Here is a 70,326-nt window from a genome sequence, read left to right as displayed (position 1 = left end):
AAGATTCTACCGTATAACATTACTGAGCCACTGTGAGTTTTAAAAAGTAGGGGCAAAGCAGTTCCTCAGGGTATGTGTACACTACAGCACTAATTCGAACTAACTTAATTCGAATTAGTTAATTTGAACTAAGCTAATTCGAATTAGTGCATCTAGACCTAAAAACTAATTTGAATTAGTGTTTTGCTAATTCGAAATAGCATGTCCACACTGAGTGGACCCTGAACTGAAGTTAAGGCTGGCCAGAACCAGTGCTGACAGGGCATCAGGTTAGGACTTAGAGTGTGGAGCTGCTGCTTCAGGCTAGCCGAGGGCTGTGCTTAAAGGGACCCGACCCCCACCTTGGACAGACAGTTCTCAGGGTTCCCCGCTTGCTTGTCTAACTCGATGAGGGACAGCAAAGCAGTCCTATCTTGGAGTACCCTGAGGGCCAAGTGCTGTGATGTGCCGAGTGTGGGCAATCAGCCCGGCTGCACTTGCCACAAGCTGCCATCCGGGGGGTTCAGTCAGGGGGCTGTCAGGATCCAGGAGGCCCTGCAAGAGAGCTTCCACCCTGAGGAGCCCGCAGAGCCAGCCCAGTCCTCCCCATCAGGGGCTCGTGCCCCATTCCTCCCTCTCCTCCTTCCACTTACCCCTCCCTAGCCCCCCTTTCTGATGTAAAAAATAAAGGACACGTGTTCAAAAATAGAAACTTTAACAAAACTGGGGGGGAGATTAACCTCCGGGGAGACTGGGAAAAGGAGGTGGGAGAGGGGAACAGAGAGGGTGCGAGAGGGGAGGGGGAAACCTGGGAGGAGGGAGCGGGAAGGGGAAAGCCAGGGGAAAAAGGAGGAGGGGAAGTATAAAACTATGGAACGCCATATCTTCAGTACTGTGTACAGATGTGGTCTCCTCACCTCAAAAAACATATTTTGGCCTTGGAAAGGGTTCAGAAAAGGGAAACTAAAATGATTAGGGGTTTGGAACAGGTCCCATATGAAGAGAGGCTAAAGAGACTGGGACTTTTCAGCTTAGAAAAGAGGAGACCGAGGGGGGATATGATAGAGGTATATAAAATCATGAGTGGTGTGGAGAGGGTGAATAAAGAAAAGTTCTTCATTAGTTCCCATAATATAAGGACAAGAATACACCAAATGAAATTAATGGGCAGCAGGTTTAAAACTAATAAGCAAAAGTTCTTCTTTACACAGCACATAGTCAACCTGTGGAACTCCTTGTCACAGGAGACTGTGAAGGCTAGAACTATAAGGGTATGTCTACACTACCCTCCTTGTTCGAACTAGGAGGGTAATGTAGGCATACCGCACTTGCAAATGAAGCCCGGGATTTGAGTTTAAAGAGAAGTTAGATAAATTCATAGAGGTTAGGTCCATGGAGTGCTATTAGCCAGGGGGTAGGAATGCTGGCCCTGGCCTCTGTTTGTGGAAGGCTGAAGGTGGATGGCACGAGACAAATCGCTTGGTCATTGTCTTCGGTCCATCCCCTCCGGGGTACCTGGTGCTGGCCACTGTTGGCTAGATGGACCTTCGGTCTGACCCAGTATGGCCATTCTTATGTTCTTATGTTCTAAGCTCAGGGTCGGGGGTCTCACTGGACCAACTTGATTTTCATGCAAACCTGCTCCTAGGTTTGCATGTGGCCTTTGGTGGCCAGGCTGGCAGCTATCCTGCCCTAGACAGCCACATTCCTGTGCCTAGTGCGGAGAATGAGGTTTACCTCATTCGAATTAAGCATGCCGCTAGTTTGATTTAAATTCAAACTTGCGGTTTGCCTGTGTAGCCCCTATTAAAGTTAATTTGAACTAATGGCTGTTAGTTCGAATTAATTTGTAGTGTAGACATACCCTCAGAGACAAAAAAATTGATGCCTCAGCCAGGGTTCAATCAAATCAATGATAGCTCACCTGGTTAAGGGATCATTCTTAGGCAGAAAGAAGGGTATTAGTGGGAAATTTACATTTCGACATAGAGCTGGAAACAGAGTGTCTGACATCTAAGGTGTTTACAAGAGTTGCCCAAAAATTCCCATTTGGGGAGTAGTAGTTTTGAAAGCAGACCCCAACTCTTAAATTCAGGGCTCTCACACTCTTTACAATGGGTAGGTTTTGGGTCGGTGGGATTCTGAGCTAAGATACAGCAGTGGGAATCCAGATTAACTCTACTGACATCATTAGTATTCCTTGGAGTTATACCAGTGTAACTGAGAGAAGAATTTAGTCAAAGCTTTCTAGACCGATGCTGGGAAATTACTTAGGGAGACATTTGGAGAGGTACCCCACACACAAAGTGAAATAGCTGTACTCAATACCAGCTCAAACTAAACACAGAAAGATGAAATGTATCCCTAAACTCTGTATCTCTGATAGAACTTGCATCATTTAATAGCAGGGGAGAAAAGAGTGCGCCAAATTAATCCCAAGGGTAGGATGTACACCAAAGGTGTCTTTGGTTCTCTGAGCTCATTAATGAAATGTCCCTTTGCGCTGAGGTATTCCCTATTGTTTCCGGGAACCCGTCCCATAGATCACAAATCTCAGTATAAAACTTCCCGAATTCTCCAAACCGGCAGTTTCTGTCAATGGGGAAACCCCACCACATCTCCCTCTTCTCAGCAGGTACGTGCTGTTGTCCTGCATCACGGCCATACTCACGTACAGACACCATGGAGACCGGCAGGTATACAACTCTAGACCTCCCGCACTAAAACCTCCCCCAAGCTCATACCCAGGGAGCCAACAGAATGAGTGATTTGGTTGGAAAACACAGGAAATTACATAGTCGCTGAAGCCAGAGCCCTTTATTAGGTTTTTATACAGACTAATGTAGCAGATGCTGGAAAGCTTAATGAGCACAGTAAGAAAGAGTTATTCCAAACCTGCATGCTGAGCCACAGAGCGCACCTTGCCTCAAAAGGGAAGAGAGTTTCCCGCTTGTTTACACTCCCCCCTTCTGTACTCTTGTCAGACAGATGGTTTTCACCCCGATTCTTTCACAGCAGAGTCACGAGTCACCATCTGCTGCTTGGATTCATGAAAAGGACAGTTTGAGTGTAGGGTGTAATTAACCTGTATGTCCTTGGTTTTGTACAGTGTCTGCATTGTATGGAACACCTGGAATGGCCACCTGTGGACACCTGGTTCTCTGGACCAAGCCCTTGCTTGAGCTGGTACTGGTGCCCATTAAGAAACTCATCTTCATTTCTCTTCACTTACTTTGGTACAGAGAAGGGATAAGTTTCTTTCTTCAGCCACCTGCTCACCTCACTGTAGCTGCCTGATCTCGGCTCAGAGGAGATGGAAGAGGGAAATCACTCGGAGGCGACTGAGTTCATTCTCTCAGGACTGACAGATCGCCCGGAGCTGCAGGTCCCCCTGTTTGTGTTGTTCCTACTGATTTATGTTGTCACCCTGGTAGGTAATGGGGGGATGATCTTATTAATCATGATTGATCCCCGACTCCACACCCCCATGTACTTTTTCCTCGGTAATTTGTCTTTCTGTGATTTCTGCTATTCCACAGTAATTTCCCCCAAGATGCTGCTGGATTTCTTAGCCGAGAGGAAAAGCATTTCTCATGCTGCCTGTGCTGTGCAAATGTATTTTGTCATTTTTTTTCAAGATATTGAGTGTCTCTTGTTGGCTGTGATGGCGTACGACCGTTATGTGGCCATTTCTAAACCCCTGCTCTATATGATCACCATGTCCCGGCAGCGCTGTAACCAGCTGGTGGCTGGAGTCTGTGCTGTGGGGCTACTGGATGCAATGATACTCATGTATTTTACATTCCGGCTGTCATTCTGCCATTCCATCATCATCAATCATTTCTGCTGTGACATGCCCCCATTGCTGGCGCTCTCCTGCTCTGACACCCGCCTCAGTGAGATTGTGTTGTTTGCCTCCATGTGCTACATTGTAGTGAGCAGCGTTGTGACCGTCCTCCTCTCCTACGTCTGTATCTTCTTCACCCTCCTGCGGATCCGCTCTGCCGAGGGCCGGCGCAAAGCCTTCTCCACCTGCACTTGCCACTTGACGGCGGTGGTCATGTTTCATGGCACCCTCCTCTTTATGTATTTCCGACCCACCTCCAGCTATTCTATGGACACCGACAAAATAGCCTCATTGTTCTACACGCTGGTGATCCCCTTGTTGAATCCCCTGATCTACAGCCTCAGGAACACGGAGGTGAAGCGCGCCTTGAACAACGTGAGGAATAAACTCCTAACCCGTTCCTGAATCTTGTTAACTCAGTACCTAGCGATGGGGAGTGGATTCAATTCCCAGGCCATTTGAATGTCACTTTGTAGAGCCCATGGTAGCATTGTTCATTACTATATTGATATTATTATTTGTTTGTTCGTATTCCAAAAGTGCCTGCAAGCCCCCGCTGAGATAAGACATCATGAGGCTGTTGCCCCAGCAAAATTCAAGGTAGCTCCTGTTTCACATGCGTGTAAACATACATGTGACGTGCTTTGAAAGCATGGACGTGTTTCTATTGGGAAAGAAGAGCATGAAATCTGTCTCCCTCTTCTTCGTGAGGGGTTGGCTTCATTATGTAGTCACAAGTGTGAAGTGGGTGATTTCTATTCTGAACCGAGGGCAGTTTGGCACCTGCTCTTTCTTCTCTGCAGCCCTTTCTGTGAGCTGTGGGGCTGTGGTAGAGATTGTCACCTCGTTTGTGTCCATGCATTATGTAGGGAAAGGAGATTTCAATCACAACGATTTTTAATATAAGTGAAGGGGACAACAAAACAAATCACAGCAAGGGTGATATTTTTCAAGCGAGATCGCAGTGTGTGTGTGTTTGCAGCCGCTGTCCTGAACTCAATCCAAGATAGTACCGATAGTGTGAGTTTCCTCTACAATGTACATTAAGCAGAAAGATAATGTCTTATCATCGAGTCGGTGTTGATCAACTGAATCATTAGAGGTTCAGGAGCTTAGATCTTTTGGAAAGATTGATACAGCAGGGATTCTAGGAGTATGAAATGGACAGAGTTGGGCCAACAGCTGATTTCTGAGATCACAGGTGCGTAGAAAAACTTCAGCCCGTCCTGATCCAAGTCTGAATACAGTGTTTCCTCATTTAACACTCTAGATCTGCTTCAGAAAATGATCGTGTTAAGTGAAAACATGTTATGCGGGGTCAATTTTCCCATTGAAAATAATGGAAAAGGTGGGGGTTGCATTTCAAGCGGTGGTCTCTGTTGGGATCGGGACATTAGGTTGGGGGAGAAAGGGGACTGGGTTACAGCAAGGAGGGGAGATGGCTCTGGGGAAGGGAAGGGATGGTGAGGGGAGGCGGATTGGGTTGGGAGTATGCCCCTGTGATGGGTCTGCCGGGACCTGCACTGAGTCCAGTGTGGGGGCCTGCAAGTGGAGGTGGTGGAGACGGGGCAAGGCTTCCGGTGAGGGGGAGTCAGTGGGGAATGGCGCGGTGAGCGGCGAACCCTCCGCCGCTTTGCAGGGAGGACGGGGAAGCCCCACGCAGCCGCCAGCAACGGGCCAGCTGGGGAAATCGTGTTATTCCAGGGATGGTCGTGTAATTCAACAAATGTTCCCTAAAAAAAAATCGTGCTATTGCGAAAACGAGTTAAGTGGGCACGTGTTAAATGAGGAATTACCGTATTACCAAAATGTTTGGCAAATTTAAATCATGGACCAAAATTTTGATTCCTTTCTGAGTATAGTTCAGCATGGAAGTGAAGACAAAGAAGGACTAGACAGACAAAATGGATGGAGTGGACGAGGCAGTAATGCTGCTGCTTCCCTTATAGACAGTAATCCAGTGATCAGAGAAGTTATGTAGGAGACACAGGACTGGAATAACTCATTGCTTCGTGGCTGGGATTCTTACTGGAAAGGCAGGAATCCCAAGTGCACATCTGTGCCTAGCATTGGACAGACAGGGGATTAAACCTGGATGTGCCACCTCACAGTTGAAAACCCTAATTATTTGCCAAACAATTACAAAGGGAAGGTGCACCATTAGTTCCTCGCGACTGGCATTTATATCCTTCCCCGGAGACACACACACGATTTTGAGACAAAACTATCAGGAGAATGTGTAAGCTTTTGGGAATAATTTAACGTGAACGAATGTTTCATTGTTTTTACACTAAATTATTACCTCCAAATGAAATTCTCCCATTTCTAGACACATTTGTGTAATGGTCACTGCACTGTAAGGGTACGTCTAGACTACAGGCTTCTGTCGACAGATACTGTCGACAAAACTTCTGTCGACAAAGCGCGTCCAGACTACATTGAGTTCTGTCGACAAAGCAAGCTGCTTTTGTCGACATGGTAGTCTGGACGCAAAGGACAGTTTCCATTCAATAACACCTTCTGTCGACAGAAACTCTGTCGACAGAAGGTGTTATTCCTCGTAAAATGAGGTTTACATACGTCGACAAAACTGCTGAGTTCTGTCGACGTTATGTCGACAGAACTCAGCGGTAGTGTGGACGCAGGTATAGTTTTGTCGACAAAAGTGGACTTTTGTCGACAAAACTCTGTAGTCTAGACACACCCTAAGAGAGTGGCAACACTGCCTCTCATTCTATATGCAAAGCTCATAATCCGCTGATCATCATTGTCCTACTAAAATGTATTGCATGTATCATATAATTCTACTTCATAACATTACTGAGCAATTCTGAATTTAGAAAAGCAAGGAGAAAGCAGTACCTAAGAGACAAAACAAAACTTGATGCCTCTGCCAGATGTCAACCAGATGAGATATCTCACTTGGTTAAGAGTCCATTCTTGGTCAGGAAGAAGGGTGTGAGTGAGATATCTACATGTTGACAAACAAAAGGCCCAAATTCTGTGTCCCGTCAGACATTGTCTCCTGAATCCAAAGATGGAGATGATTTTTGCGAAAGAAAAGTGGCTGTAAGAGACAAGGTCAAATGTCTGAAATGTACTAGCCCACCCTTTCAGTCTGCTAAACACATATACACCATCTGAAGGCATTACACCATCTGAAGGCACTGGAAAGTATCATTGGACTGGGGGAGGATTCTGGATGACAGGCATCCAGATGGTCAGACCACAGAACTTTAGGTTCATTTGGGTTCTAAAGTTAGGTATTAGTTGCATTGTCCCTTTTATTTCTTGTAACCAATTCTCAGTTATCTGCCACATTATTTGCAATCACCTCAAATATTTCTGTAGTGGGTTTTATTGTTTTATCAAGGCTCATGTGTTTTTGTATTGAAATATTTGGGAACTTCTCCATGAGAACAAGATTTGCACATTAACAGAATGACAGATTTTTATGAGCTTCAATTGTCCAGGAGGGTGCTGGACAACACAAGGCACACTTTTCATTCAGCATCGCTAGGTCTCATGACCTAGAGGTTCATGCTGTCACATTGAAAAGAAGCATGGGATTCTCTTGTTCCTGAAGGCTGCTAAACAGAAGGGCAAGAGTCTTAGGGTACATCTAAACTACATGGCTCCGTCGACGGGGCCATGTAGATTTGTTTGTTCGGCAAAGGGAAATGAAGCCGTGATTTAAATAATCGTGGCTTTATTTAAATTTAAATGGCTGCCCCGCTCTGCCAATCAGCTGTTTGTCGGCAGATCGGGGCAGTCTGGACGCTCCCCTGCCGACATGAAAGCCCTTTATCAACCTCCCCGGGAAACCTCATCATACGAGGCATAATGGGGAGGTCGATAAAGGGCTTTCAGGTAGGCGCGGGAGCATCCAGACTAGCGCGCTGAGCCGACAAACAGCTGATCAGCTGTTTGTTGGCTCAGCGGGGCAGCCATTTAAATTTAAATGAAGCCGTGATTATTTAAATCCATCGATGGAGCCATCGATGGAGCCATGTAGTTTAGACACGCCCTTAGATTTGGCCCATAGAAAACAGTATAGGGATACGGTATCTGAGGCACCTTGGCAGTATTTCAGAGGGGATTGTGGAAATCATTTCATATTTAGCTAGAAGCCATTCTGTATAACAGTATCCATTTCAGTTTCTTGCTTTTGCACATACGCCAGTGAGTGAACTGACCTTCACCAATGTGAGAAAAAAGCCAGAAAGATGAGCTGTTGGAATGTGTTAATGAATCATTTTGAGTCGAAACTCTCACTCCCTAAAACCTGTTTCTTTTTTTGCTGATAACCATTTCTCTTTGAAGCTTGCTTTGATGGTATGCCCTGGCATCAAACTTGTTTGGTTAAGGGTATAAAAGACTAGGATTGATTGTGTTGAGCAGCCTTATTGGGCCCGGCTCTGCTGGGACCACATTTGGCTCACTTTGTGCCTTATTGATCAATAAAGCTGTTTGTTAGCTGCCTAACCACATAGGAGCTTATTTTGCTTCAACAGGATCTATTCAGCCAAAAGCTTTCAGTCTCCACACAAACACTTTAATGATCAGCTCGACACAGTACCAGGGTTGAAATTTGAAAACAAGAAGATGAAATCTGCATCCTGTTGCACTGTGTAACTCTGATAGAAATTGCATCATTTAGTAACACAGGAGGAAGGAGTGCACCAAATTAATCCCCAGGAAATAAGCTACCCCTGGGGTTACTTTGCCTCATTTAGTACATTAATTAGGTGTTGTGCCTCTCTGAGCACAGTTATTCCCAGTTACTTCAGGGATCATGTCCCATGGATCACAGATCTGGGTATAAAACTTCCTGAATATGCAAAATTGGCACTTTCTGTGGATGAGGAAAGACCACATCTCTCTCCTGAACAGGCATGTGCTATTGTCCTGCATCACAGTCACACGTGCACACAGACAACAGGGCAATCAGCAGGTAATGAATTCATACCTACAGCATTAAAAACCTCAGCACTGCAGTTATGCAAACCTGCTGTATAAGGAGTGAAGGGGAGAGTCTGTTTGCAGGGCAAGAGCTGGGACTCATAAAGAGGCACTAGAAGATGAAGGGAGGAGAATGAGCGGACAATAGCGGATCCATGATTCTGCGGTTGGCAATGGTGGCTGGGCGTCAGAGAGATTATTCTCAGAAGCTTATTCTCCAAAGCAAGGTGTGGCTAGTACAAAGCCAGCTCTGTACGGGAGCATTCCTGCGGAGGCATTATGGACAAGGGGAAGGGAAATGCTGTTCACTACATGAAAATCATAAGACAAGGGAAGAAAAGGCCATGTGGTTCCTGGACGCTATGGCTATGTCTACACTGCAGCGCTATTTCAGGATACTGGCGGTATCCCAAAATAGCTATTCTGCTTCTTTTGCGTGCACCCATTATGTCAAAATATAGCGGGCTTGCTATTCCGACGTCCTTGTACACCTCATTTCATGAGGAGTAATGGATGTTTCTGAATAGCGATTTATTTTGAAAGAAGTGCTGTGTAGATGGTGCCAAATTCGAAATAAGCTATTCAGAAATAATATCAAAATAAGATACGCAATTTGCGCAGCTCAAGTTGCGTATTTTATTTTGACCTCTGGTGCAGTGTAGATTAACCTTATCTCTGTGCCATAAATACAGTCATACTTGTTCCAAGCCATGGAAGACCCTTTGGGTCATTCTAAGGTGGCAATTGTAATTAGAGAGGTTGTGGAATTTCCATCACTGGAGATATATAAGAGCCGGTTAGACAGACATCTATCAGCGATGAGATAGACTGTGCTTAGTCCTGCCATGAGGTCAGGGGACTGGACTTGCTGATCTCTCAAGGTCCCTTCCAGTTCTAGTAGTCTGTGAAACCATGTGATTGGAAAAAATAGGCAATTACATTGTCCATGAAGCCCCTGGTTTCCACTATTTCTCAGGATTTTCTTAAAGAACAATGCAAATGCCATTTCAGATGCAAAACAGCTTAATTTGCTCAGCTTTACCACAAAGAGACATGCTGAGCCATAGAGCTCACTTTGTCCAAAGAGGGTGGAAAGATTGACACTCATTTACTCTCACCCTTTCTTGAGCTAGACAATATTCTCACCAAACCAAGATGGTTTTCACCTCAATTCTCTCATAGCAGTGACAGGAGTTCCTGTTTGATGCTTGGATTACAGAACTGGAGTATTCATACGTAGGGAATGATTACCCTCCGTATCCTTCTCTTTGTATAGTGAATTAATTATATGGAACATCTGGCTCTGTGGACTAAGCGTTTCACGGAGCTGGTACAGGTGCCATTAAGAAATTGATCTCCATTTTTTTAACGTGTTACAGAGAAGGGATAAGTTGCCAGAGCTGTCAGCCTGCCCACATCATCACTGTAACTGCCTGATCTCTGCTCTGAGGAGATGGAAGAGGGAAATCACTCAGCAGTGACTGAATTCATCCTCTCAGGACTGACAGACCATCCAGAGCTGCAGGTCCCCTTGTTCGTGTTGTTCCTACTGATTTATGTTACCACCCAGGTCTGTAATGGGGGGATGATCTTGTTAATCACAGTTGACTCCCGACTTCACACCCCCATGTACTTTTTCCTTAGGAGTTTATCTGTCTGTGATCTCTGTTGTTCCACAGTAATTGCCCCTAAGATGCTGCAGAATTTTTTAGCCAAGAGGAAAAGCATTTCTCATGCTGCCTGTGCTGTGCAAATGTATTTCTTTCTTGTTTGTGTAGATATTGAGTGTCTCTTGCTGGCTGTGATGGCGTACGACCGTTATGTGGCCATCTGTAACCCTCTGCTCTATATGGTCACCATGTCCAGGCACCGTTGTCACCTGCTGGTGGCTGGGGTTTTTGCTGTGGCGTTGGTGGATGCATTGATACTCACATGTTCTACATTTCGGTTGTCATTCTGCCGCTCAAATATCATCAATCATTTCTGCTGCGACATGCCCCCCCTACTGGCACTCTCCTGCTCTGACACCCACATCAATGAGATTTTGTTGTTTGCATCGATGTGTTACATTGTAGTGATCAGCATTGGGACCATCTTCTTCTCCTATGTCTTTGTCATCTCCACCATTGTTCAGATCCGCTCTGCCGAGGGCCGGCGCAAAACCTTCTCCACCTGCACTTGTCACTTGACCGCAGTGGTCATATTTTATGGCACCCTCCTTTTTATGTATTTCCGACCCACCTCCACCTATTCCATGGACACCGACAAAATGATCTCAGTGTTTTACTCACTGGTGATCCCCATGTTGAACCCCCTCATCTACAGCCTGAGGAACAGGGAGGTGAAAGACGCCCTGAGGAAAGCAATGAATAAACTCCTAATCAATTCTTGCATCTGTTCATCTCAGTGCCGGTTGAGTGATTGGGGGCGGAAACAGCTGAATTGAATTCCCAGCCTAGTGCAACTTTTTTTTTCGCACAGCCCCTGGTATTATTGTTCATTATTGTATTGCTCTAATTATGAATTTGTTTGTCTTCCAATAAGCCCTGCAGGTCTCAACTGAGATCAGGGCTGGAGGGCTACATTAAGCTATTATCCCAGCAAAATTAAAGGATGCACCTGTTGCAAATGCGTGCGTACATTAATACATGCATTTGCTTTGAACCCATGGATCGGTTTGTTTTTGGAAAGAAGAAGGGAGTATCTAAAGTCCCTCTTATTTGTAGTTGGATTGGTTTCTTTATAGCTGGCTTGGTTTCATTATGAAGTGTGTGATTTCTATAGGCTGAAGCAATGAGAGGTTTAGCAGAGAGTGATTGTCACCTGGTTTGTGTCAATGCACTGAGGAAAAACATGATTTTCCTCACAACGTCCTTCACTTCACCTTAAGGGAACAGCAAAACAAATAGGAACCTACTGTCTATGGTTACATCTATACTGCACCTCTCTTGCACGAAAGCTTATGCAAATGAAGTGCAGATTAGCATATTGCTGCACTTCATTTGCATAGTTAATTAGGGGCCACTTTTGTGCAAAACGGAACTGTGTAGATGGCTCCTCTTTGCATAAGCCCCCCTTTTGCGTAAGAGGCGTTCTTCCTGAAAAATGAGGAAGAATGGCTTTTGCTCGAGAGGGGATCTTTGCGCAAAAGCGGCCCCTAATTAATTATGCAAATGAAGCACGTTGCCGTGCTTCATTTGCATAAGCTTTTGTGTAAGAGAGATGCAGTATGGGCATATTCTATGAGAGGGAACACGGTGTATGTGCATCATTTTTGAATGCAGTATTAAATAGCACCAAAAACGTGAGTTTTCTCTATTACATGAATTCAACAGACAGATAAATTCATATCAGACACTAGATATTTACACCTCATCAGCATCTTTGCTATGCATTCTTCCTCTTGGTGCTCTTGGGGTGTAGCACAGACACTGAAGTATAGTGGTTCTAGGAATTGCATGGCTCCAGGGACTATGAGTGAGACATGGATGAAGCTCTGCCCATAAAGGATTTTTTGGTTCATGGCTACTTAGAAAATGGTCATCTTGACCCAATCAAAGTCTGAAAATTCCCTAAACATTTGACAAATTGAAAACATCGACCAAAAGGTCCTTTGGGAGAACACAGTTACACAGTAGAACACAAATGACAGATCCATTGGAACAGGGACAGGAAGTTGAGCAGCTCCCCGTCTCGATGGGTGCCCCTAGCAACCAGTCAATAGAATCATTCTCTCTGTCTGGCCCTGTGATTCTGCCCAAGGCTCTCAGGAACGCCATGGCTCCAGCAGGAGAGACTGAGGCCAGAGCTGCACCACTGGCGACATCGACACTGCTGCTAGAAATGAAGCCGAGTTTGTTTGGCGCATCTGGTGGAAACACATCAGATCAATGGGGGTGCGGCTGCCCATCAATGCCTGTTCCAATGGGCCTGTAATTTGTGTTACATAGTCGCACAATTTTGAAGGGAGAGATTGAAAGTGACCCAGTCAGGAATCGCTCATTGCTCCGTGGCTGGTGTTCTTTCTAGGAAGGCAGGAAATCCAAATGCACATCTGAACCCAGAATTGGGCAGACAGGGGAATTGAACCTGGATTGCCACCTCACAAGTAAACAGCCTGACTATGGGTCGTGAAATTACAAAGCTTCCTTATTTGGGCTGCCTCGTAATCGATGCCTAAATCCTTCCCGAAACACATGCACATAGTTTGGGACAAAACTCTCAGGAGAATTTTTAACACATTGGCGAATAGTTTCAAGGGAACCACAGATTCATTGTTTTTGACAATAAATGTTGAGCCCAGAAGAAATCCACCCACTTCTAGATACGTTTGTGTAATGGTCACTGCACTGAATGCTGACAATGAGAAGACTGGGTTACGGCACCATTGATTTCAAGGCCCTTTCTGTTGGTTGGTTCCAAAGGGCAAAGAGAGTGGAGCCTCATAATTTCTAGGTTGCATGATCTTAGCTTCTATAGGCAATATTAATGAATTGATGAGATGCTTCAGTATTTGCTGGTGTTCACAGTAAAGGAAGATAAATGCTTCAAACCCAGGCTCTCTGATTGTTTCATTGTGTATTTATAGTGAAAGGAACAAAGTAACCATATGTGTTAGCAACTTTATTTTTACTTTTCCTATTCAATGATGAAAAATTAAAAATATCCTTTCAGAATGTAGGTATTTTTTGAAATATAAAACACCTGCTGGCAGATCATTAAAGATCGTAGATTCTTAGGAGGCCCACATCACCATACTTCTTGGGAGCACCTTAAAATCTTTATTGTTTTGATTGTCATAACTTCTACATTAGGTAGCACAATATTATCTCCATTACACAGATGATGAGCTGAGGCACAGAGAAAGTTCATGTCCTGCTTCAAGCTCACACAAGAGGTCTCTAGAAAAGCCAGGAACTAAGCCACAAATTACAGAGTTCCAAGCTAATACCCAACCTAATAGATGATCTTTCCTACTCCTGACAATAAAGAAACAGTTATGTAAAATTGTATGTAAAAGAGTGGTGAAATTGACTAGCCCGAAGTAACTGCCCGTGATACGGGAGTTCAAAGCAAACCCGACTCGAATTAGCTGTTATTCCTCGTGAAATGACGTTTAACAGCTAATTCAAGTTAAGGGGTTTACTTCAAACACCAAATTGCTTCATTTGCAATTTCGGTCGCCCTCATTAGACTCCCTAGGTCGAACTAGGGAGCTAGTGTAGACGTACCCTTACTTTCTCTGTGATGGAAGGGATTACAATAAATAGAATAAAGTTTTCAAGGTGCTCAGAGACTCTACATTGATGACATAATGGAGCTGAAGCTGACCTTCTTGGTGGCTGGTTGAAGAGTTTAATTGATCTACCTCATTAAATGTAATGTTATGATCGTGTTTAAGTCAGAATTGGGACAAACAAAATGGAGTCTGTGACCCTTGACCTAGGGATCCACGTTGGATCTCCTCAGGCATTGACGCTCAGAGACTGGGCTGAACTGGATTTTCCCCCAAGTGGTAACGAGGGTTTCATTCCCCTCAGGCTTTCCTTGTCCGTGTGGCTTTGTAAGGGCTGCATTGCCTCAGTTACAGCTACTGTCGGCCCTAGTGGCAGCTCCACCCCCTGACAGCCAGGGGCAGCCCCAGCCATGCCTGCGAGGGGGGGAGAAGGGGATTTTACCAACTGCCCCCCCACACAGCCTGCCTGTAACACCCCCAGCCTGCGGCTCCTCTACACCCCCCAGTGCGGGACAGGACATTGTGGGACTCCCTGAGGATCCTAAATCTGCCTGAGTGTAGCAGGTCCTAGGCACCTCCCCCAGCGCCTCTGCCAGTCCCAGGAGAGAAAGGACACTGCACTCAGGGGCTATTCTTACCATTTTAAAACTCAAGGCCAAAAGGGGTTTGATGAGGTGGGTCTGGACTTCCAGCCCCTGCATGTGCTGTTACTGTCCCTAGTTTGGTTTTAAGTGTGTTATATCTGCATTGAGTCATCTCCCCCTTTCTCCCTCTTTTGCAATTAATCCCTAGATAACATTAAACCTTGTCTATACCCGAAGATCACCCCATCTTTCTTCATTGCTCCTGCGTGTAGCTCTCTTTTCCTTCCCTGACTCCACCCACCCCTGCTTCTCACTCGTGCTCCTCTCCCAGCAAACTACCCAAGCAATAATACAATCCAATTCTGATCAGCAGCCTTTCTTACATGGGCCAGCCTGGCCCTGACTAGCTATTCCATGAAGCCTTCTCTCTACAAGCGGGTCACTTACTTAGTGTCTCCAGTCACCATCGCTGTGTCTAAACTACAGGGCTCCATCGATGGACCCATGTAGATTAGGGTTGTAGGCAAAGGGAAATGAAGCGGCGATTTAAATAATCGCCGCTTCGTTTAAATGTAAATGGCTGCCGCACTGAGCCAACAAACAGCTGATTAGCTGTTTGTCGGCTCAGCGCGCTAGTCTGGACGCTCCACGGCTGACATCAAAGCCCTTTGTCGACCGCCCTAGTAAACCTCATCCCACGAGGAATAATGGGGCAGTCGACAAAGGGCTTTAATGTCGACCACGGAGCATCCAGATTAGCGTGCTGAGCCGACAAACAGCTGATCAGCTGTTTGTCGGCTCAGCGCGGCAGCCATTTAAATTTAAATGAAGCGGCGATTATTTAAATCGCCGCTTCATTTCTCTTTGCCCAATACACAAATCTACACAGCTCTGTTGACGAAGCCATGTAGTCTAGATATACCCCATGTGGCCTCCATCAAGCAAAACCAAAGAACCTAGCTGTTCTATTTTGGGGAGGGACACAGCAAGAGAAACACACAGAATATCACAAACTGTGATTGATAGATAGATCGATAGATAGATCAATAGACAGATGATAGATAGATAGATTTTGGGGATTTTTCAAGAAACTATCTTTTCCATGAACGTCTTTCAATCAAAATACCAATCTCGTCCCTTCCCCTCCTCAAACTGTGGCTGTGGGACGCTGGAGATTTTCTAGAGCAGTTCAGCAAGAAGAGAGTCCATCATACATCATGGGAAATTGGCCCATGCAGACAATATTGGGCAGTGGTAACTGAGCCACCTCTGTGTTATTTCTGATGGGATCTATTGTGTTTTCAACAAAAAGCTTTCAGTCTCCACAAACAAAGTCCTTTTTGAATACCTCGACACAGTCCCAGGGTTAAACTTTGAAAACAAGAAGAAGAAATGTACGTCCTGTTGTACTGAGCAACTCTGAGTGTTACTGAATGATGCAATTTCTAAGGCAGAAAACGTGCCAAATTAGTCCCCAGAGAATTCATTTCACTGAGAGTAACTTAGCTTCACTCAATAGGTGAATTAGGTGTTGCACCTCTTGAGATCAATTAGTCACGCTTACTTCAGGGAGCATGTCCCATGGATCACAGATCTGGGTATAAAACTTCCTGAATACTCAAACCTGGCACTTTCTTTCGAAGGGGAAACACCACATCTCTCGTCTCATCAGGTACGTACTATTGACTTGCATCATAGTCACGCTCACCAGGACCATCTACGGGTACTGAACTCATAACCTACAACACTAAAAGCCTCAGCCCACCTTGAGCTATGGAAACAAACCACTTGATTGGAAGAAATAGGCAATTACATAGTCCCTGAAATCCCTGGTTTCCACGGTTTCTCAGGATTTTCTTATAGCGCACTGGAAATGATATTTCAGATGCATAAAAGCTTTATTAGCAGAGCACACAAGCTTTTCCCCAAACAGACATGCCCAGCCACAGAGCTCCCCATTCCCAAAAAGGTTAGAGACATTCACACTTGTTTACTCGCACCCCTTCTTGAGCTAAGCAATAATCACATCACTCTGAGATGGGTTTCACCCTGATTCTCCCTCAGCAGAGTAACAAGTTGCTGTTTGCTGCTGAGATCAGTGAAGAGGAGTGTTTGTGTGTGTGTCATGATTAACCTGTGTGCTCTTTATGCGTACAATGTGTGGAATGTATGGAACAACTAGAATGAGCAGCTGTGAACATCTAGCTCTGTACACTAAGCCCATCCCCAATTTTATACAGGTGCCCATTAAGAAACTGATCTCCATTTTCTTCACTTACTTCATTACAGCGAAGACACAGATTCTCAGAATCAATCCACCTGCCCATATCACTGTAGCAATCTGATGTCTGCTCAGAGGAGATGGAAGAGGGAAATCACTCGGTGGTGACTGAGTTCATTCTCTTAGGACTGACAGATCGTCCGGAGCTGCAGGTCCCCCTGTTTGTGTTGTTCCTACTGATTTATGTTACTACTCTGATCTGTAATGGGGGGATGATCTTGTTAATCACAATTGACCCACAACTGCACACCCCCATGTACTTTTTCCTCAGGACTTTATCTTTCTGTGATTTCTGCTGTTCCACAGTAATCGCCCCTAAGATGCTGCAGACTTTCTTCGCTGAGAGAAAAAGCATTTCTCGCACTGCCTGCGCTGTGCAAATGTATTTCTTCCTTTTTTGCATAGATATTGAGTGTCTCTTGCTGGCTGTGATGGCGTATGACCGTTATGTGGCCATCTGTAACCCCCTACTCTATACGGTCACCATGTCCAGAGAACACTGTAACCAGCTGGTGGCTGGGGTGTGTGCTGTGGGGTTGGTGGATGCAATGATGCTCACATGTTGTACATTCCAGCTGTCATTCTGCCGCTCCAATATCATCAATCATTTCAGCTGTGACATCCCCCCATTGCTGGTGCTCTCTTGCTCTGACACCCGCATCATTGAAATTATGATGTTTGCTTCTACTTGTTACATAATAGTGATCAGCAGTGTGACCATCCTCCTCTCCTATGTCTACATCATCTCCACCATTCTGCAGATCCACTCTGCCGAGGGCCGGTACAAAGCCTTCTCCACCTGCTCTTCTCACTTGTCCACGGTGGTCATTTTTCATGGCACTCTCATTTTCATGTCTCTCCGCCCATCCTCCAGCTATTCTATGGACACAGACAAAATAGCCTCAGTCTTCTACACGATGGTGATCCCCATGTTGAATCCCCTCATCTACAGCTTGAGGAACAGGGAAGTGAAGGACGCCGTGAAGAAAGCCATGAATAACCTGTTAGCGAATTCCTGAATTTGTTCATCCAAGTTCTGGTTGAATGATGGGGAGTGAAAACAGGGGAATTCAATACCTAGCCCATAGTGATGTCGTCTTGTAGAGCTCACAGTAGTATTGTTCATCATTACATTGATATTATTGTTTATTTATTTGTATTCCAACAAAGTCTGCTGGTCCCAAATGAGATTACTTATGCTATTACTCCAGCAAAATTAAAGGAGGCACCTGTTTCATATGTCTGAGTATGTAAATATACCTAATTTGCTTGAATCCATGGATCTGTTCTTCCTTGCAGTGAAGAAGGGGGATTCAAATGTCTCTCTCCCTTGCAGCTGGGTTTGTTTCTTTGTATCTGGCTTGGTTTTATTAGGATGTGTGGAATTTCTATGGCTCAAGGAAATGTAGTTGTAGAGATTGTCTCCTGGTTTGTGTCCCTGTACACTGAGGAAATAATGTTATTTTCATCACAACATTCTTCACTTCATCTTAAGGAAACAAAACAAAACAATACAAAACAAAACAAAACAAAACAAAACAAAACAAAACAAAACAAAACAAAACAAAACAAAAAAAGAAATAGGAGCATGGTGTCTATGGATACGTCTAGACTACAGGCATTTGTCAACAGAGACGTTGTTGATAGATACTGCCGACAAAGTTTCTGTTGACAAAGAGCATCTAGACTACATCCAGTTCTGTCGACAAAGCAAGCCGCTTTGTCAACATGAGAGTGTAGATGCAAATGGCAATGTAGATGCAATAACCCGTTCTGTCGATAGAACTGTGTCAACAGAAGGCATTATTCCTCGTACAACGAAGTTTACCACCGTCAACAAAACTGCCGAGTTCTGTCAACATTATGTCGACAGAACTCGGCAGTAGTGTAGACGGAGGTATAGTTTTGTCGACAAAAGTACACTTTTGTTGACAAAACCCTGTAGTCTAGACCCACCCTAAGAGATAGCATAGTGTATGTGCATCCCCTGTTACAGTCTGCACTGAACAGAATATGAAATAGCACAAAAGTGTGAATTTTCTCTACAACATAAACACAGAGAAAAAAAAATCCTACACAAGCTATTTACACCTCATCAGCACGTTAACTATGTGTTCTTGCTCTTAGTTCTCTTGGGATGTATTATAGACTGTGAAGGATAACGGTTTTATATGGTGAGTGAGAAATGGATGAAGCTGCTCTCATAAATTATTTTTTAGTTCACGGCTGCTTAGAAAATATTCATCTCAATGTGACTGAAATCTGAAAATGTCCTAAACATAGAGCAAATTGAAAACATTATTTGAAATAAAAAATAGCTGTCGGTGGACCATTACAGTTAGCTGTTCCTATATGGGCCTCATCAACATAAATCTCTGAGCACCTCAAAATCTTTATTGTTTTAATTGACATAACTTCCATGTTAGGTAGCATAATATTATCTCAATTTCACAAATGAGCTGAGACACAGAGAAAGTACAGGTCCTGCTTCAAGACTATATGCGAGGTCTGCAGTAAAGTCAGGAACTAAGCCCCAAATTAAAGAGTTCTAAGCTAATACTCTCAATACGACTAGATGATAATTCCTTCTCCTGACAATAAAAGAACAACTTAAAAAATAACTAATAGTGTAGCAGCACTTTGAAGACTAACAAAACATAGATGGGATCATTTGGGGTTTTTTTAAAAGTTTTTCCAGTTATAGACTAACTCGGCTACTCCTCTGAAGCAATGAAGGACCAGTTGTGTAAAATATGTATGTAAAAGAACGGCAAAACAGTCCCTCTTTCTCTTCATCAAGCTCATAATCTGCTGATGATCATTATTCTGCTAAAATATGTGCGGCAATGTTATGTGTAAAATTAGAAGATTCTGCTGTGTAATGTATTGATCTGTTTCAAGTTGAGACAAGGAGGCAGGGGCGGACTGTTGAGGTCGAACTAGGGAGCTAGTGTAGACATACCCTTACTTTCTCTGTGATGGAAGGGATTACAATAAATAGAATAAAGTTTTCAAGGTGCTCAGAGACTCTACATTGATGACATAATGGAGCTGAAGCTGACCTTCTTGGTGGCTGGTTGAAGAGTTTAATTGTTCTACCTCATTAAATGTAATGTTATGACAGTGTTTAAGTCAGCAATTGGGACAAACAAAATGGAGTCTGTGACCCTTGACCTAGGGATCCACGTTGGATCTCCTCAGGCATTGACGCTCAGAGACTGGGCTGAACTGGATTTTCCCCCCAAGTGGTAACGAGGGTTTCATTCCCCTCAGGCTTTCCTTGTCCGTGTGGCTTTGTAAGGGCTGCATTGCCTCAGTCACAGCTACTGTCGGCCCTAGTGGCAGCTCCACCCCCTGACAGCCAGGGGCAGCCCCAGCCATGCCTGCGAGGGGGGGAGAAGGGGATTTTACTAACCACCCCCACACACAGCCTGCCTGTAACACCCCCAGCCTGCGGCTCCTCTACACCCCCCAGTGCGGGACAGGACATTGTGGGACTCCCTGAGGATCCTAAATCTGCCTGAGTGTAGCAGGTCCTAGGCACCTCCCCCAGCACCTCTGCCAGTCCCAGGAGAGAAAGGACACTGCACTCAGGGGCTATTCTTACCATTTTAAAACTCAAGGCCAAACGGGGTTTGATGAGGTGGGTCTGGACTTCCAGCCCCTGCTTGTGCTGTTACTGTCCCTAGTTTGGTTTTAAGTGTGTTATATCTGCATTGAGTCATCTCCCCCTTTCTCCCTCTTTTGCAATTAATCCCTAGATAACATTAAACCTTGTCTATACCCGAAGATCACTGCATCTTTCTTCATTGCTCCTGCGTGTAGCTCTCTTTTCCTTCCCTGATTCCACCCACCCCTACTTCTCACTCGTGCTCCTCTCCCAGCAAACTACCCAAGCAACAATCCAATCCAATTCTGATCAGCAGCCTTTCTTACATGGGCCAGCCTGGCCCTGACTAGCTATTCCATGAAGCCTTCTCTCTACAAGCGGGTCACTTACTTAGTGTCTCCAGTTACTATCGCTGTGTCTAGACTACAGGGCTCCATCGATGGACCCATGTAGATTAGGGTTGTAGGCAAAGGGAAATGAAGCGGCGATTTAAATAATCGCCGCTTCGTTTAAATGTAAATGGCTGCTGCGCTGAGCCGACAAACAGCTGATTAGCTGTTTGTCGGCTCAGCGCGCTAGTCTGGACGCTCCACGGCTGACATCAAAGCCCTTTGTCGACCGCCCTAGTAAACCTCATCCCACGAGGAATAATGGGGCAGTCGACAAAGGGCTTTAATGTCGACCACGGAGCATCCAGATTAGCGTGCTGAGCCGACAAACAGCTGATCAGCTGTTTGTCGGCTCAGCGCGGCAGCCATTTAAATTTAAATGAAGCGGCGATTATTTAAATCGCCGCTTCATTTCTCTTTGCCCAATACACAAATCTACACAGCTCTGTTGACGAAGCCATGTAGTCTAGATATACCCCATGTGTCCTCCATCAAGCAAAACCAAAGAACCTATCTGTTCTATTTTGGGGAGGGACACAGCAAGAGAAACACACAGAATATCACAAACTGTGATTGATAGATAGATCGATAGATAGATCAATAGACAGATGATAGATAGATAGATTTTGGGGATTTTTCAAGAAACTATCTTTTCCATGAACGTCTTTCAATCAAAATACCAATCTCGTCCCTTCCCCTCCTCAAACTGTGGCTGTGGGACGCTGGAGATTTTCTAGAGCAGTTCAGCAAGAAGAGAGTCCATCATGCATCATGGGAAATTGGCCCATGACAGACAATATTGGGCAGTGGTAACTGAGCCACCTCTGTGTTATTTCTGATGGGATCTATTGTGTTTTCAGCAAAAAGCTTTCAGTCTCCACAAACAAAGTCCTTTTTGAATACCTCGACACAGTCCCAGGGTTAAACTTTGAAAACAAGAAGAAGAAATGTACGTCCTGTTGTACTGAGCAACTCTGAGTGTTACTGAATGATGCAATTTCTAAGGCAGAAAACGTGCCAAATTAGTCCCCAGAGAATTCATTTCACTGAGAGTAACTTAGCTTCACTCAATAGGTGAATTAGGTGTTGCACCTCTTGAGATCAATTAGTCACGCTTACTTCAGGGAGCATGTCCCATGGATCACAGATCTGGGTATAAAACTTCCTGAATACTCAAACCTGGCACTTTCTTTCGAAGGGGAAACACCACATCTCTCGTCTCATCAGGTACGTACTATTGACTTGCATCATAGTCACGCTCACCAGGACCATCTACGGGTACTGAACTCATAACCTACAACACTAAAAGCCTCAGCCCACCTTGAGCTATGGAAACAAACCACTTGATTGGAAGAAATAGGCAATTACATAGTCCCTGAAATCCCTGGTTTCCACGGTTTCTCAGGATTTTCTTATAGCGCACTGGAAATGATATTTCAGATGCATAAAAGCTTTATTAGCAGAGCACACAAGCTTTTCCCCAAACAGACATGCCCAGCCACAGAGCTCCCCATTCCCAAAAAGGTTAGAGACATTCACACTTGTTTACTCGCACCCCTTCTTGAGCTAAGCAATAATCGCATCACTCTGAGATGGGTTTCACCCTGATTCTCCCTCAGCAGAGTAACAAGTTGCTGTTTGCTGCTGAGATCAGTGAAGAGGAGTGTTTGTGTGTGTGTCATGATTAACCTGTGTGCTCTTTATGCGTACAATGTGTGGAATGTATGGAACAACTAGAATGAGCAGCTGTGAACATCTAGCTCTGTACACTAAGCCCATCCCCAATTTTATACAGGTGCCCATTAAGAAACTGATCTCCATTTTCTTCACTTACTTCATTACAGCGAAGACACAGATTCTCAGAATCAATCCACCTGCCCATATCACTGTAGCAATCTGATGTCTGCTCAGAGGAGATGGAAGAGGGAAATCACTCGGTGGTGACTGAGTTCATTCTCTTAGGACTGACAGATCGTCCGGAGCTGCAGGTCCCCCTGTTTGTGTTGTTCCTACTGATTTATGTTACTACTCTGATCTGTAATGGGGGGATGATCTTGTTAATCACAATTGACCCACAACTGCACACCCCCATGTACTTTTTCCTCAGGACTTTATCTTTCTGTGATTTCTGCTGTTCCACAGTAATTGCCCCTAAGATGCTGCAGACTTTCTTCGCTGAGAGAAAAAGCATTTCTCGCACTGCCTGCGCTGTGCAAATGTTTTTCTTCCTTGTTTGCGTAGATATTGAGTGTCTCTTGCTGGCTGTGATGGCGTATGACCGTTATGTGGCCATCTGTAACCCCCTACTCTATACGGTCACCATGTCCAGAGAACACTGTAACCAGCTGGTGGCTGGGGTGTGTGGTGTGGGGTTGGTGGATGCAATGATGCTCACATGTTGTACATTCCAGCTGTCATTCTGCCGCTCCAATATCATCAATCATTTCAGCTGTGACATCCCCCCATTGCTGGCGCTCTCTTGCTCTGACACCCGCATCATTGAAATTATGATGTTTGCTTCTACTTGTTACATAATAGTGATCAGTAGTGTGACCATCCTTCTCTCCTATGTCTACATCATCTCCGCCATTCTGCAGATCCACTCTGCCGAGGGCCGGTGCAAAGCTTTCTCCACCTGCTCTTCTCACTTGTCCACGGTGGTCATTTTTCATGGCACTCTCATTTTCATGTCTCTCCGCCCATCCTCCAGCTATTCTATGGACACAGACAAAATAGCCTCAGTCTTCCACATGATGGTGGTCCCCATGTTGAATCCCCTCATCTACAGCTTGAGGAACAGGGAAGTGAAGGATGCCTTGAAGAAAGCCATGCACAACCTGTTAGCGAATTCCTGAATTTGTTCATCTAAGTTTTGGTTGAATGTTGGGGAATGAGAACAGGGGAATTCAGTTCCTCTCCCATAGTGATGTCATCTTGTAGAGCTCATAGTAGTATGGTTCATTATTACATTGATATTATTATTTATTTATGTTTATTCCAACAAATTCTGCTGGTCCCAACTGAGATTAGAGCTTTCTTATGCTATTACTCCAGCAAAATTAAAGGATGCACCTGTTTCACATGTCTGAGTATGTAAATGTACGTCATTTGCTTTGAATCCATGGATCTGTTTGTAGTTGCAGTGAAGAGGGGGGATTCAAATGTCTCTCAACTTTGTAGCTGGGTTGGTTTCTTTGTATCTGGCTTGGTTTTATTAGGATGTGTGTAAATTCTATGGCTCAAGGAAAGGTAGTTGTTGTAGAGTTTGTCTCCTGGTTTGTGTCCCTGCACACTGAGGAAATAACGTTATTTTCATCACAACATCCTTCACTTCATCTTAAGGAAACAAAACAAAACAAAACAAAAAAAGAAATCGGAGCATGGTGTCTATGGATACGTCTAGCCTACAGGCTTTTGTCGACAGAGGTGTTGTCGACAGATACTGTTGGCAAGGTTTCTGTTGACAAAGAGTGTCTAGACTACATTCAGTTCTGTTGAGAAAGCAAGCTGCTTTGTCGACATGAGAGTGTAGACGCAAATGGCAGTGTAGATGCAATAACCCGTTCTGTTGACAGAACTGTGTCGACAGAAGGTGTTATTCCTCGTAGAATGAGGTTTCCCGCCGTCAACAAAACTGCCGAATTCTGTCAACATTAGTTAGACAAAACTACAGACAAAAGTCCACTTTTGTCGACAAAACCTTGTAGTCTAGACACACCCTAAGAGAGAGCACAGTGTGTGTGCATCCCCTGTGACAGTCTGCACTGAACAGAATATGAAATAGCACAAAAGTGTGAATTTTCTCTACAACATAAACACAGAGAAAAAAAATCATACACAAGCTATTTACACCTCATCAGCACGTTAACTATGTGTTCTTGCTCTTAGTTCTCTTGGGATGTATTATAGACTGTGAAGGATAACGGTTTTATATGGTGAGTGAGAAATGGATGAAGCTGCTCTCATAAATTATTTTTTAGTTCACAGCTGCTTAGAAAATATTCATCTCAATGTGACTGAAATCTGAAAATGTCCTAAACATAGAGCAAATTGAAAACATTATTTGAAATAAAAAATAGCTATCGGTGGACCATTACAGTTAGCTGTTCCAATATGGGCCTCATCAACACAAATCCCTGAGCACCTCAAAATCTTTATTGTTTTATTTGTCATAACTTCCATGTTAGGTAGCACAATATTATCTCAGTTTCACAAATGAGCTGACACACAGAGAAAGTACAGGTCCTGCTTCAAGACTATATGCGAGGTCTGCAGTAAAGTCAGGAACTTTAAGCCCCAAATTAAAGAGTTCTAAGCTAATGCTCTCAATACGACTAGATGATAATTCCTTCTCCTGACAATAAAAGAACAACTTAAAAAACAACTAATAGTGTAGCAGCACCTTGAAGACTAACAAAACATAGATGGGATCATTTGGGTTTTTTTTTAAGTTTTTCCAGTTATAGGCTAACTCGGCTACTCCTCTGAAGCAATGAAGGACCAGTTGTATAAAATATGTATGTAAAAGAATGGCAAAACAGTCCCTCTTTCTCTTCATCAAGCTCATAAACTGCTGATGATCATTATTCTGCTAAAATATGTGCGGCAATGTTATGTGTAAAATTAGAAGATTCTGCTGTGTAATGTATTGAGCTCTTTCAAGTTGAGACAAGGAGGCAGGGGCGGGCTGCCAATCAAAATAGGCCCGGAAAGTGGGTTGAGAACAGCCCTCCCCATGACATCATCCTGCGTGCCCCTCCCCCTTTTTGACGTCACCCCCGTGTGACTCTACACCTGCGTGCTGATTCGAGGTTTTTTGCCACTCCAATCAAAACATTTTTTGCCCTCCCCCCTTTTTTGTCCGGGGAGAGTGCACACGCAAATGCAGCTGGCACGGCTTTCTGGGGGTGCACGCACAAATGCAGCTTGTGCAGCTTCCTGGGGGGGGGGGCACGTGTTCCAGGGAGAGCCCAAACCACAGGGTATATTCATCTCCTAGCAGAAGCCCCTTCCTCTCCCACACTTTCTCCCTATTTCCCCCCCTTCCCCTCTCCTACTTAACTTCTGCCTTCCAGTTTGTGGGGCTGGAATCTGCGATTGGACCCCAGCTGCTTCTGGGGCTCCAGACCATGGAGCTGGGCCATGCGGTGCAACGCTGGGCCGGGCAGTTTTAAAGTCCCGGGCCATGACGTCACGCCACGCCCAGGTGTCTCCCCTTTCATCCGTTGCACGGGGTTTGAGTATGCCACGCATGCACTCCCTCGGCTCCACAATGGCTTGTACATGGCCGGCGCGCGGCACCGGGGAATTTGAAGTGCAGGGCTGCGGCGCCCCATTATAACCCCCCTCCTCCTCCAGCATCCACCAGCCAGCCCTTAGGAGGACAGCCCACCGGGAAATTCCCGGTCTCCCGCTGGGCCAGTCTGCCCCGATGAAGGGGCCTCCAGCAGCTTGTTATGCACCAAAGAAAATTTGATATTAAGGGACATCCCCATTAAGGAAATCAAATCATTAACATCACACAATGGGAAAGAGCTTAACACCATTTACCCAAGAACTCATAGGACTCTTGGGCCTTTAGTCCAGCCAAAGGTCCGTGGGATTACAGGATCTTGATGGATGTGGCATTTTGGGTATGGACCTTCTATCAACATTTAATGATAAAATAGACCTGCCAAATAGGATAATAAGCAGGGCTGAAAATGGAGAAGCAGGGAGATCCCAGTAGCCCACCAACTCGCAACCATAACAGCAGACTTTAATGGTGGGGAGCGATTTTCTGCTTCTAACAGGGACACCGAGTGACACTTTAACCGTATTTGCTACCTACGCCCTTGGGGTAACAGGCTCCTGCTGGCCATTTTAGAATATCATAGTCTGTGATTAGATAGATAGATAGATAGATAGATAGATAGATAGATAGATAGATAGATAGATAGATAGATAGATAGATAGATAGATAGAGGGGGTTTGTGGGGATAGATAGATAGATAGATAGATAGATAGATAGATAGATAGATAGATAGACAGACAGACAGACAGACAGACAGACAGATAGATAGATAATGTGCGAAGAGAGAGAGAGAGAGAGAGAGAGAGAGAGAGAAGATACATCTACACTAGCCTCCTAGTTAGAACTAGGGAGGCTAATGAGGGTGACCAAAATTGCAAATAAAGCATGGGATTTAAATATTCCATGAGGTTTAACTGTTAATTCGAACTAAGGGGTTATCTCGGAATCACGCTTCTCTGCCGCCTGTAGACGCAGGCAGTTATTCCAGGCTAGTCAATTTCCAAAATGGCGACCAGACGGGAATATGCTAATGAAGCACAGGAAATTTAAATCCTACGCGTCATCTGCAATTTTGGTCACCCCCATTAGCCTCCCTAGTTCGAACTGGGGGATAGTGTAGACGTACCCAGAGAGATGAAGAGTTTGGGATCTTTCGAGTAATTATCTTTTCCATGGACATGTTTCATCTTTAAATCAAAATAACCTCTCCTCTCCTCAACCTGTGGCTGTGGGCCTCTGGTGATTTCTTAGGGCAGTTCAGTACGAGGAGAGTCCATCACGCATCATGGGAGGTGGAGTCCAGCCAGGGAGCCTGGCCCATGGCAGACAATATTGGGCTCTGGTATCTGAGGCACCTCGGTTGTATTTCTGAGGGGATCCATTGTGTTTTCAGCCAAAAGCTTTCAGTCTCCACAAACAAAGCCTTTGCTGCTCAGCTCGACATAGTCCCTGGGTTTAACTTTGAAAACAAGAAGATGAAATGTACGCCCTGTTGCACCGTGCAACTCTGAAAGAAATTGCATCATTTAGTAACACAGGAGGAAAGAGCGCACCAAATTAATCCCCCGGGAATGAGATGCACCCAAGGTGACTTTGCTACACTAAGCATCGTAATTAGGTGTTGTGCTTCTCTCAGATCAGCTATTCCTGGTTACTTCAGAGAGCATGTCCCATGGATCAGAGATCTGAGTATAAAATTTCCTGAACACTCCAAATTGTCACATTCATTAATGGGGAAACACCACATCTCTTTCCACAGCAGGTACGTGCGATTGTCCTACATCACAGTCACACACTCATACAGACACCGGTGTGATCAGCCATACTGAATTCATGACCTACAACACTAAAAGCCTCAGCCCACCTTGAGCTATTGAAACACCTTGCATTTGGAAAAAAATTGGCAATTACATAGACATTGAAGCCCCTGATTTCCAATATTTCTCAGGATTTTCTGACAGAACAATGTAAATGCCATTTCAGCTGCAAAAAAAGCTGAATTAGCTCAGCACACAAGCTTTTCCACAACACACATGCCATGCCACAAAGCTCTTTTTGCCCAAAAAGGGTGAAAAGTTTGCTCACACACCTTCATGAGCCAAATAATAATCCCATCACACTGTTTGCTGTTTCTATTCGAGATCAGGGCTGTTTGTGTCTGTGATGTGATTATTCTGTGTGTATATTGGGTGCATTGTATAGAACAACTGGCATGATCAGCCGTTAACTTCTGACTCCATAGACTAAACCCATCTCCAATCTTATACTGATGCTCATTAATATACTGATCTCCATTTTTCTTCTCTTAATTTGTTAGCAAGAAAAATTATGTTACCCGAGCCATCTAATGTCCCACTGTAGCTGCTGGATCTCTGCTCCGAGGACATGGAAGAGGGAAATCACTCGGTAGTAACTGAGTTCATTCTCTCAGGACTGACAGATCGTCCAGAGCTACAGGTCCCCCTGTTTGTGTTGTTCCTACTGATTTATGTTACCACTCTGCTCTGTAATGGGGGGATGATCTTGTTAATCACAATTGACCCACAACTGCACACCCCCATGTACTTTTTCCTCAGGACTTTGTCTTTTTGTGATCTCTTCTGTTCCACAGTAATTGCCCCTAAGATGCTGCAGACTTTCTTAGCTGAGAGGAAAAGCATTTCGTACATGGCTTGTGCTGTGCAAATGTATTGCTTTCTTGTCTGTGTAGATGTTGAGTGTCTCTTGCTGGCTGTGATGGCGTATGACCGTTATGTGGCCATCTGTAACCCGCTGCTTTATACAGTCACTATGTCCAGGCAGCGTTGTGACCTGCTGGTGGCTGGAGTGTGCGCTGTGGGGTTGGTGGATACTTTGATACTCACCTGTTGTACATTTCGGCTGTCATTCTGCAGCTCCAACATCATCAGGCATTTCTACTGTGAACTGCCCTCTGTTTTGGGGCTCTCTTGCTCTGATACACACGTCACTGAGACTGTGCTGTTTGCTTCTACATGTTACACTGTGGTGCTCACCAGTGTGATTATCCTCCTCTCCTATGTCCTCATCATCTCCACCATCCTGCGGATCCGCTCTGCTGAGGGCCGGCACAAGGCCTTCTCCACCTGCGCTTGCCACTTGACAGCGGTGGTCATTTTTCAAGGCACCGGCATTTTTATGTCTTTCTGGCCAACCTCCAGCTATTCCATGGACATGGACAAAATAACCTCATTGTTCTACACGCTGGGGAGCCCCATGTTGAACCCCCTCATCTACAGCCTGAGGAACAGGGAGGTGAAAGATGCGCTGAGGAAAGCCATGAATAAACTTCGAACCAATTCCTCAATATTTTCATCCAAATGCTGGTTGAGTGATGGGGAGTGGAAACAAGGGAATTCCAGCCCATAGTGATGGTGTCTACTAGAATTTGTGGTGGTATTGTTCATTATTACATTCATATTATTTATTTGAATTCCAACAAAGTCTGCAGGCTCCAATAGAGTTTGGGGCACTATTATGTTATTGCTCCAGCACAATTAAAGGCGGCATCTGTTTCACATGCGTGAGTATGTAAATATAAGCTGGTCTTTAAAAAGTGGAAATCCAGTCCTAGTGAGGAAAATAAAGGAACATAAACTCTGCCAAATTAAGTTTAAAAATGTATTAAGAAAAGCCAGAAAAGATTTCGAGGAACAGCTAGTCAAAAACTCAAAAAGGAAGAGCAAAATGTTTTTTAAGTACATTAGAAGCAGGATGGTCAGTGGGGCCCCTGGACCATCGAGATACAAAAGGAACCATCAAGGGTGATAAAGCGATTGCAGAGAGACTAAATGATTTCTTTGCTTCAGTCTTCATGACTGAGGATGTTAGGGAGATTCCCAAACCTGCACCGTCCTTTGTGGGAGATGAATCTGAGGAACTGTCCCTGATTGAAGTGTCATTAGAGGAGGTTTTTGGAACAAAAAGGAAAACCTAACAGTAATAAATCACCAGGACCGGATGGCATTTACCCAAGGGTTCTGAAAGAACTCAAATGTGAAATTGCGGAACTATTCACTGTGGTTTGTAACCTGTCCTTTAAATCAGCTTCTGTACCCAGGATTGGAAGACAGCTAACATAACACCGATATTTAAAAAGGGCTCTAGAGGCAACCGTGGCAGTTACAGGCCAGTAAGTCTAATGTCAGTACCAGGCAAATTAGTTGCAACGATAGTAAAGAATAAAATTGCCAGACCCCCATGGTTTAGGGGTGAAAACCTCTTGGGAGTCTTGGCCTGCCTTCTTGAGACAGGCTCCGTGTTGACACGGGGGAAGGTTTGGGGGAACCCAGTTCAGCCCACGACTCCGGGTTCCAGCCCAGACTCCTAAAATAGCAGCAGCCACGATGGTTGTTTTTCTTTCTGACTTGGCAGCTTTTTCCCTAGACACTTCCCCAAACAACCCCTCCAAAATAGCTCCCGCTAGACTCCCTCTTCCATCTTCTTGAGGGTTTTCCTGGCTCCTTTCTTCTTCACTGCTGCAGGCCTGGACGCCACCTTCCCTGCTGCTGCTGCTCCCCCTGGGACAGAGGAGATAAGGAGACTGCTTTAGGTCGGCTCCTTTCTCCCCACAGCTTGCTCTGTGGTGAGGGTGTTGGGCGGAGGGGGAGTTTTTAAGGGGCCCTCTGTCCATCTGGGTTCCTAGGTGGTGGCTGGCGCAGCTCTCATGGAGCACTGGGAGGTGGGGGTGGCTCACCCCCCGCTGCTTCCCCTGCATTTCTGTTGCTGCAAGAGTTGTTGCAGGGGCCCTTTGCATCCTTGGCCCCACTGTTTGCCTCCCGCCTTTTCTTTGCTCTGCTGGGACCTGCCACAGGTGCTGTGGGCCTGCCACTCAGGCACCTGTGGGCTCACTTGTTCTCTCTTCAGACCCCAAACTTTGTTTCACTTCGTCCATCATTTATCTCCTCATCTCCGCAGTGCAGCCGGAGGAGCCGGGCTTTCCGTCCTGTGCTGGCAAACGCACCTCTTCTTCCTTTATTCTCTCTTCCCCCTATTTGTATTGCTGCCCTCTCACCCCGCTTCCAGCCTTCTTCCTCCCCTTCCTTCCCCCCCTTGCTCCCTCCCTTGGCACTACAGGCTTCCCCCAATTGTTTGTCCCTGTCCTTCCCTCCCCACCCATGACTACAATGGATGCCCTAATGCCCCTTCACTACTCCTCCTCACATCTACCTCTGCCAGTACCGACCCCTCTGAGGCTGCCGGGCTCCCCGCTCATATAGTGGAGATCGATGGGAATTCTGGGGCCCTGCCTCCTCCTGCCGCACCTCCTCTCACCACTGTCACCATTAAGAAGGCCCCCCTGAAAGGCAGGAAAGGGACATAGGACCAAAAAGGACAAGAGGCCCACGCAGAAGGATAAACATCTTTGGTGAAGGCTCACCCCCTGGCCTTAGAACCAGGGCTTCCCCTCTTTCCCAGTCCCCTGTTCCTTCCACCGGCTCAGTGGGCGATGGTGTCACAGCCCCCAAGGAATATGCCCACATAGCTACCACCTGCTTTAGCCACCTCCCCATCCACTCAGGACATCTCCTGGAATTCCATCTCCGACAGCCGCTGCCCCTTTCCTTTCCTGAGAAGAAGGTACAGGGTCTATTGCCTCTTGGTGTCGGCCTCACCTCACGTGGTGGGGTCCGTGGCCATGGTGGTGGCCTCTAAGATGTTCAGGAAGGTGTTCTTCTTCCTGGCATCTCAGGCTTCCACCCAGGAGGTGGTGGAGAAGGTTTGGCAGTGGGGCAGTCCACGTCCCATTTGAGCCTCTGGAGGACCTGGACGTACGGGTGGTATTTTCCTCTGTTCCTCCCTTCCTCCCCAGTACCAACCTACTACCTTTCCTCTGCACCCTGGGGAGGCCTTTGTCAGTCCCGAGTCCCTTTTTTTGGCGGCAAGGACCCTACCCTCCACCACGTCCTTTCCTTTCACCGGCAGGTACAAATCCAACTACTGCTGGCAGGGTGTGGGGGAGAAGCCCTAGAAGGGTAATTTCTGGTGCTCCATCATGGGGACCAGTACCAGGTATATTATATGATGCAGGATGCCCGGTGTTTTTTCCATCGGGCGACAAGGCATGTCCAAAGGGATTTCCCTGGGATTGTTGCGGAGAAGCATTCAGGACCCCCTGGTGCCCGGGAGGGCACCGGACCTATCACTGACCTTGGCCCTGACAGTCCAGACTCTGGGGTCGCCCCTCCTCCAACTATGACCTTCTTTAGTCCCACTCAGGCTCCATGGGACCCAGACATGTGTCTGGTGCTGCTGACACTGCCAAAAGTGGCAAGGCTGGGCCTGAGGAGGAGAAGGCAGCAGGGTCGATGATGGGACTCGGACAGGGCCTACTTCGGGGAGAGATCTCTCCCTCCCCTGCTGCCCAGCCTCTGTCATTCCTCGCCTTCCCACCACTGCCCTTGTTCCCTGATTCTTCCCCCATTCAGGTCCCACCTGCCTCCTCCGAGGCGTCGTCATAGGGAGACGCTGAAACCATGCCCTGGCATCCTACCCCACCCACTGAGGGGGAGGAAAACCTCCTCATACCTTTGTGGTGGACTTTGGAGCCAGCTCTCCCTCTGAGCCCCCGGACACTTCACAGCGCTGCAGGGCGGCTGAGGTGACCCCAGAGGTTTCGGAGGGTGCAAATGCCTCTTTCCCAGAGTGCCTGCATGGGGAAGCTATGGTGCATGCCCCCACCGTCCACACCGCTGCTGTGGGGACGACTGCTGATCCTGCCACCGACAAGTGTGACCACGTGGTGGTGGGCCGTGGCCTTGCCTTCCTCTCTCAGGAGGTTGAGGCCCTAGGTTTGACCCCGGCTGCCTCAGAGGGGATCTCCTTGTCCTGGAAGGGTGACAATTATTGTCTCCTTCCAACATGACACCCTCCCATCTCCCTGCCCCCGGGTTGCCCCAGGATGAGACCATCTGCCTGGCCATTGGCAGCACTTTGGCCATGGCCACTGGGGGGTTGCTAGTAGGCGGGAGCTCCCATTGTTCTCCATCACCCCTCATGCTGGGGCCTCTGGTGCTGCATGCCCAGTGGCACTGGGCCCTGGTGCTGGGGAGACACTAACTTCCCCTACTGCTGCTACCGATCCCCTGCCCTTCGAGGAGTCACCGCATCCCTGTACCACTTTCGCTGAGGCTGCTGATCCTGTCCCTGCTCCTAAGCCCTGTTCCACTCCTGTTCCCTGCTCAGCCCCTCTCCCAACTAAATTTCCCACTCCTCTTCCTGCTCTTCTTCCACCCCTTCCTCTTGCTCCTTTTCCTAACCCCCCCACTCTTGTTCCCAATCCCCTCCCTGGCCACTTTCTTTCCCCTTGCCCTGTTACTGCTGCCCCCCGCCCCCAGGCTGCTACATTTAGTTCAGATGTTGGCCCCCAGGAGGTGCTTTTGTTTCTACCACTCCCAGGAGGTCTGGGGCTGTTCTCCCTCTGCCACTGCCACTACCATCTTCCCAGCAGGGACTTCTCTGCCTTCCTATGTCAATCAGTCTTGCAGCCTATAGGGGGGTCTGTCCCAAAGACATTCAGGCCCAAAAGCCCAATGTGCTGAGGACAAGACGCAAGACTTCTTAGAAGACATCCATGGCTCCGAGAGCAAAGTGGCTCTCGCCCTTCAGCACTGGGGAGATTTCCATCTCATCCTCCAGACCGTAAGGGCCATCTTGAGGGAGGATAAAAGGACTGGGTGGCAGGAGGCTATGGCCTACCAGTGGGCCCACAGCTTCTGCAATGCCCTGCTCATATTTGGGTATAGTCACGCTTTGCTGCGGGCCCAATGGAGGCTGCCAGCACTCCTTGCCAAGAGGGCTTACACTTGGAAAAGAGCACAGATCTTACGCAAGAAGCCCTCTCTTCCCAGGCTTTACTTTAAATCTTCTTGCGCGGGCCGTGTGGACGCTCTGCGGGTTCTTGCGCAAGAACCTGCCAGTGTCCAGATAACCATGGTGTTTAAGTCAGTAATTGGAACAACCAAAATGGAGTGTGTGACCCTTGACCTAGGGATCCATGTTGGATTTTCTCAGGTACTGACTGCTCTAAGACCAGTATAAACCGGATTTTCCCACCAAGTGATCACAAGGTTTCCATTCCCCGCAGGCTTTTCCCGCTTTGTAAGGGCTGTGTTGCCTCAGCCTTAGCTACTGTTGGCCGTTGTGGCAGCTCCACCCCCTGACAGCCAAAGGCAGCCCCAGCCACGCTTGCAGGAGGAAAAGAAGAGGATTTTACCTACTGCCCCACCCCCACAGCCTGCCTGTAACACCCCCAGCCTGCGGCTCCTCTGCACCCCCCATTGCAGGACAGGACATCGTGGGACTCCTGTGCTCCTCCCCAAGGGCTCCAGACAAGCCTGAGGGTAGCAGGTCCTGGGCACTTCCCCCAGCACCACTGCCAATCCCAGGAGAGAAACGTCACTGAACTTAGGGCTTATTCTTACATTTTTAAAACCCAAAAAGGGGTTTGATTTCGTGGGTCTGGACTTCTAGGCCCTGTTTCTGTTGTCACTATCCCCAAGTTTGTTTTACATTAGTTATATCTGCATTGGGTTATCTCCCCATTTCTTCCTCTTTTGCAATTAATCCCTAGATAATATTATACCTCGTTTGCAACCAAAGATCACCAAATCTTTCTTCATTGCACCTGCATGTAGCTCCCTTTTCCTTCTCTGACTCTACCCATCTGTACTTTTGCTCTGGTGCTCTTCTTCCAGCAAACTGTCCAGGCAATAAAACAGTTCCAATGCTCAGCAGCCTTCTGACATGGGCCAGCCAAGCCGTGACTGGATACTCCACTAAGCCTTCTCCCTACTGGTTGGTCACTTAGGGTACGTCTAAACTACATGCCTCCATCGACGGAGGTATGTAGATTAGACAGATCGGCAGAGGGAAATGAAGCCGCGATTAAAATAATCGCGGCTTCATTTAAATTTAAATGGCTGCCCCGCTCTGCCGATCAGCTGTTTGTCGTCAGATCGGGGCAGTCTGGACGCGCCGCGGCGACAAAGAAGCCTTTCTTGATCGGCACAGGTATGCCTCGTGAAACCAGGTTTACCTGTGCCGATCAAGAAAGGCTTCTTTGTCGACGCGGCGCATCCAGACTGCCCCGATCTGCCGACAAACAGTTGATCGGCAGAGCGGGGCAGCCATTTAAATTTAAATGAAGCCGCGATTATTTTAATCGCGGCTTCATTTCCCTCTGCCGATCTGTCTAATCTACATGCCTCCGTCGACGGAGGCATGTAGTCTAGACACACCCTTACTTAGGTTCTCCAGTCATCATGTTTCCTCCATCAAGCAAAACCAATGAACCTATGTGTTATATTTTGGAAAGTGACACAGCAAGAGAAACACATAGAATATCACAAGCTGCAATAGATCGATAGGTTGATTTGGGGGATTTTTCAAGAAATTATTTTTTTCCAAAGACGTCTTTCAGTCAAAATACTAATCTCGCCTCCTCCCCTCCACAAACGGTGGCTGTGGGACTCCAGTGATTTTCTAGGGTAGTTTTGAAAGAGGAGAGTCCATCATGCATCATGGGGGATGCAGTGCAGCCTGGCCCATGGCAGACAATATCAGGCTCTGGTATATGAGGCACTTCTGTGGTATTCCTGAGGGGATCTGTTGTGTTTTCAGCCAAAAGCTTTCAATCTCAACAAACAAAGCCGTTTTTTGAGTAGCTCGACACAGTCCCAGGGTTGAACTTCGAAAACAAGAAGGTGAAATGTACGCCCTATTGCACCGTGCAACTCTGATAGAAATTGCATCATTTAGTAACACAGGAGGAAAGAGTGCACCAAATTAGTCCTCAGAGAATGAGTTTCACCAAGAGTAATTTGGCTTCACTCGGTAGGTGAATTAGATGTTGTGCTCTTGAGATCAGGAAGCCTGTCCAATGGATCACAGATCTAGGTATAAAACTTCCTGAATACTCAAAACTGGCACTTTCTTTCAATGGGGAAACACCTCATCTCTCTTCTCATCAGGTACGTACTATTGACTTGCATCATAGTCACACTCGCACAGTCAGCAGGGCCATTAACAGGTACTGAATTCATGACCTACAACACTCAAAGCCTCAGCCCACCTTGAGCTATAGAAACAAACCTCTTGATTGGAAGAAATAGGCAATTACGTAGTCCCTGAAACCCCTGGTTTCCCCTGTTTCTCAAGATTTTCTTAAAGAGCACTGTAAAGGCAATTTCAGATGCATAAAAGCTTTATTAGCAGAGCACACGAGCTTTTCTCCAAACAGACATGCCCAGCCACAGAGCTCCCCATACCCAAAGAGGTTAGAGACATTGTCACTTGTTTACTCTAACCCCTTCTTGAGCTAAACAACAATCTCATAACACTAAGAGGGATGTTTTTCACCCCGATTCTCCCACAACAGAAATCACCGTTTATTGCTGAGATCAGTGAATAGGAGTGTTTGTGTGTGTGTGTCACGATCAATCTGTGTGTCCTCGTATGTGAACAATGTGTGCATTGTATGGAACAACTGGAATGAACAGCTGTGAACATCTAGCCCTGTTAACTAAGCCCATCCCCAATTTTATACGGGTGCTCAGTAAGAAACTGATCCACTTTTCTTCACTTACTTCATTACAGTGAAAGGACATATTCTCTGGACCAACCCACCCACCCACATCACTGTAGCTCCCTGATCTATGCTCAGAGGAGATGGAAGAGGGAAATCACTCAGTGGTGCCTGAGTTTATTCTCTCAGGATTGACAGATCGTCCAGAGCTACAGGTCCCCCTTTTTTTGTTGTTCTTACTGATTTACGTTACGACTCTGATCTGTAATGGTGGGATGATCTTGTTAATCACAGTTAACCAGCAACTTCATATCCCCATGTACTTTTTCCTCAGGAGTTTGTCTTTCTGTGATCTCTGCTGTTCCACAGTAATAGCCCCTAAAATGCTGCAGACTTTCTTAACTGAGAGAAAAAGTATTTCTCACACTGCCTGCGCTGTGCAAATGTATTTCTTCCTTGTTTGCATAGATATTGAGTGTCTCTTGCTGGCTGTGATGGCGTATGACCGTTATGTGGCCATCTGTAACCCCCTGCTCTATATGGTCACCATGTCCAGGCAGCGTTGTACCCAGCTCATAGCTGGGGTGTGTGCCGTTGGGTTTTTGGATGCAATGATACTCACATGTTGTACGTTTCGGCTGTCATTCTGCAGCTCCAACATCATCCATCATTTCAGCTGTGACATCCCCCCATTGCTGGCGCTCTCTTGCTCTGACACCCGCATCAGTGAAATTGTGATGTTTGCTTCTACGTGTTACACTGTAGTGATCACCAGTGTGACCATCCTCCTCTCCTATGTCTACATCATCTCCACTATTCTGCAGATGCACTCTGCCGAGGGCCGGTACAAAGCCTTCTCCACCTGCTCTTCTCACTTGTCCGTGGTGGTCATTTTTCATGGCACTCTCATTTTCATGTCTCTCCGCCCATCCTCCAGCTATTCTATGGACACAGACAAAATAGCCTCAGTCTTCTACACGATGGTTATCCCCATGTTGAATCCCCTCATCTACAGCTTGAGGAACAGGGAAGTGAAGGACGCCGTGAAGAAAGCCATGAATAACCTGTTAGCGAATTCCTGAATTTGTTCATCCAAGTTCTGGTTGAATGATGGGGAGTGAAAACAGGGGGATTCAATTCCTCTCCCATAGTGATGTTGTCTCATAGAGCTCATAGTAGTATTGTTCATTATTGCATTTATATTATTATTTATGTATTTGTATTCCACCAAAATCTGCAGGTCACAACTGAGATTAGAGCTTTCTTATGCTATTACTCCAGCAAAATTAAAGGAAGCACCTGTTTCACGTCTGACTATGTAAATATATGTCATTTGCTTTGAATCCATGGATCTGTTTGTATTTTCAGTGAAAGGGGGGATTCAAATGTCTCTCTTTGTTTTATCTAGGTTTGTTTCTTTGTAGCTGGCTTGGCTTCATTAAGGTGTGTGTAATTTCTATGGCTCAAGGAAAGGGAGTTGTTGTAGAGATTGTCTCCCGGTTTATGTCCATGCATGCTGAGGAAATATTATTTTCATCACAAAATCCTTCACTTCATCTGAAGGAAACAAACAAACAAAAAAATGAAATAGGAGCATGGTGTCTAAGAGAGAGCATAGTGTGTATGCATCCCCTGTGACAGTCTGCACTGAACAGAATACAAAATAGCACAGAAAGTGTAAATTTTCTCTACAACATAAATAAAACACGTTAAATAATCAGACACAATATTTTTATACCTCATCAGCAGGTTAGCAATGTGTTCTTGCTCTTAGTTCTCTTGGGATTTATTATAGACTATGAAGGGTAACGATTCTGGGAATTGTATGGCTCTGGGGATTGTGAGTGAGAAATGGTTGAAGCTGCTCTTATAAATGTTTTTTAGTTCATGGCACCTTAGAAAATATTCATTTCAATGTGATCGAAATCTGAGAATTCTCCAAACATAGTGATATTTGAAAACATTCTTTGAATATAAAATATCTGTTGGTGGATCATTACAGTTAGTAGTTCCTTATAAGCGCCTCATCAATATATGCCTCTGAGAACCTCAAACTCTTTATTGTTTGTATTGACATAACTTTCATGTTAGGTAGCACAATAGTATCTCCGGGTGTGTCTAGACTACATGGCTCCATCGACAGAGCCATGTAGATGAGTGTACTCAGCAAAGGGAAAGGAAGTAGTGATTTAAATAATCACCGCTTCATTTACATCAAAATGGCCGCTGCGCTTTGACGATCAGCTGATTGTCGGCACAGCGTGGTAGTCTAGACGGGGATCATCCGACCCCAAATCCCTTTGTCGTCAGATCCTGTAAGCCTCATTTCACAAGACATAAAGGATCTGACAACAAAGGGATCTGGGGTCGGCTGATCCCCGTCTAGACTACTGTGCTGTGCCGACAGTCAGTTGATCGGCACAGGGCGGAAGCCATTTTGATGTAAATGAAGCAGTGATTATTTAAATCGTCACTTCATTTCCTTTTGCTGAGTACACTCATCTACATGGCTCTGTCGATGGAGCCATGTAGTCTAGACACACCCTCTATTTCACAAATGAGCTGAAGCACAGAGAAAGTTAATATGCTGCTTTAAGGCTACACGCGAGGTCTGCAGTAGTCAGGAACTAAGCCCCAAATTAAAGAGTTCTAAACTAATGCTCTCACTACAGCTAGATGATCGTTCCTTCTCCTGACAATAAAGGCACAACTTAAAAAACAACGAATAGTGCAGCAGCACCTTGAAGTCTAACAAAACATGTAGATGGGATCATTCGTTGTTTTTTAAGTTTTTCCCCCTCTGAAGCAATAAAGGAACAGCTGTGTAAAACATGAACGTAAAAGCATGGCAAAACAGACCCGCTATCTCTTCATCAAGTTCATAATCTGCTGATCATTATTCTGGTAAAAATGCGTGTGGCAACGTTATGTAAAATTAGAAGATTCCGCTTTATAATGTATTGAGCTATTTCAAGTTGAGAAAAGCAGGGACAAAGTAGTTCTTAAGGACACATGCCTCAGGCATGTGTCAACCAATTTCAATTATATCTCATCTGCTGAAGAGGCCATTCTTGTGCAGGAAGACGGGTGTAGGTGAGAAATCTACATTCTGATAAACAAACCGCTGGGATTTTCTGTTCCCTCAGACTTTGTTTTTGATGCCATGAACTGACAAAAAGGGAAGGATAGTACCATTCAGAGAACTGCCTTTGCTTCTCATTTCTCTTTTGCAAGAATCATCTTCAGCCTGAGGTTTTAGAGACAATCGGAAATAAAGTGAAAGAAAGTTGGGCTGGAGGGGTCTGGCTGAAAGGCATTCAGTAACACTGCAGACATAAGTGGCAAGATAAATCTTTGCTTGAATTCATTAAGCTAGTCAAGTTAGCTATTAGTTGAATTTTATATTTCATTTCCTTTATTTCCAATTCTCTGACTTCCTATTTGTATGTTTCAGGGGGTAGCCGAGTTAGTCTGCACAGGATAAACTTAAAAAACAACAATGGTCTGGTAGCACTTTATAGACTAACAAAACATGTAGATGGGATGATGAAGAAGTGGGCTGTGCCCATGAAAGCTCATAATACCATTGATAGGTTTTGTTACTCTAGAAAGTGCTACCAGAACATTTGTTGTTTTTAAGTTCATCATAATTTGTAATCAAAAAGAACATTTCTGTAGTCAGTAAATGTGTTTTATTGCTTAACTGAGGCCCGTGTATTTTTGTATTGAAATAGCTGAGAACTTCTAATTGAGAAGAAGATTTGCACAGGCCATTTTCTATTCATAAAATGATGGCTTTTGTATGAGTTGATGTTCCAAGAGAGTGTTGGACAGAACCAGGCATACATTCCAGTCAGCATCGCTAGGCCCTGCGATCTTGAGTTTCTTGGTCTCTGCTGTCAGGCTGAAAAGCTGCCCGAGTAGGAGCCTAGAGATTTGTGCGAAGTTGCATTAAAGAATGAGGGATTTGGTCGCCATTCTGTTATCTGTACAATTTTCACCCGTTTCTCTGTTGCCATTAGAAGGAAAAAGTCTCAATGATGTAGAGCAATATCTATCATCCACTAACTATGGGCTTTGTTCCTAGCTCAATGATGGGCCTGTTGGACAACCTTAAATCAAGACAGTTGCTTTCTCTGTGATGGCAGCGATTACAATAAATAGAGTAAAGTTTGCAAGGTCTTCAGAGATACTACATTGTTGACATATAATGGAGCTGAAGCTGACCTTCATGGCAGCTGGTTTGGGAGTTTTGTTTATGTATGGTTTAATTGATCTACCTCGTTAAATGCAATGTTATGATAGTGTTTAAGTCAGTAATTGGAAGAAACAAAATGGAGTCTGTGATCCTTGACCTAGGGATCCATGTTGGATCTCCTCAGGCACTAACCGCTCAGAGACCGGTCTAAACCGGATTTTCCGGCCAACTGGTCATGAGGTTTCCATTCCCCTCAGGCTTTCCCCGCTCTTGTGGCTTTGCAAGGGCTGAGTTGCCTCAGCCTCAGCTGCTGTCCGCCATAATGGCAGCTCCACCCCCTGCCAGCCAAAAGCAGCCCAGCTACAAGATCCAACTGCAGCTGCTGGCAGGAAGAGGGGATTTTACCAACCGCCCCCCCCCCCACAGCCTGCCTGTAACCCCCCCCCAGCCTGCGGCTCCTCTGCACCCCCCAGTGCAGGACAGGACATCGTAGGACTCCCCAGCGCTTCTCCCCAAAGACTCCAGACCAGCCTGAGGGTAGCAGGTCCTAGGCACCTCCCCTAGCGCCACTGCCAGTCCCAGGAGAGAAACGTCACTGAACTCAGGGCTTATTCTTACCATTTTAAAACTCAAGGCCAAAAGGGGTTTGATGAGGTGGGTCTGGACTTCCAGCCCCTGTTTGTGCTGTGTCTGTCCCCAGTTTGGTTTTCTGTTTGTTATAACTGCATTGGGTCATCTCCCCATTTCTCCCTCTTTTGCAATTAATCCCTAGAAAACATTAAATCTCGTTTGCACCCGAAGATCACCCCATCTTTCTTCATTCCTCCTGCACAGGAGGAAGGGGAGGGAAGAAACAGGATCCATTTCACTGATTAATTCATGGGTGACAGACCTGGATAGGGGACTGATCCTGTGCATCTGACAAGGGCACCAAAGGGCATTTGGAACCGTGTTTGCTACCTGCGCCCTGGGGGTAGCAGTCTCCTCCTGGCCATTTGGGGATTTAACCCTCCTGACAGTGCCCCCTCCTCAGACGGTGCCTCACCACCATCACTTCTGCTCTGGATCTACCTGACTGTGATCCACATTGTTCTCCAGATGGCAGTGACCTCTTCTGGACACAGCACCCCACTCAGTTATCTCCCCACGACTGGGGAGCCGACAGTTCTTAGTTCTGTCACTTGCCTCATTGGCCACCTTCACCCTCAGTCCCCGAACTCAGGGACAAACAACAGTCCGGATACCAGCCACCCCCTCATTTGAAAGTGGAGTGCAAAGGAGGGGGACCCAGAACTGCCTGCTTCTCTGGGTTGGTCAGCAGCCACCTACTGCCCGTTTTCCAGCATCTCCCTGTTCTCTTCCCTAAAATCACACCTGCTTCCTTATCCCTGTATCAGGACTTCACTCTGCCAGTCACTCAGGTTGTAGCTCCCTTCCCCTCCCCTGATTTCCCCCACCCCTGCTATGGATTTGGTACTCCTCTCCCGGCAACCAACCCAGGCAGCATTCCCGGGAGCCTTTTGCTCAGCAGCCCTGCTTATAGGGGCCATCCTGGCCCTGATTGGCTGCTCCACTAAGCCTTCTCCCTACAGCTTAGCTCAATAAGCCCTTGTCAGGGGGTTCACACCCCAGTGTGCCTCAGTGCCCCCTGACTGTCCTCATATAGCCCCTCTCAGGGCAAGTTACAGTCTGTACGGGTTGCTCATCATCGGCAACAATGTCGTATATAACTGGCCCTTTAAGCAAGGCCGAGTCCACAAAGCAGTTTATAACTGTTGTAGCGGGGCGCACCCCAGGTAGGGAGACCTGGGCCCACCCTACTCCACCGGGTCCCAGCCCAGGGCCCTGTGAGTGACTTGGTACTGGGTCACTCCCTCGGCGGCCGTCCAGCCGAAACGCACTGAGGTTCTTGGGCCGGGAGGGGCGACTCCCGCTCCTGCCCTGGGCTACTTCCTACCTGGATCCCCAGGGTTTCCTTCCCTGGACTTGCCCGGCTGGCTGCGATCTCCAGGCCGGTGTCCCCTCGACAGGCAGTCTCCGGTTGGCACCAACTTGCCTCCGCCTTCCTCCGGCCTCTCCTGGGGTCCCTGGCAACCGCTGAGGGACAGCTCCCAGCTCCCGTCCCTCTACTTCGGCTGTCTCCCTCCAAGGAGCTCCTGCTTCCCCTGCAGTCAGCCCTCCTCTGGCCTTCCATAAGCAACCTGTGCTTCTCTATTTATACAGGCCAGCTGGGCTCTCACTTCCCTAATGGGTTCAGCTGGTTTCCACAAGCCAACTGGGCTGCCCTAGATAGTTGCCAGCTGGGCTCTCACTGGCCCTAAACCGCTCCAGCTGGCCTCTTTCTGTCTAGCCCCGGCTCCGGGCCTGAGTTCTGGTCTTAAAGGGCCAGTGCAGGGCAGGCGCCCTGTCACAGCCCTCTTCTGATTGGTTTGTGTGCCGCCTCCCCAAGGCACCTTAACCCCACTTCCACTAGTGTGGTTCAGCCGCACCACCACAAAACCTTGTCAGGACATACACATTTTTTGAATCCTACTGAAAGGCACATAAGTAGACTTGCCCCCGTTCAGAGATCGGCAAGCAGAGGCAGAAAAATGTAAGGCCCATTTTTTACATAGGTCTATAGGCTCGCTGAATCCGTGAATGCTTTCGAAAATGTTGCCTCTGGACAGACCCCTTCAACAGGTTCGTTTCTGCTTTGCAGAGAAGCAACCAAATAAGTAAAGGAGATAAGATGTTGGTGGTCACTTGCTGAGCTTCTCTGGTCATCATGGGTGTGTCTACATGGCACCATTATTTTGGGAGAACTAGCGTTATTTTGAAATAACAACGTGAGCATCTGCACAGCCATGCTGTTATTTTGAAATAATAACAGCTGGCTTAATCTGAAATCTGTAAAACTCATTCTATGAGGAATAATGCCTGTTCTGAAAGAGCTATTTAGAAATAAGGTGTGCGTAGATGCTCCACATGTGTCCTCCAAAAACTATGCGCCTATCTGTCCTATTTTGGGAAATGACACAGTAAGAGAAAGACACAGAATTTATCACAGTCTGTGATAGATAGATAGATAGATAGATAGATAGATAGATAGATAGATAGATAGATAGATAGATAGATAGATAGATAGATAGATAGATAGATAGATAGATAGATAGAGTGGATGGATTTTTAGGATTTTTCAAGAAATTACATTTCCATGGACATCTTTCCCATCTCAGACCACTGCCCGTCCCCTCCACCCCCAACTGTGGCTGTGGGATTCTGGTGCAGAGGAGTTCAGAAAGAGAAGAGACTATGGGTGTGTCTAGACTACTGAGTTTTGTCGACAAAAGTGGACTTTTGTCGACAAAACTATACCTGCGTCTACACTACCGCTGAGTTCTGTCGACATAACGTCGACAGAACTCAGCAGTTTTGTCGACGCTGGTAAACCTCATTTTACGAGGCATAACGCCTTTTGTCAACAGAGTTCTGTCGACAGGAGGTGTTATTGCCTGTAGGGTTGCGTCTAGACTACAGAACTGAATGTGTCTAGATGCTCTATGTCGACAGAAGTTTTGTCGACAGTATCTGTTGACAAAACTTCCGTCAACAAAACCCTGTAGTCTAGACGTACCCTATCATGCATCATGGGGGATGGAGTCCAGCCTGGGAAACAGGCCCATTGCAGACAATATTGGGCTCTGGTAACTGAAGCACCACTGTTGTATTTCTGAGGGGATCTATTGTGTTTTCAGACAAAAGCTTTCAGTCTCCACAAACAAAGCCTTTGCTGCTCAGCTCGACACAGTCCCAAGGCTGAACTTTGAAAACAGAAAGATGAAATAGACGCCCTGTTGTACTGTGTAACTCTGGTAGAAATTGCATCATTTAGTAACACAGGAGGAAATAGTGCGCTAAATTAATCCCCAGGAATGAGTTTCACCCGGGATGAGTTTGCATCACTCAGTAGCTTAAGGTGTTGTGCCTCTTGAGATCAGTTATTCCCAGTTACTTCAGGGAGCATGTCCCATGGATCACAGCTCTGGGTATAAAGTTTCCTGAATACTCAAAACTGGCACTTTCTTTCGATAGGGAAACACCACATCTCTCTCCTCAAAAGGTACGTGCTATTGTCTTGCATCACAGTCACACACACATACAGACAGCAGGGCCGTATAGCAGCTACTGAATTCACGACACACAGCACTAAAAATCTCAGCCCACCCTTAGCTATAGAAATAAACCATGTGATTGTAAAAATAGACAATTACGTAGTCCCTGAAACCTCCGGTTTCCACTATTTCTCAGGATTTTCTTACAGAGCACTGAATGAAAATGCAATTTCAGATGCAAATAAGCTTTATTAGCAGAGCACACAAGCTTTTCCCCAAACAGAGAAGCCCAGCCACAGAGCTCCCCATTCCCAAAGAGGGGAGAGACATTGACTCTTGTTTACTTTCACTCCTTCTTGAGCGAATCAGATCACACTGGGATATTTTTCATCCAGATTCTCCCTCAGCAGAGTAAGAAATCTCTGTTTGCTGCTGAGATCAGTGAAGAGGAATGTTTGTGTGTATATGTCATGATTAACCTGCGTGTTCTTGTATGTTTACCGTGTGTGCATTGTATGGAACAATTGTAATGACCAGCTGTGAACATCTAGTCCTGAAAAGTAAGTCCATACCTAATTTTATACAGGTGTCCATTGAAAAACTGATCACCACTTTTCTTCACTTACTTCATTACAGTGAAGGGACAGATTCTGTGAACCAGTCCACACACCCACATCACTGTAGCTACCTGATCTCGGCTCAGAGGAGATGGAAGAGGGAAATCACTCGGTGGTGAGTGAGTTCATTCTCTCAGGTCTCTCAGACAGTGCAGAACTGCAAGTTCTCCTGTTTGTGTTGTTCCTACTAATTTATGTTACCACCCTGGTCTGTAATGGGGGGATGATCTTCTTAATCACAATTGACCCACAACTACACACCCCCATGTACATTTTCCTCAGGACTTTGTCTTTTTCTGATTTCTGCTGTTCCACAGTAATCGCCCCTAAGATGCTGCAGATTTTCTTAGCTGAGAGGAAAAGCATTTCCTACATTGCCTGTGCTGTGCAAATGTATTTTTTTCTCGTTTGTGTAGATATTGAGTGTCTCTTGCTGGCTGTGATGGCGTACGACCGTTATGTGGCCATCTGTAACCCGCTGCTCTATAGTGTCACCATGTCCAGGCAGCGGTGTAACTTGCTGATGGCTGGGGTGTTTGCTGTAGGGTTGGTGGATGCGTTGATACTCACATGTTGTACATTTCGGCTGTCATTCTGCCGCTCCAACATCATCAATCATTTCTTCTGTGGCATCGCCCCATTGTTGCCACTCTCCTGCTCTGACACCCGTATCAATGAGATTGTGATGTTTGCTTCTACATGCTACACTGTGGTGATCACGACTGTGATTATCCTCCTCTCCTATGTCTGTATCATCTCCGCCATTCTGCAGATCCGCTCTGCCGAGGGCCGGCAAAAATCCTTCTCCACCTGCACCTCTCACTTGACCGCAGTGGGCATGTTTCATGGCACCCTTATTATTATGTCTTTCCAGCCCACCTCCAACTATTCCATGGACTCCGACAAAATAACCTCCGTGTTCTACACGCTGGTAATTCCCATGTTGAACCCCCTCATCTACAGCCTGAGGAACAGGCAAGTGAAGGGTGCTGTAAGGAAAACAATGAATAAACTCCTAAAGAATTCCTGAATTTGTTCATCCCAGTGCAGGTTGAGTGATTGGGAGTGGAATTAGGAGAATTTAATTCCTAACTCATTGTAATGTCGTCTAGTCGAGCTCACGGTAATATAATTGATGTTATTATTTGTTTGTTTGTATTCCAAGAAAACGTTCTTCCTTAACTGAGATCAGGGCTTTGAAACAGGTGCCTCCTTTTACTGGAATAATAGCATAACAATTTTACTCACACACAAACTGCCTGTAACACCCCTAGCCTGCAGCTCCTCTGAACCTAACAGTCTGGGACAGGACATCATGGGCCACCCCAAGGCTACACCCCAACGGCTCCAGACCAGCCTGCGGGTAGCAGGTCCTGGGTACCTCCTGTCGCGCCACTGCCAGTGCCAGGAGAGAAAGGGCCAGGTACGTAGGAGTTTTCTTGCCATTTTAATCACTGACCAGTGGGGTTTGATTTAGCGGGTCTGGGCTTCAAGCCCGTGTGTGGCTGTCACTGTCCCCAGTTTGGTTTTCTGTTTGTCGCAGCTGGGCCAGGTTCTGTCCCCCATTCAACCCCGTTTGTAACCAGTCCCCGAGCAACCCCCTGCTCTGTTTGCACTTGGACATCCCCTCCTCTCTCTGTAATGCACCTGCCCTGGAGGGAAGGGAGGGATCCACTTTCTTAAAGGCCGGGGTGGGGAACCTCAGGCCCGGGGCTGGAAGTGGTCCCCGGCTTTTGTGGATCCAGCTCCTGGGGCTCAGGGCTCCCCCCAGAATTGGGCAGCCCATGTTGGTGCTCAAGCCCCTCTTCCACCCCATGTCAGGGCTGAAGCACACAAAATCTACCAGCCTGCACCCCGCTAGGTTCTGGTGTGTGAGGGGAATGAGGGGGGGGGGGTCTTTCCCTTGCTCAGTCAGGGGTCACATCAGTGAGCAGTTGAGGGATTTTGCTTCTCTCTTTTGTGTGGTCCCCCAACTGATTTTTCTGTGGGTCAGCGACCCTGCCCCAGATGTGGGCTGCTGACTTTGATGCACCCTACACCAGAGGGAGGAAACAGGACCCACTTCAGCACTTAATTCATTCCCAGGTGACAGGCCCTCATGGGGGGCCAATCCTGTGCATCTGGCAAGAGCACCAAGCAGCATTTCTAACCGTATTTGCTACCTGTGCTCTGGGGTTAACAGACTGGTGACTTCAGCAGGACCCCTTGGGAATTAATTTTTCAGAGACCTGACGGGAATTTGTTTAGTTCATTCATGAATAGTGACAGACAGCACCATGCCCTTGTGTGTGAGGTGAACGTAGGACTGTCTTTCCCATTGTGTAGTAGCCAGGAACTAGATCACCAGGTATCCCTGCTACAGAAACAGCTGGCTCAGACCTCTAGGGCTACATGTCCACTGCAGCTCTTTTCCGGGATACTAGCAGTATCCCGGATAAGCAATGCTGCATCCAAGGAACGCGTCCTCATTTCCGAAAAAAAATTCGGAACAGTGAACTTGCTCTTTCACCATCCCTGCAAACCTCATTGTACGAGGAAGAAGGAGTGTGTCAAAAGAGGACGTTTTTCTGAAATTTGGTTCCATGTGGACAGAAATGCCTCTTTCGAAAGACTCAGAGGGGTAGACGTGTTAGTCTGAAATTTCCACTCCATGCATCTGATGAAGTGGGTCTTTGCCCACGAAAGCTTATGCTCCAACACTTCAGTTAGTCTATAAGGGTATGTCTACACTACCCTCCTAGTTCGAACTAGGAGGGTAATGTATGCATACCGCACTTGCTAATGAAGCCCGGGATTTGAATTTCCCGGGCTTCATTAGCATAAGCGGGGAGCCGCCATTTTTAAATCCCCGCTGCTTCGAACCCCGTGTAGCGCGGCTACACGGGGCTCGAACTAGGTAGTTCGGACTAGGGTGCCTATTCCGAACTACCGGTACACCTCGTTTCACGAGGAGTAACGGTAGTTCGGAATAGGACCCTAGTCCGAACTACCTAGTTCGAGCCCCGTGTAGCCGCGCTACACGGGGTTCGAAGCAGCGGGGATTTAAAAATGGCGGCTCCCCGCTTATGCTAATGAAGCCCGGGAAATTCAAATCCCGGGCTTCATTAGCAAGTGCGGTATGCATACATTACCCCGCTAGTTCGAACTAGCGGGGTAGTGTAGACATACCCTAAGGTGCCACAGGACTCCTCGCCGCTCTTTCAAAAGAAAAGCAGAAAAAGATACGAAAATTGTGAACCGCAATTTGAGTATCTTTTGCTGACTTGTCTTCCTGGTCTAGACATAGCCTGAGTGTGAAAACCAAAGGGATCGGTTGATTCAGCAGCAAGTCGCTGAGTTTGCAGGTCTCCCAACTGGAGGGTTGAAAGAGTTGACACAGCGAGTGGCCGCAGCAGAACAAGATGCTGAGATAGAAGCAGTGGAGGTGCAGGAGTCTCAAGCCGCTGTGTGGCAGCTGTTAAAGGAGGCTTGTAATAAAATGGCAGGGCCTAGCAGGTATGGTGAGTGCCATAAGAACATAAGAATGGCCATACTGGCTGCATTCCATGGGGACCATGAGAGGTCAGATGCTGACTCTGAAAATGAGAGTTCTCCTCCAAAATACTCAGAGGGCACTTTGGGTGTGTCTAGACTACAGGGTTTTGTCGACAGATACTGTCGACAAAGCTTCTGTCGACAAAGAGCGTCTAGACTACATTCAGTTCTGTCGACAAAGCAAGCTGCTTTGTCGACATAACAGTGTGGACGCAAAGGACAGTTTAGATGCAATAATGCCTTCTGTCAACAAAAGGCGTTATTCCTCGTAAAATGAGGTTTACCAGCGTCGACAAAACTGCTGAGTTCTGTTGCTACTCATGCCAACACACAGGGCTGGATTACCCAATAGGCAGGCTAAGCATGTACTTAGGGCACCAGCAAAGCAGGGGTACCAAAAAAAATGAGATTTTACGGTATAGTATTGTTTTAATTTTGAATTACATATGGGGGGCACCATAATCTTTTCAGTGCTTAGGGCCTCTTAATCTGGCCCTGCCAACACAGCAGTAAAGAATCAAATAGCTGCCTTCAATAATAGAAATTTCAGGTTCCAGAGAGGTAGAAAGTTCAAGGAGAACCAGCCTCCCCCAGTGCAGACAAGCTCTGACTGCGAGCAACTACTAAACTTCTATGGTTTAGAAGTACAGGGGAGGGATGAAAAGAAATGAAAATATTGCTAATAAGTTTAACTAATTATGTGTCATGGGAACAGCTATCAAAACAGAAGCTAACAGCTGAGGACATAGACTCATAGAACTCTAGAACTAGAAAGGGAGCTGGAGAGGTCATCAAGTCCAGTCCCCTGCCCTCACGACAGGACCAATCACCTTCTAGACCATCCCTGATAGATGTTTAGGAAACTGGCAGCCTGTGAAAGTGGCAACAACAGTAGTTCAGCAGAAATAGCAGCATCTACTAGCCACGTGGTCATCTCTGTGGGCAACAGACTTCGAAGGAGCTGAGGTTCCCAAGACCCCCGAGTGGTGGCCCCCATTGCAAATGAAGACTGGGGTCATCCCACCGTGAATCTAACTGTTCAGGGGAACTTCGGCACTATTACGCAAAGAACTTTGGTGGACACGGGGGCCTCCACCAACTTATGTACCAGAGACAATTCGATATTAAGGAACATCCCCATTCAGGAAATCAGATCATTAAAAGAAAGTTCTTCTTCACACAGCGTGTAGTCAACCTGTGGAACTCCTTGCCAGAGGAGGCGGTGAAGGCTAGGACTATAATAGAGTTTAAAGAGAAGCTAGATAATTTCATGGAGGTTAGGTCCATAAAAAGCTATTAGCCAGGGGATAAAAATGGTGTCCCTGGCCTCTGTTTGTCAGAGGCTGGAGAGAGATGGCAGGAGACAAATCGCTTGATCATTGTCTTCGGTCCACCCTCTCTGGGGCACCTGGTGCTGGCCACTGTCGGCAGACAGGATACTGGGCTAGATGGACCTTTGGTCTAACCAAGTACGGCCGTTCTTATGTTCTTATGTTCTAACATCACACAATGGGAAACAGAGCTTAACACCATTTACCCAAGAACTCACAGGAGTCTTGGGCCCTTTGTCCATCCACAGATCCATGGGATTACAGGGTCTTGATGGATGTGGCATTCTGGGTATGGACCGCCTATCAACATGTAATGTTACAACAGACTTGCTAAGATGCAGGGCTGAAGATGGAGAAACAGAGAGCATAATCCCAGCAGCCCGTCAACTCAAAGCCATAACGGCAGACTCTAATGGCGGGGTGATCCTCTGCTTCTGACAAGGACCCTGAGTGGCACTTCAGCCTTGTTTGCTACCTACGCCTGTGGGGTAACAGGCTCCTGAAGGCCATTGTCTGATTTAACTCTCCAACAGTGCAACCTCCTCTGACTGTACCTCACTAGCATCACCTCTGCTCTGGACCCACCACACTGTGACTCACACTATTCCCCAGACAGCATCGACCTCTTCTGGACACAGCGCCCCACCCTGTTATCTTCCTCCTACTGGGAAACTGACCCTTCTTAGTCCTGCCACTTGCCTGCAGCCCAAGGTTCAGTCCCTGAGCTCAGGAGCAAAATACAGTTTGGATACCAGCCGCCCTCCTCATCTGCAAGTGGGGTGTAACTCTGTGTTGGGACTCAGAGATGCTATAGACATCAGCCACCGCCCGTCCCTTTTCCAACATTTCTCTTTTTCCTTGAGTCACTTCCCTAAAGCCAGAACCCCTTCTTTATACCCATATCAGGGCTTCGGTCTGTCAGTCAGGCTGCAGCTCCCTTTTGCTCCCGACCCACCCATCATGGCCAACCATCCAGGCAGCATTCCAGGGAGCACTGTGATCAGGAGCCCATCTTATATGGCCCAGCCTGGCCCTGATTGGCTGCTCCACTATAAATCTTTTCCCTACAAGCTGGTTCAATAAGCCCTCTGCTAATTGTCTGGGTTTTATGCAGCCTCCCCAACGCTTCTTAATCCCCCTATGTGGGTCAGTCCCATCAGAAGGCCATATCAGGATTTACACATATTTTTGAACTCTATTAAGAGGCACCTAAGTACTGCTACTCCCATTCAGAGAAGGGCAAAAAGCAGCAGAAAGAATTTAAAGGCCCACTTTTTTATATAGGTCTGCAGGCTCAAAGACTTAGGGTCTGTCTACACTCCCCTCCAAGTTCAAACTAGGAGGGTAATGTAGGCATACCGCACTTGCAAATGAAGCCCGGGATTTGAATTTCCCGGGCTTCATTTGCATAAGCGGGGTGCCGCCATTTTTAAATCCCCGCTCGTTCGAACCCCGTGCTGCACGGCTACACGGGGCACGAACTAAGTAGTTCGAACTAGGCTTCCTAGTTCGAACTACCGTTACTCGTGGAATGAGGAGTAACGGTAGTTCAAACTAGGAAGCCTAGTTCGAACTACCTAGTTCGTGCCGCGTGTAGCCGCGCGGCACGGGGTTCGAACAAGCAGGGATTTAAAAATGGCGGCACCCCGCTTATGCAAATGAAGCCCGGGAAATTCAAATCCCGGGCTTCATTTGCAATTGCGGTATGTCTACATTACCCCGCTAGTTTGAACTAGCGGGGTAGTGTAGACATACCCTTAGTGAATGCTTTCAAAAATGTTGCCTCTGGACAGAGAAGAAACCAAATTAACAATGGAGATGAGATGCTGGTGGTCACCTGCTGAGATTCTCTGGTCAGCATGTGGCCTCCAGCAAGCAAAATCAGTGAACCTATCTGTCCTATGTTGGGGTATGTCTACACTACCCCCCTAGTTCGAACTAGGGGGGTAATGTATGCATACCGAACTTGCTAATGAAGCCCGGGATTTGAATTTCCCGGGCTTCATTAGCATAAAGCTGGCGCCGCCATTTTTAAAAGCCGGCTAGTGCGAACCCCGTGCCGCGCGGCTACACGCGGCACGGACTAGATAGTTCGGATTAGGCTTCCTAATCCGAACTATCTGTACACCTCGTTCCACCTCGTTCCACAAGGCGTACAGATAGTTCGGAATGGCTTGCTAGTTCGAACTATCTAGCCCATGCCGCGTGTAGCCGCACGGCACGGGGTTCGAACAAGCCGGCATTTAAAAATGGCACCGGCTGGCTTATGCAAATGAAGCCCGGGAAATTCAAATCCCGGGCTTCATTTGCACGTTCGGTATGCATACATTACCCCGCTAGTTCGAACTAGCGGGGTAGTGTAGACATACCCTGTCTGTGATAGATAGATAGATAGATAGATAGATAGATAGATAGATAGATAGATAGATAGATAGATAGATAGATAGATAGATAGATAGATAGGGTGGATGGGGATAGATAGATAATTTCAGAAAAAATCCCAAAAATCTATCTTTCCCCTTTTCATCTTTCCATCAAAATATCAAACTTCCCCACCCCTATTTGAAACTGTGGCTGTGGGACACTGGTGCTGTTCCAGGGCAGCTCAGCCAGAGGAGAGACCATCGTGCATCATGGGGGATGGAGTCCAGCCAGGTAACCTGGCCCATGGCAGACAATATTGGGTGGTGGTATCTGAGGCACCTGGGTCGTATTTCTGAGGGGATCTATTGTGTTTTCAGCCATAAGCTTTCAGTGTCCACAAACAAAGCCTTTGCCACTCAGCTCGACACTGTCCCAGGCTTAAACTTTGAAAACAGAAGGTGAAATACATGCCCTGTTATACTGTATACTGCTGATAGAAATTGCATCATATAGTAACGCAGGAGGAAAGAGTGCACCAAATTCATCCCCAGGGAATAAGCTACACCTAGGGTGACTGCTTCACTCAGCTCATTAGTTATGTGTTGTGCCTTTCTGGACTCCCAGGACTACAGAGACCATGTCCCATGGATCACAGTTATGGGTATAAAACTTCCTGACCACTCAAAATCGGCACTTTCTGACAACAGAGAAACACCACATCTCTCTTCTCTCGGCAGGTATGTGCTATTGTCTCACATCACAGTTACACAACTTTACAGACTCTTGGGCCCTCCGCGGATATAGAATTCATGACCTAAAAGACTAAAACTCTCAGCCTATTTTCAATTATAGAAACAAACCACATGATTAGAAAAAAATAGGCAATTACATAGTGCCTGACGCTTCCACTATTTCTCAGGATTTTCTTACAGAACAGTGTAAATACCATTTCAGATGCAAAGAAGCTTACGTAGCTCAGCTTTACCACAAACAGACATGCCGAGCCAAAGAGCTTCCCTTTTCCAAAGAGCGTAGAAAGATAAAAACTCATTTACTTTCACAACTCCTTGAGCTAAGCAATAATCTCATCATACTAAGATGATTTTCACCCCGATTCTCTCACAGCAGTGACCTGAGGTACTGTTTGCTACTCGGATTAGTGATCGGGAGTGTTCATGTGTAGAGCATGATTAACCTGAGCGTCCTTCTATTTGTACAGTGTGTGAATTATATCGAACACCTGGGATTCACTCACTGTGAACCTCTGCCTCTGTGGACTAAGCCCTTCACTGAGCTGGTACCAGTGCCTATTAAGTATCAGAGGGGTAGCTGTGTTAGTCTGAATCTGGAAAAGCGGCGAGGAGTCCTGTGGCACCTTATAGACTAAACAAAGTGTTGGAGCATAAGCTTTCGTGGGCAAAGACCCACTTCGTCAGATGCATGTCCAACACTTCGGTTAGTCTACAAGGTGCCACAGGACTTCTCGCCGCTAGTGCCTATTAAAAAACTGATCTTCATTTTTTTCACTTAATTTGTTACAGAGAATGGGTAAGTTGCCCGCGCCATCCACTGGCCCACGTCCCATAGATGCCTGATGGAAGGAGATGGAAGAGGGAAATCACTCCGTGGTGACTGAGTTCATTCTCTCAGGATTGACAGATCACCCGGAGCTGCAGGTCCCTCTGTTTGTGTTGTTCCTATTGATTTATGTTACCACCCAGGTCTGTAATGGGGGGATGGTCTTGTTAATCATGACTGACCCACAACTCCATTCCCCCATGTACTTTTTCCTCAGGAGTTTGTCTTTTTGTGATCTTTGCAGTTCCACAGTAATCGCCCCTAAGTTGCTGCAGATTTTCGTAGCTGAGAGGAAAAGCATTTCTCGCACTGCCTGCGCTGTGCAAATGTATTTCTTCCTTGTTTGCGTAGATATTGAGTGTCTCTTGCTGGCTGTGATGGCGTATGACCGTTATGTGGCCATCTGTAACCCTCTGCTCTATACGGTCACCATGTCCAGGCAGCGTTGTGGCCAGCTGGTGGCTGGGGTATGCGCTGTAGGGTTGGTGGATGCAATGATACTCACATGTTCTACGTTTCAGCTGTCATTCTGTCACTCAAATATCAGCAATTTCTGCTGTGACGTACCCCCCTTGCTGGCGCTCTCCTGCTCTGATACCCACATCAATGAGATTTTGTTGTTTGCATCCATGTGCTACACTGTAATGATCAGCGTGGTGACCATCCTCCTCTCCTATGTCTGTATCTTCTCCACCATCCTGCGGATCCGCTCTGCCGAGGGCCGGCACAAAGCCTTCTCCACCTGCGCTTGTCATTTGACCGCAGTGGGCATGTTTCATGGCTCTCTAATTTTTATGACTTTCCAACCGAGCTCCAGCTATTCCACGGGCACAGACAAAATAGCCTCAGTATTCTACACACTGGTGAGCCCCATGCTGAACCCCCTCATCTACAGCCTGAGGAACAGGGAGGTAAAGGACGCCGTGAGGAAAGCCAGGAACAAACTTCTAACCAATTCCTGAACCTGTTCATCCCAGTGCTGGTTGAGTGATGGCAAGTGGAAACATTGGAATTCAATTCCCAGCTCATTGTGATGTCATCTCATAGAACTCAGAGTAGATTGTTCATTATTCCATTGATATTATTATTTGTTTGGTTGTATTCCAACAAAGCTTGCTTGCCCCCACTGAGATCAGAGAGGGTTTTTTATGCTCTTATTCCAGCCAAAATAAAGGAAACACCTGTTTCACATGTGTGAGTATGTAAATATACATAATTTGCTTTGAATGAATGGATCTGTTTGTATTTGAAATGAAGGGGGGATATCAGATGCCTCTCTGCTTTGTAGCTGGGTTGGATTCTTTATAACTGGTTTGGCTTCATTAAGACATCTGTGATTTCTATGGCTGCAGAAATGGTAGTTTTTGCAGTGATTGTCACCTGCTTTCTGTCTATAAACCATGAGGAAAAACATAATTTTCCTCACAACATCTTTCCCTTCATCTTAAGGGAACAACAGAAGTAATAGAGGATGCATGTAGATCATGCTCTCTTTTAGACACCAGGCTCCTGTCACAGTCTGCACTGAATAGAATATGCAACAGCACAAAAAGTGTGAATTTTCTCTACAGCATAAATTAAACACAGAGGCTGTGTCTACACTGGGCCACTTATTCCGGAAAAGCAGTCACTTTTCCGGAATAACTTGAAAGCTGTCTACACTGGCTGCTTGCTTTTCCGGAAAAGCAATGACGATCTACTGTAAAATTGTCAGTGCTTTTCTGGAAAAACTATGCTGCTCCCGTTCGGGTAAAAGTCCTTTTCCGGAAAAACTATTCCGGAAAAGGGCCAGTGTAGACAGCACAGTAGTCTTTTCTGCAAAAAAGCCCCGATCGCAAAAATGACGATCGGGGCTTTTTTCCGGAAAAGCGCGTCTACATTGGCCACGCACGCTTTTCCGGAAAAAGTGCTTTTCTGGAAAAGCATCCTGCCAATGTAGATGCGCTTTTTCCAGAAATACTTACAACGGAAAACTGTTCCATTTTAAGCATTTCCGGAAAAGGGTGCCAGTGTAGACACAGCCAGAGATAACATCAGACACTAGATAGTTATACCTCTTCAGCAGGTTAGCTATGTTTTCTTGCTCTTAGTTTTCTTTGGATGTATTATAGACTGTGAAGGGTAGCAGTTCTGGGAATTGTTTGGCTCTGGGGATTGCGAGTGAGAAATGGATGAAGCTGCAAACATAAAGTATTTTTTGATCATGGTTCCTTAGAAAATATTCATCTCAACTCCATCAAAATCTGAAAATTCTCTGAACATTGAGCAAATTGAAAACATTCTTTGAAATATAAAATAGCTATCAGTGGATCGTTAACATTCATAGTTCCTTATATGGGGCTCATTGATGTATACCTCTGAGCACCTCAAAATTCTTATAGTTTTGATTGTCATAACTTCCATGTTAGGTAGCACAATATTATCTCCATTTCACAAATGATGAGCTGACACAGACAGAAAAAATTAATGTCCTGCTTCAAGGTCATACAGGAGGTCTGCCGTAAAGCCAGAAAATAAGCCCTAAATTACAAAGTTCTTAGATAATGCTCTACCTACAACTAGATGCTCTCTCCTTCTAATAATAAAGGAAGAGATCTGTAAAGTAGTTGTGTAAAAGGGTAGTAAAACAGCTCCTCTTTCTCTACATCAAGCTCATAATATGCTGATCATCATTGTATTGATCAAATGTTTGTGGCAACATTATTTGGACAATTAGAAGATTTTACTGTAAAATGTATTGAGCAATTAAAAGCTCAGAAAAGCACAAACAAAGCATTCACTTAGAAGCAAAAGGAAATTAGGTGCCTCAGTGAGGTGTCAACCAAGTCATATGATATCTCACCTGGTGAAGAGGTCACTTTTGTGCAGGAAGATGGGCGTGAGTGCGAAATCTACATGTTGAAAAACAAACAGCTGGGATTTTCTCTCCCTTCAGAATTTGTCTCCAGGACTTCAGGCTGAAGATGATTCTTGCAATAAAGAAAAAAAGAAGCAAAGGCAAATACCTGAAGGGTACAATCCCTCCCTTTCTCTCTGCTGACAACATAAAAAAAGTCTGGAGTAAGGGGAAAGAAGCATTGGACTGGTAGGTTCTGGCTGAAAGGCATTCCACTGGTAACACTGCAGCAGCGGATGGTGAGGGAAAACTTTCCTTTTAATTTGTTTAGCTTGCTAAGATAGGTGTTAGGTGAATTTCATGTTTTATTTCTTTGTAACCAATTCTCTGCCTCACTATTTGTAACCTCTACTTGAGAAGAAGGTTTGCACAAGCCACTTTTCTGTTAATAAAAGGACGACTTTGAATGAAGCGATGTTGTCCAGGAGGGTGCTGGACAGTACCAGACACACATCCCATTCAGCATCACTAAGCCTTGTGGCCTAGAGATTAGTGCTATGTGTTGACAGTCGGAAAGCTGCCAGAGTCGGAGCCCAGATATTTAGGTGGGAGACTGCAATACAATGCAGAATGAGGGACTTGGTTACCACTCTCTTACCTACAGTTTTTTCCTCTACCCACGGCCAGTGAGGGTTAGTTAAGCTGCACCTGCCGAGGGGGAAGAAAGGGATTCTACCATCCTAACACACACACAAACTGCCTGTAACACCCACAGCCCGCGACTCCTCTGAACCCAACAGTCTGGGACAGGAAACTTTGGGGCTCCCCAGCGCCCGTCCCCAAAGGTTCCAGACCAGCCTGAGGGCAGCAGGTCCTGGGAGCCTCCCCCAGCACCACCGCCAGTCCCAGGAGAGAAAGGGCCAGGTACATAGGGGTTTTCCTGCCATTTTAAACCACGGCCCAGAGGGGTTTTGATTTAGTGGGTCTGGACAAAGCCCCTGTGTGTTGCTGTCACTGTCTCCGGTTTGGTTCTATGTTTGTCAGAGCTGGGTCAGGTTCTGTCCCCTGTTTGTCCCCCTTTGTAACCAGTCCCCGAGCAACCCCCTGCTCTGTTAGCATCTGGACATCCCCTCCTCTCTCTGTAATGCACCCACCAATATTGGGGAGCCCATGCTGGTGCTCAAGCCCCTCTGCCAGCCCATGACAGGGCATGAGCACTAAAATTTGCTAGCCTGCACTCCACTAGGTTCTGGTGTGTGAGGAGAATGTGTGTATGGGGGGGTCTTTCCCCTTCTCGGTCAGGGGTCACATCGGGGGATTTCCAGAAAGCCTTTGTCAAGGTCACTCAATGAGGGTTAAGTAAAGTCACTTATCATGGGATAAAAGAGATGGTCCTATCATGGATCGAGAACTGGTTCAAAGATAGGGAACAAAAGTCTGAAATAAATGGTAAGTTTTTGAAATGGAGAGAGGTAATTAGTGGGGTCCCCCAAGGGTCAGTCCTAGGACCAATCCTATTCCATTTTGTTGTAACTAATCTGGAAAAAGAAGTAAACAGTGAGTAGCAAAATTTGCAGATGATACTAAACTGCTCAAGGTACTTAGGACCAAAGCAGACCATGAAGAACTTCAAAAAGATCTCACCAACCTCAGTGACTGGGCAACAAAATGGCAAATGAAATTGAATGTTGATAAATGTAAAGTAATGCACGTTGGAAAAAATAACCCCAGCTCTGCATCCAATTTTATGGGGATTGATTTAGCTACAGCTACTCAAGAGAGAGATCTGGGAGCCATTGTGGATGGTTCTCTGAAAACATCCAGTCAATGGGCAGTGGTAGTCAAAAAGCAAAGAGAATGTTAGGAATCATTAGAAAGGGGATAGAGAATAAGACAGAGAATATCTTCTTGCCCTTATATAAATCCATAGTACGGTCACATCTTGAATGCTGCTGTGACAGGCTATGGCTACGCTGCCATTTTTTTCCCAGGAGAAGATATGCAAATCACGCTCATATTTGCATATCCTCTTCTGATTCTTTTTGAGGAAGAGGTTTTTCCAATATTTGGCCCCATGTAGATGAGGCCAACTGTCGGGAAAAAAAACCCTCTATAGAAAGACCCTGTAAACCTCAATTTTGGGAAGGGAAAGAATCCCTACAAGGAGGGATGCCTGGCGGAAGTGGACTCTGAAGAAGGTTACTGCATTATGGGAGTAGTATACCACGTGTAAAGAAAGCAGAGAGGCAAAGGCTACGTCTAGACTACAAGCCTCTTTTGAAAGAGAGTGTCTAGACTACAAGCAGATTTTTCAAAAAAGCCAGCTGCTTTTTCAAAAGAGAGTCTATATGCTCTCTTTCGAAAAAGCACAGTTTGCATTTAATACGAAAGAGTACTTTTGAAAAAAAGGTGTTATTCCTTGTAAAATTAGGTTTGCCGTGATCGAAAAAACTGCTGCTTCCTTTTGATTTACTTTCAAAGGGATGCAGCTGTAGTCTAGACACACCCAAAGTGTCCTCCTGTACGGGTGGGCCATTGTAAGCCGGGAACTAGATCAGCAGGTGGCCCTGCTGCAAGAATAGGTGGCTTTTCTGAGTCTGAAAAACAAAGGGATCAGTTAGTTCAGCCGCAAGCTGCTGAGCTGATGGCTGAAAAAGGCCAAAGTGACATTGTTGAGCTTGCAGGTCTCCCAATTGGAGGCTCAGTTGAAAGAGTTGATACAGCAAGTGGCCACGGCAGAACAAGCTGCTGAGATAAGCTCCCTCCCCCAACACAGACAAATTCTAACTGGGAGCAAAATCTACGGTGTAGAGATGCAGGGGATGAGTGAAAAGTCAAGAAAATGTTGCCACTAAGGAGATTAACCAAATATGTGTCGTGGGAGCAGCTATCAGAACAGAATCGAATGGCTGAGGATGTGTTTAGGAAACTGGCTGCATACAAAAGTGGCAACAACAGTAGCTCAGTGGAAATAGCAGCATCTATTAGCCCTGATGTTGTCTTTGTGGGAAATAGACTTTGAAGGAGCCAAGGTTCCCAAGACATCCAAGTGGTGGCACCCATTGCAAACGATGACTGGAGTCACCCTACCATGAATCTACCTGTAGAGGGGAACTACAGCACTATGAAGCAAAAAGCTTTGGTGGATGAAGGGGCCTCCAGCAGCTTGTTATGCACCAGAGATAATGATCTGATTTCCTTAATGGGAATGTCCCTTAATATGAAATTAACATCACACAATGGGAAACAGAGCTTAACACCATTTACCCAAGAACTCACAGGAGTCTTGGGCCCTTTGTACAGCCGAGGATCCATGGGATTCCAGGGTCTTGATGGAGGTGGGATTTTGGGTATGGCCCTCCTATCAACATGTAATGTTCTAAAAGACCTGCCAAATAGGATAATAAGCAGTGCTGAAAATGGAGAAGCAGGGAGATCCCAGTAGCCCACTAACTCACAACCATAATGGCAGACTCTAATGGTGGGGAGTGATTTTCTGTTTCTACCAAGGACACCGAGTGACACTTTAACAATGTTTGCTACCTATGCCCTTGGGATAACAGACTCCTGCTGGCCATTATGGAATATCACAGTCTGTGGTAGGATGGATGGAAAGAAAGAATGAATTTGGGATGTTTCATGAAATTATCTTTTCCATAGACGTCTTTCAAACAAAATAGCAATCTTCTCCCCTCTCCTCAAACTGGGCCTTTAAGACTCTGGTGACTTTCTAGGACAGTCCAAAAAGAGGGGAGTCCATCATGCATCATGGGGGATGGGATCCAGTTTGGGTCCTTGCCTCATGGCAGATAATATCGGGCTGTGATATCTGAGTCACCTCTGTGGTATTCCTGAGGGGATCTATTGTGTTTTCAGCCAAAAGCTTTCAATCGCCACAAACAAAGCCTTTGTGAAGCAGCTCAACACAGTCCCAGGGTTGAACTTTGAAAACAAGAAGATGAAATGCACGCCCTGTTGCACTGTGCATCATTTAGTAACATAGGAGTAAAGAGCACGCCAAATTAATCCTCAGGGAATGAGATGCACCCAAGGTGATTTTGCTTCACTCCGCATCGTAATCACGTGTTGTGCTTCTCAGAGATCAGCTATTGCTGGTTACTTCAGAGAGCATGTCCCATGGATCAGAGATCTGGGTATAAAATTTCCTGAAGACTCAAAAGTGGCACTTTCATTGATGGGGAAACACCACATCTCTTTCCACAGCAGGTACGTGTTACTGTTCTGCATCACAGTCACACGCTCATACAGACACTGGCATGATCAGCACATAGTGAATTCATGACCTACAACACTAAAAGCCTCAGCCCACCTTGAGCTATTGAAACACACCTTGTATTTGGAAAAACAATGGGCAATTGCATAGTTACTGAAGCCCCTGCTTTCCAGTATTTCTCAGGATTTTCTGACAGAACAATGTAAATGCCGTTTTAGTTGCAAAAAAAGCTGAATTAGCTCAGCACACAAGCTTTTCCACAACACACATGCCATGCCACAAAGCTCTTTTTGCCCAAAAAGGGTGAAAAGTTTGCTCACACACCTTCATGAGCCAAATAATAATCCCATCACACTGTTTGCTGCTTCTATTTGTGATCAGGACTGTTTGTGTCTGTGATGTGATTATTCTGTGTGTATATTGGGTGCATTGTATAGAACAACTGGCATGATCAGCCGTTAACTTCTGACTCTGTAGACTAAGCTCATCTCCAATCTTATACTGATGCTCATTAAGATACTGATCTCTATTTTTCTTCTCTTAATTTGCTATCAAGAAAAGACATGTTACCTGAGCCATCTAATGTTCCCCTATAGCTGCCTGATCTCTGCTCCGAGGAGATGAAAGCGGGAAATTACTCATTGGTGACTGAGTTCATTCTCTCAGGACTGACAGATCGTCCAGAGCTCCAGGTCCCCCTGTTTGTGTTGTTCCTACTGATTTATGTTACCACTCTGCTCTGTAATGGGGGGATGATCTTGATAATTACAATTGACCCACAACTGCACACCCCCATGTACTTTTTCCTCAGGAGTTTGTCTTTCTGTGATCTCTGCTGTTCCACAGTAATTGCCCCTAAGATGCTGCAGACTTTCTTAGCTGAGAAGAAAAGCATTTCGTACATTGCTTGTGCTGTGCAAATGTATTGCTTCCTTGTTTGTGTAGATGTTGAGTGTCTCTTGCTGGCTGTGATGGCATACGACCGTTATGTGGCCATCTGTAACCCACTGCTCTATACGGTCACCATGTCCAGGCAGCGTTGTGAGCTGCTGGTGGCTGGGGTTTGTGCTGTGGGGTTGGTGGATACATTGATACTTACATGTTGTACCTTTCAGCTGTCATTCTGCAGCTCCAACATCATCAGGCATTTCTACTGTGAAATGCCCTTTGTTATGGGGCTGTCCTGCTCTGACACACGCATCACTGAGACTGTGATGTTTGCTTCTACATGTTACACTGTGGTGATCACCGGTGTGATTATCCTCCTCTCCTATGTCCTCATCATCTCCACCATCCTGCAGATCCGCTCAGCTGAGGGCCGGCGCAAAGCCTTCTCCACCTGTGCTTCCCACTTGACAGCGGTGGTCATTTTTCAAGGCACCGTTACTTTTATGTCTTTCCGGCCAACCTCCAGCAATTCCATGGACATGGACAAAATAGCCTCATTGTTCTACACGCTGGTGATCCCCATGTTGAACCCCCTCATCTACAGCCTGAGGAACAGGGAGGTGAAAGCTGCCCTGAGGAAAGTCATGAATAAACTTCCAACCAATTCCTGAATATTTTCATCCAAATGCTGGTTGAGTGATGGGGAGTGGAAACAAGGGAATTCCCGCCCATAGTGATGTCTCGTAGAGCTTGTGGTGGTATTGTTCATTATTACATTCATATTATTTGTTTGTATTCCAACAAAGCCTACAGGCTCCAATAAAAATCAGGGCATTATTATGCTATTGCTCCACCAAAATTAAAGGTGGCACCTGTTTCACATGCGTGAGTATGTAAATATTAGCTCGTGTTTTCCAGCAGAGTGCTGGACAGTACAAGTCACACATCCCATTCAGCATCACTAGGCCCTGTTACCTAGAAGTTAGTGCTCTCTGCTTTCAGGTTGAAAAGCTGGTAGAGTAGGAGCCCAGAGATTTAGGTGCAAGGTTGCATTACAGTACAGAATGCAGGACTTTTTGGCAACTCTCTTATGTGTAGGTTTGGCATCCATGTTCCTCTATTGCACTGAGAAGGAAAAATGCTCTATGACGTAAAGCAGTATCTATCACTCCCTAACTTTGGTCTTTGTTCCTAGCTCAACAAGGGGCCTCTATGCAACCTAAAATCAAGATGTTTACTTTCCCTCTGATAGAAGTTGTGACAATGAATAGAGTAAAGCTCACAGGGTTCTCAGAGATATGACATTGATGACGTGTCATGGAGCTGAAGCTGATCTCCATGGTGACTTGTTAGGGAGTTTTGATTATGGCTTGTGGCACGAGGAGTACAGGTAGTTCGGAATAGGAAGTCTAACCCGAACTACCTAGTTCGTGCCGCGTGTAGCCGCGGGGACGGAGTCCAAACTAGCGGACATTTAAAAATGGCGGCGCCCAGCAACATGCAAAAGAAGCCCGGCAAATTCAAATCCCGGGCTTCATTTGCAACTCCGGTTGCCTACATTAACCACCCTAGTTCGAACTAGGGTGGTAGTGTAGACATACCCTAAATTAGCAGCAGCAGCAATGGTGGTTTTTCTTTCTGACTTGGCAGGTTTTTCCCTGGGCCACTTCCCCAAACAACCCCTCCAAAATAGCTCCCTCTAGACTTCCTCTTCCATCTTCTTGAGGGTTTACCTGGCTCCTTTCTTCTTCACTGCTGCAGGCCTGGACTCCACCTTCCCTGCTGCTGCTGCTCCCCCTGGGACAGAGCAGATAAGGGGACTGCTTTAGGTCAGCTCCTCGGCTCCTTTCTCCCCACAGCTTGCTCTGTGGTGAAGGTGTTGGGTGGGAGTTTTTAAGGGGCCCTTCCATCTGGATTCCTAGGTGGTGGCTGGCTCAGCTCTCGTGGAGCACTGGGAGGTAGTTCACCCCCACTGTTTCCCCTGCATTTCTGCTGGTGCTCCCTCCCCAGCCTGAGTTGTTGCAGGAGCCCTTTGCATCCCTTGGCCCCACAGCCTGCCTTCCGGCCTTTCATTTGCTCTGCTGGGTCCTGCCGTGGGAGCTGTGGGCCTGCCACTGAGGCACCTGTGGGCTCACTTGGTCTCCTTCCTCCCAGCAGTGTCTTGTTCTCTCTGTCCCACTTTCTTGAGCAGGTACCTCCTCCCCGCCTGCCCTCCCTCTCCACCACTTCCCCCCTTCCTGGTTGCCCATGCCCCCTCTGTTCCTTTGTTTGGCACCTGAGCCTCCCCTTCTGTTTTAGTTACTCTCCCGCCACACACCATTTCACTTCCTCCATGTTCTTTAAATAATTTATCCCCTCATGTCCCCAGTGCAGCCGTAGAAGCCGGGTTTTCCGTCCTGTGCTGGGTGTTGCACCTCTTGTTCCTTTATTCCCCCTTCCCCCTATTTGTATCACTGCCTTCTCACCCTGCTTCCAGCCTGGGGGGCGTGAACCTTCTTCCTCCCTTTCCTTCTCCCCCTTGCTCCCTTCCTTTGCACTACAGGCTTCCTGCGAGGCCTGGGAGCTTGTCATAGGGAAACGCTGCAACCGTGCCCTGGCATTTCACCCCACCCACTGAGTGGGAGGAAAACCTCCTCATACCTTTAGGGGTGGACTTTGGAGCCAGCTCTCCCTCTGAGCCCCCGGACACTTCACAGCGCTGTGGGGCAGCTGAGGTGACCACGGAGGTTGCAGAGGGGGTAAATGCCTCTTTCCCAGAGTGCCTGCTTGGGGAAGCCATGCAGGATGCCCCCACCGACAAGTGTGACCACGTGGTGGTGGGCCGTGGCCTTGCTTTCCTCTCGCAGGAGGTTAAGGCCCTAGGTTTGACCCCGACTACCTGAGAGGGCATCACCTTGTCCAGAAAGGACGACAACTGTCCTCTCCTTCTGACATGCCACCCTCCCCTCTCTCTGCCCCCGAGTTGCCCCAGGGTGAGACCATCTGCCCGGCCATTGTCAGCACTTTGGCCATGGCCACTGAACCCTTGGGGGCTGCTAGCAGGTGGGAGCTCCCACTGTTCTCCATCGCCCCTGGTGCTGGGGCCTCTGGTACTGCATGCCCAGAGGCACCGGGGTCTGGTGCTGGGGAGACACCAACTTCCCTTACCGTTGCTATCGATCCCCTGCCCTGCAAGGAGGCACCGCGTCCCTGAATCTCTTCTGCTGAGGCTGCTGATCCTATTCCTGCTCCTAACCCCTGTCCCACTCCTGTTCCCTGCTCAGCTCCTCTCACAACCAAATTTCCCACTCCTCTTCCTGCTCTTCTTCCACCCCTTCCTCTGAATCTGTTTCCTAACCCCCCCAATTCCTCTTCCTCCTCTTCTCAATCTCCTCCCTGGCCACTTACTTTCCCCTTGCCCTATTAATGCTCCCCTTCCCCTCCAGGCTGCTACATTCAGTTCAGATATTGGCCCCCGGAAAGTGGTTTTTGTTTCTTCTGCTCCCAGCAGGTCTGGGGCTGTTCTTCCTCCGCCACTGCCACTACCATCTTCCCAGCAGGGACTTCAGGGTCCCTGCCTTCCTATGTCAATCAGTCTTGAGGCCCGGAGTGGGGCGGGCTGCCCCAAAGATATTCAGGAGCCTGAGGCCCCAACACTCGATATGCTGAGGGCCAGATGCATGACTTCTTGGGAGACATCCACGGCTCCAACAACAAAGTGGCTCTCACCCTTCAGTACTGGGGAGATTTCCATCTCACCCTTCAGACCATTAGGGCCATCTTGGGGGAGGGTGAAGGGACTGGGTGGCAGGAGGCTATGGCCTACCAGTGGGCCCACAGCTTCTGCGATGCCCTGTTCATATTTGGGTATAGTCACACTTTGTTGCGAGCCCAATGGGGACTGCCAGCCCTCCTGCCAGTGAGGATCTTCCCCAGCCCTCTCGATGCTGCCGTTCATCCTTGATATTCTGAACACCCAGGACTGTAGTCTGGGTCTCCACAGGTGTCAGGTACTCTCCTTCCTTCAAGAGGGGTTTTCTCTGGTATCTACCAGCAGGAGACCCTTATTGCTCCAGCTGCCGAAGCTAGTTGGAGTCTGGAGTGGAGAAACAGGGTCCCCCTCTCCTCAAACTCTGGCTTTAAGACTGGTGATTTTCTAGGACAGTTCAGAAAGAGGAGAGTCCATCATGCATCATGGGGGATGGGGTCCAGTCTGGGACCTTGGCCAATGGCAGACGACATTGGACTCTGGTATCTGAGTTACCTCTGTGGTATTCCTGAGGGGATCTGTTGTGTTTTCAGCCAAAAGCTTTCAATCGCCACAAACAAAGCCTTTGTGAAGCAGCTCAACACAGTCCCTGGGTGGAACTTTGAAAACAAGATGAAATGCACGCCCTGTTGCACCGTGCAACTCTGGTAGAAATTGCCTCATTTAGTAACACAGGAGGAAAGAGTGCACCAAATTAGTCCCCAGGGAATGAGTTGCACCCAGGGTGATTTTGCTTCACTCAGCATCATAATTAGGTGTAGTGCTTCTCTGAGATCAGCTATTCCTGGTTACTTCAGGGAGCATGTCCCATGGATCAGAGATCCGGGTATAAAATTTCCTGTACATTCCAAATTGGCACTTTCATTGATGGGGAAACACCACATCTCTTTCCACAGCAGGTACGTGCTACTGTTCTGCATCACAGTCACACACTCATACAGACACCGGTGTGATCAGCATATACTGAATTCACGACCGACAACACTAAACGCCTCAGCCCACCTTGAGCTATTGAAACACCTTGCATTTGGAAAAAATATTGGCAATTAGATAGTCACTGAAGTCCCTGATTTCCAATATTTCTCAGGATTTTTTTTACAGAACAATGTAAATGCCATTTGAGTTGCAAAAAAAAAAAAGCTTAATTAGCTCAGCACACAAGCTTTTCTGCAACACACATGCCATGCCTCTTCGTGCCCAAAGAGGGTGAAAAGTTTGCTCACACTCCACTAGGATGATCCGAGGAATGGAAAACCTGTCTTATGAAAGGAGACTCAAGGAGCTTGGCTTGTTTACTTTAACCAAAAGAAGGCTGAGGGGGGACGTGATTGCACTTTTTATATATATTAGAGGGATAAATACCAGGGAGGGAGAGGAATTATTTAAGTTTAATACCAATGTGGACACAAGAACAAATGGATATAAGCTGGCTAGTAGGAAGTTTAGACTTGAGATTAGACGAAGGTTTCTAACCATTAGAGGAGTGAAGTTCTGGAACGGCCTTCCAAGGGAAGTAGTGGGGGCAAAAGATCTATCTGGCTTCAAGATTAAACTAGATGGGTTTATGAAGGGGATGGTTTGATGAGATAACATGATCTTGGTAACTAATTGACCATTCATTATCAGTGGGAAATAGGTCAATGGAGGGATGATAGGAGTTACTATAGAGAACTTTCTGGGTGTCTGGCTGATCGCCATATTTGGGGTCGGGAAGGAATTTTCCTCCAGGGTAGATTGGCAGAGACCCTGGAGGTTTTTTGCCTTCCTCTGTAGCATGGGGTACAGATCACAGCTAGAGGATTCTCTGCATCTTGGGGTCTTCAAAGTATTTGAAGGCTTCAATATCTGAGATATAGGTGAGAGGATTATTCTAGGAGGGGTGGGTGAGATACTGTGGCCTGCACTGTGCAGGGGGTCAGACTAGATGATCATAATGGTCCCTTCTGACCTTAAAGTCTATGAGTCTATGAGCCGAATATTAATCCCATCACACTGTTTGCGGCTTCTATTAGTGATCAGGACTGTTTGTGTCTGTGATGTGATTATTCTGTGTGTACAGGGTGTGCATTTCAGAGAACAACTGGCATGATCAGCTGTGAACTTCTGACTCTGTAAACTAAGCCCATCTCCAATCTTATATTAATGCTCATTAAGAAACTGATCTCCATTTCTCTTCTCTTAATTGGTTAGAGAGAAAAGACATGTTACCCGAGCCATCTAATGTCCCACTGTAGCTGCGTGATCTCTATATCGAGGCGATGGAAGAAGGAAATCATTCGGTGGTGAGTGAGTTCATTCTCTCAGGTCTCTCAGACAGTGCAGAACTGCAAGTTCTTCTGTTTGTGTTGTTCCTACTAATTTATGTTACCACCCTGGTCTGTAATGGGGGGATGATCTTCTTAATCACAATTGACCCACAACTACACACCCCCATGTACTTTTTCCTCAGGAGTTTGTCTTTCTGTGATCTCTGCTGTTCTACAGTAATAGCCCCTAAAATGCTGCAGACTTTCTTAACTGAGAAGAAAAGCATTTCGTACATTGCTTGTGCTGTGCAAATGTATTGCTTCCTTGTTTGTGTAGATGTTGAGTGTCTCTTACTGGCTGTGATGGCATACGACCGTTATGTGGCCATCTGTAACCCACTGCTCTATACGGTCACCATGTCCAGGCAGCGTTGTGGCCAGCTGGTGGCTGGAGTTTGTGCTGTGGGGTTGGTGGATGCAATGATACTCACATGTTGTACCTTTCAGCTGTCATTCTGTCGCTCCAACATCATCAGGCATTTCTACTGTGAAATGCCCTTTGTGATGGGGCTGTCCTGCTCTGACACACGCATCACTGAGACTGTGCTGTTTGTTTCTACGTGTTTCACTGTGGTGATCATCACTGTGACCATCCTCCTCTCCTATGTCCTCATCATCTCCACCATCCTGCAGATCCGCTCTGCCGAGGGCCGGCGCAAAGCCTTCTCCACCTGCGCTTGCCACTTGACAGCGGTGGTCATTTTTCAAGGCACCCTCATTTTTATGTCTTTCCGGCCAACCTCCAGCAATTCCATGGACACGGACAAAATAGCCTCATTGTTCTACACACTGGTGATCCCCATGTTGAACCCCCTCATCTACAGCCTGAGGAACAGGGAGGTGAAAGGTGCCCTGAAGAAAGCCATTAATAAACTTCCAACCAATTCCTGAATATTTTCATTCAAATGCTGGTTGAGTGATGGGGAGTGGAAACAAGGGAATTCCCTACCCATAGTGATGTTGTCTCCTAGAGCTTGTATAGCATTGTTTGTTATTACATTCATATTATTTTTTTGTTTGTATTCCAACAAAGCCTGCAGGCTCCAATAGAGATAAAGGAATTATTATGCTATTACTCCAACAAAATTAAAGGAGACAACTGTTTCACATGTGTGAGTGTGTAAATATAAACTGGTGTTTTCTAGTAGGGTGCTGGACAGTACAAGACACACATCCCATTCAGCATCACTAGGCCCTGTGACCTAGAAGTTAGTGCTGTATGCTGTCAGGTTGAAAAGATGGCAGAGTAGGAGCCCAGAGATTTAGGTGCAAGGTTGTATTGTATTACAGAATGAGGGACGTGTTCGCCACTCTCCTTATGTGTAGGTTTGGCATTCCTGTTCCTCTATCGCACTGAGAAGGAAAAATGCTCTATGACATAGAGCAATATCTATCACTCAGTAACTTTGGGCTTTGTTCCTAGCTCAACTAGGAACCTCTGGTGCAACCTAATCAAGACGTTTACTTTCCCTGTGATAGAAGTCGTGACAATGAATAGACTAAAGCTTACAAGGTTCTCAGGAATACTACACTGATGACATGTAATGGAGCTGAAGCTGATCTCCACGGTGACTTGTTAGGGAGTTTGGATTATTAGTGGCAAAGTTCTGGATGTGACCCATGGGTTTCACGTTACCAGCAGATAATATTAGCCTCAGAAATTAGCTGTGGCTCTATACACCACTCATTTCTCTCTACGGGACGCAGGATCTGCAGTTTAGTAGTCCATACACATCGCAGGCTAGTCCATGGTTTTGGGGTGAAAACATCTTGGTAGTCCTGATCTGCCTTCTTGAGAAAGGCTCAGTGTTTGCAAGGGAGAAGGTTTGGGGGAACCCAGTGCCTCCCGTTACTCTGGGTTCCAGCCCAGGCCC

General features: G+C 46.4%; 9 protein-coding genes across 9 annotated transcripts; all 9 read left to right on the top strand.

Moving 5' to 3' along the window:
• The first annotated feature begins 3,292 nt into the window (after positions 1-3,292).
• On the top strand, positions 3,293-4,231 carry LOC102461708 (olfactory receptor 5W2-like). The gene has a single exon (XM_014570576.3). The coding sequence runs from the start codon at positions 3,293-3,295 to the stop codon at positions 4,229-4,231; it is 939 nt and encodes a 312-aa protein (XP_014426062.3).
• Positions 4,232-10,241: 6,010 nt separating this feature from the next.
• Positions 10,242-11,234, top strand: LOC142829341 (olfactory receptor-like protein OLF2). The gene has a single exon (XM_075928830.2). It carries the CDS (start codon positions 10,242-10,244, stop codon positions 11,232-11,234), a length of 993 nt encoding a protein of 330 aa, XP_075784945.2.
• A 5,735-nt stretch (positions 11,235-16,969) lies between these two features.
• On the top strand, positions 16,970-17,908 carry LOC106731571 (olfactory receptor 8U9-like). Its single transcript, XM_014570575.3, has one exon. The coding sequence runs from the start codon at positions 16,970-16,972 to the stop codon at positions 17,906-17,908; it is 939 nt and encodes a 312-aa protein (XP_014426061.3).
• Positions 17,909-22,804: 4,896 nt separating this feature from the next.
• LOC149524408 (olfactory receptor 8U9-like) lies at positions 22,805-23,743 on the top strand. Its single transcript, XM_089778852.1, has one exon. It carries the CDS (start codon positions 22,805-22,807, stop codon positions 23,741-23,743), a length of 939 nt encoding a protein of 312 aa, XP_089634978.1.
• Positions 23,744-36,735: 12,992 nt separating this feature from the next.
• LOC102460980 (olfactory receptor 8U9-like) lies at positions 36,736-37,806 on the top strand. Its single transcript, XM_075926083.2, has one exon. It carries the CDS (start codon positions 36,868-36,870, stop codon positions 37,804-37,806), a length of 939 nt encoding a protein of 312 aa, XP_075782198.2. The 5' UTR covers positions 36,736-36,867.
• A 7,480-nt stretch (positions 37,807-45,286) lies between these two features.
• LOC106731570 (olfactory receptor-like protein OLF2) lies at positions 45,287-47,103 on the top strand. The gene has a single exon (XM_014570572.3). It carries the CDS (start codon positions 45,725-45,727, stop codon positions 46,661-46,663), a length of 939 nt encoding a protein of 312 aa, XP_014426058.3. The 5' UTR covers positions 45,287-45,724; the 3' UTR covers positions 46,664-47,103.
• Positions 47,104-54,242: 7,139 nt separating this feature from the next.
• On the top strand, positions 54,243-55,402 carry LOC102460741 (olfactory receptor 5AR1-like). Its single transcript, XM_006117266.3, has one exon. The coding sequence runs from the start codon at positions 54,467-54,469 to the stop codon at positions 55,400-55,402; it is 936 nt and encodes a 311-aa protein (XP_006117328.3). The 5' UTR covers positions 54,243-54,466.
• Positions 55,403-62,130: 6,728 nt separating this feature from the next.
• Positions 62,131-63,069, top strand: LOC102460498 (olfactory receptor-like protein OLF2). The gene has a single exon (XM_075928829.2). The coding sequence runs from the start codon at positions 62,131-62,133 to the stop codon at positions 63,067-63,069; it is 939 nt and encodes a 312-aa protein (XP_075784944.2).
• A 5,335-nt stretch (positions 63,070-68,404) lies between these two features.
• LOC142829340 (olfactory receptor-like protein OLF2) lies at positions 68,405-69,343 on the top strand. The gene has a single exon (XM_075928828.2). The coding sequence runs from the start codon at positions 68,405-68,407 to the stop codon at positions 69,341-69,343; it is 939 nt and encodes a 312-aa protein (XP_075784943.1).
• Positions 69,344-70,326: the final 983 nt, after the last annotated feature.

Source organism: Pelodiscus sinensis, chromosome 5, assembly GCF_052426305.1.
Source record: "Pelodiscus sinensis isolate ZL-2025 chromosome 5, ASM5242630v1, whole genome shotgun sequence".
In the NCBI taxonomy this organism is placed as follows: domain Eukaryota; kingdom Metazoa; phylum Chordata; order Testudines; family Trionychidae; genus Pelodiscus; species Pelodiscus sinensis.
Note: the sequence above shows the minus strand (reverse complement) of the source record. Positions and strands in the feature narration are given on the sequence as shown.

Bases quoted from the DNA above. Each gene is read 5' to 3' on its own strand.
- LOC102460980 (XM_075926083.2), top strand. From the start codon at position 36,868: ATGGAAGAGGGAAATCACTCAGTGGTGCCTGAGTTTATTCTCTCAGGA.
- LOC149524408 (XM_089778852.1), top strand. From the start codon at position 22,805: ATGGAAGAGGGAAATCACTCGGTGGTGACTGAGTTCATTCTCTTAGGA.
- LOC102460741 (XM_006117266.3), top strand. From the start codon at position 54,467: ATGGAAGAGGGAAATCACTCCGTGGTGACTGAGTTCATTCTCTCAGGA.
- LOC106731571 (XM_014570575.3), top strand. From the start codon at position 16,970: ATGGAAGAGGGAAATCACTCGGTGGTGACTGAGTTCATTCTCTTAGGA.
- LOC142829340 (XM_075928828.2), top strand. From the start codon at position 68,405: ATGGAAGAAGGAAATCATTCGGTGGTGAGTGAGTTCATTCTCTCAGGT.
- LOC102461708 (XM_014570576.3), top strand. From the start codon at position 3,293: ATGGAAGAGGGAAATCACTCGGAGGCGACTGAGTTCATTCTCTCAGGA.
- LOC102460498 (XM_075928829.2), top strand. From the start codon at position 62,131: ATGAAAGCGGGAAATTACTCATTGGTGACTGAGTTCATTCTCTCAGGA.
- LOC106731570 (XM_014570572.3), top strand. From the start codon at position 45,725: ATGGAAGAGGGAAATCACTCGGTGGTGAGTGAGTTCATTCTCTCAGGT.
- LOC142829341 (XM_075928830.2), top strand. From the start codon at position 10,242: ATGGAAGAGGGAAATCACTCAGCAGTGACTGAATTCATCCTCTCAGGA.